Raw genomic sequence first — 67,476 nt, 5'->3', positions numbered from 1 at the left:
TATAGAAAAAATATATTTAAAAATAAAATTATAATGGATTTAATAATATTAAGTAATTATTATCTCATTTAGTTTTTAAAGCTACGCACAGTAAACAATAATTTGGTTCAAGTGGAAATTTTTCTTCTAAATTTGAGACTTGTTTCTAAACATTTACATGTCTTAATTAAAGAAAACATTAAATTTAAATACATAAATTATTACTCTTGGATAAAAATCAAAAAATCTCCATCTTAGAATTTAATCCTTCGAGAATTTTATTGTTTTCTTATGAGATACATGTTTATTTAACTCAAGTATTTTTATTTCTTGGTCTGAGAAAATTAATTCAAGATAATACCGACTTCTTGTAAGGATAATACATTTTTCAATCAGGATACTATTTTACTTACTTCAAAAATTTATCTTTACATTTTTAATTATTAACCAGTGAATTTCTACAACACTTATATAAAATCCAGATTATAAAATTAAATACGTTTTTTCATTTAGAAAAATTTTTGTTTACAAATATTATAGAGATTACATGAAGCTACAATCATACACCGCAGATTATTTTTCTTATATAAAAATAATTTTTCTGTGATAATGTCAGGATCATTTTATTTAATAAACAGTTTTCCAATTATAAAAAACTAGCTATTGTTTAATATTTTGAATATTTTATGACTAAATTATCAACGACAGACACTTTTAGGGTATCTAGTAAATAAAAATCTTCAACTACATTCGTTCGTTGGATAAATCTCTACACCCATCAGTTATTATTTATATTGGATTTTGTTCTAATAAAAATTGTATTTATTTATGCGTTGCAATAATAATTACACGCAAAGACGGTCTTCTGATGTAAAGAATGAAAACTTACAACTAACTGAAAAAAAATGACAAGTGTCATCAGCAATAATAAAATTCTTAAGCCAATAAAATCGGCTGTCTTCCTACGAGTTTTTTTAGTTCAAAAATATTTTTCTTGAGTGAAATAAATTTTTTTTCCACACAAAAAATCAAGATAACACTTATGATGAACAATCATTTTGATTTGAGTAGAAAAATTCTTAAACTAAGAAATTTTACTTGATTCAAGAATTTTTCGTCTCGATTCAAGACAATTAAACTCTTCAAAATAATTTTTTTGGTTCGTGAATTTTTTTCTTGATTTAAGTTAATTTTTTTTTTTTTTAGTGTATGAGCCAGTATTTATCTAAAATTTCTTTTAAATCCCTAAAAAACCCTCTTTAAATTAGTAAATGTATAAAAAATGATTCAGCGTTATTTTTGGTACCGTTGTGTCTGTAACAATGTCATAAATATCTTAAAGTTTTATATTACCACCCCAATTTTAATAATAATTTTCCAGCCATTTTAAAAACTTTTTTCCACATTTCCGACTTTTTGCCGACCAACACCCTTCTAGATAACGAATTCTCCACCCTCTGAGTCCTGGCGAACATTTTTCGACCAATAGAATCCGCGAAGACGAGCGCAGAATCCGCGAGAGCTCACCCGCGAGAATCATCCCTTGATAACAAGCCAGAGAGGGATTTCATTGGCGAAGAATCTGAGCCAATCCTGAGCTAGGTCCGCGCCGATCCGATATTGATCTTGACGGGAACCAAACTGTTACCATAAAGCAAACTTTTTATTGTTTTTGTTTTTATTGTCAGAGTTATAAAATATTTTTATTACTGATATTATTCACGGCGTATCCGCAGCGACGCAATACCCAGTAATACATGAGCTATTAAAATTGTCGATGCAAGCACTCTTCGAGTTATTATTTGGAAACTATTGACTGCGACGTGAATAAGCTTGACTAGAAATTTTCGTAAAAGTTTTTTATAAAATAAAAAATTTCGAGAATAATAATCATAGGGAGGAAGTTAAAGGTTTGTGTAAGTAAATGTTATTATTTTTTCAGAGCAAATGGATAGGGTGAAATATTGGGGCGAGAATAATAGTTTTTATGGGTAAATTAGCTGCACTTAGTTGAGCAAATATTTTTATTGAAATTTTGATTGTCAGTTAAGAGATTCTTTTTTAATATATAGGACTCACCCTGATGAAAGGATTTAGTAACAAAATTTTTAGTTATTTATTTCGGGGGACAAAAATTTTTTTACACATCAATAAGGTATAAAACTTTTTGCTGTTTATGTACTTATTTTAGCCAATCACCAACGAGAAACTGATCGTTTGAAAAGTCTGATGACACTGCATGAGCGTTAATATATTTTGTAATGGTTACACTGTAGTATTTTGGACCAGCTGTAGACTAACCTCTGTTTTGATACATGCGTTTATTTATTTATTTACATACATTTATTCGGAAATATAATTACAATGTCTGAAAAAAAAAAAAAAAAAAAATAATTGACAGTATTGTTTTGTTTTTGCAGAAAAATCAGTAATTAAACTTTTTGTGTTGATGTATTAACTGATTTCAAATTTTACGATTTTTTATTATTTCATCTGACTATTATTTTTATAACTTATCAAAGATTAATATATATTATTATATTAAAATAGTTAACTTTTTTGAATTTTTAATAAATATAGAAAAATACTTATTTTCATAAAATAATCATTGTTCTTTTTTTTTTAAATAAATAAAATTAATAACTATAATATTACACCTAACGAACATTGAATTTTTCAAATTTTTCAGCGCTTGCGCGTCTCATACTTTTTTTGCGGCTCACAAAACTTGCGTTGTTGCCATAGCTTTATTAACGTATCCCTTCCTCGGCTAAAGTCTGGGAAAATTTTTCATTACTTATTAATAAATATATCTGAAACTGTGTGGGTAATTATCAATGAAATTATTTTTAAAAAATTGTTTAGTTGTTAGTTAACGTTACTCTAGTTTTTAAAAAGATCCTAAGAAAAGTTTCTGAGATATAAAAATGTTTGTAGGTAAACTTTTGGATATCCCGTATACCGTAATGTATAAGAGCGTTCAAAACTCAAACTTTGAAATTAAATATCTCTAAAACTAGATGGTCAAAAATTTTCAAATTGCGCCAATCGATGCAGAATTATATGAACATTAATTATAATTATTAATTATATGAACATTAATCTGCCAAAATTAAAAAAAAATCTTAAGAAAACGACTCTGGCGAGGGTACTGCCTTAAATAGCGTGCTTTATTTGGATCAAGTTAATTTTTTCATCACTGTAAAAATTAAGAAATTCAATGAAAACAAAAAGACAATTGTAATATAAAAAACAAGAATCGAAAGGGTGTTAACTACATGCATCCTATAAGTTTTATTTATCTAGGGGTTACTTAACAGCTTTGGCATTTAAATCGAGTTGAACATTTGGTCGCGCGGTGCATTAGTCCTGGTAGGCTGATCAACGATCATAGGACTTATGTATTACACGAATTTATATTATATATGTTAGGAGTTTTATAGTTACGTTACGCTAAGAATTATATATAAATACTTGACTGGGCCTCGCAGTGATCCGGGGGGTTAGTACCAACTGTTAACACGATGTAATGAATATCCAGGGATTGAATCGCTGCATTTTAGGGTTCTTCATCCTGGATATTAAATTACCAATGGAGATGTACAGTTAATGTTGTATAATCAAATTTATGAGTGAAAAGTTTCATTTATATTTATGTATACGGTATTAAGTCAATGACGCGTACGATAAATGAAACTTGTGATTCTTGTTCAATTTTTATCTCAGTGAAACTAATACTAATACTAAATACAGTACAATCTTGATATTAAACTTTGAATTTTAATTTATTATCTAAAATTTGAACATTTTAACAAGCTCTTACCTTAAAAAAATTTCCTGATGTGGCTTAAAATGTCCATATATAATTTTATGATCGAAACTAGTACCGAAAATATCCGATAGGCCGCGCACGATCGCTAAATCGTCTTCTTACTAAAGAGTTAAGATTTTGTATAATATAAAAATCATTGTTTTTACTTTGTTAAGTTCTACTCAACCTATCTTGATGAAATTTTATACAGGTCTTCGAGATAAAATTTACAAGGTCTTAAACAGAAATTTTTTTTTTTTTCAATTACAATTATTTAAAAAAAAAAATTCCGCGGAATTTTAGCCAAATTTTCAATTTTTTTTTGTAAAATCCTCTGCCAAAAATTCAATTTTCATTTTTTTTTCTTCCGTTCAAGACCTAGTTTAAAATCTTAACTAGAGCGCATATTTTTTGTTTTTCACTTTAAATGACCCTGCTTGTACTTTAATTAAAATTAAAAAATCAATACTAACGACGGAGAATAAACTCGTCTTATAAAAACTCCCTAAAAAAATATTAAGTGACATTTTGAATAATCTTTTTGGTGGTAGCATAGATCAACGATGTTTTTGCTCGAGTGAACGAGGAGGGTCGCACTGGTCTATAAGTATGTTGGAGTACAGTTTGATTGTAATTAATAGTCGTCGTCGATCAGGGAAATTTAAACCCTCTCAAGAGACAAAGTTGTAAGCTGTTTGTTTAATCCCTAGATCTTTTTTAAATAAATAATAATAATTATTTATCTCTCAGACATCATCATCATCATCATCATTAGTGAGTCAATTGTAGAGGTAATTTGTAGTAACAGAAAAGAAGCGAGCATTGAATGGAAAATATTCATTATCGAGAAAATAGTTCAGAAAAATCTGGAAAAAGCTTAAGTGAAATAAGTTAAGTAAGCATTGCAGACAATCTATACTTGTCAGGGGTTGGGGCTGACTTTTGTGTCCACCCTAGTGTCTAGTGTCTCGATTCTAGTGTCTAATGTCTGGACTGTCCGGTCCCCTGTGGGCGTATTTCCTCGGTCAGTAAATAACTCCTGGGCACTTTTCGGGACACATATATTATATCTCGGGTTGAACACGAGTCGGATTATCTTGTGTGCTTGTTGATGTGCAAACATTTTTGTTGAATTACTTTAAGTAGGCTCAAGTGACCGCAGTCTTTGATTTATGTTTCCGTACTTTTATGATTTTCAATAAGACTACACTTATGAGAAAATTTTTCCAATTAACTATTAATAATTCAATTTATTTGAAGTAAATTATTTAATTTTATTAAATCTTAATAATTTAATATTTATATTTAATAATATAATTTAACATCAATATTTACATCATTCTTGAAGAAAATGCATAAAAAAATAAATTTTTTTAAAATTAAATGTAGGGGAGAAGGGGGTCAGGTCAATTGAACCAAAACAAGTTTAGTAATTTTTTACTATTAACTAAATAAGCAGAATAGCTAATGATTTAGTGTCAAATTTAACTATAAGTAGAATAAAAAAATTTTCAGCCAAAATTTCAGTAATTTTGCTTATTTGGCCTTCCTACACGGAAAGAACAAAATTATACTGCATATTCTCCCATATTATACTCAGTAGGGGAGAAGGGGTCAATTGAACCAAAAAAAGTTTAGTAATTTTTTACTATTCGAATTAAAACTAAATAATAATTTTTTTTTCTTGGAATGGTAGGTTATTATATCTACTATCATTATCAATACATAAATTAGTCAATAAACAACGTGAATTTTTAAAAATTATTAATTTATCCAAACGCGTCGAATGGTTCAATTGACCCCCGCTCGGGGGCAATTGAACCACTGCTTGGGGTCAATTGAACCAATAATATTTGAAACTCAAACCCGAACTTTTAATAAATAATATATTAATTGTTACTTTCTAATATTACTGTTGCACCGTTTTAATGCACAGACATTATATTAAATAAATTAAAAATTAATTTAAAAATAATTTTCATTATAAATTCAGTTCATCAAATTGTTAGGTTATTTCCCTGAGTTTTTTCACGTAGAGTCAAGATGCGCGCGCATGTCCCATGCTTCTCCGTATGGTTCAATCGTCCCCGGGACTGCTGGTTCAATTGACCCCATATAATTTTATAACAATTTATAGTAAATAATAAATAAATGAACTATTATATCACGATAAACAAAGTTGAGGATTATAAAGTATAAGCACATACAACGACTACAATTCAAACTTTATCAATTAATTCAAAAATTGAAATATTATTAAACAATTTGTCACCAGCCGAAAAAAAAGTTAACATGCCTAAAAATAAAAAAATCTCAATTTTTCAAAATTTATTAATCTCAATGATTTCAAATTTTGATCATATCCGAGTTTAACATATTAGAATCTAATTCTAAGAGCATGAAGCGTTTTTTCAATTTTTTCGATTTTTTAATTCGAATGGTTCAATTGACCCCTTTCTCCCCTATATTTAACAAGCTTTAGTAACTGTTAATAAATTATTTTTTAACATCATTGGATTTAATAAGTATTTATTAACAGCTATTAAATTGTTTTTGTTAAATTACTTATTAACTGTTGATAAATATTTGTTCTATTCACGAACATTTAATAAATCGTGTTTAATAAATAATTGATTAACTGTTAATAAATATTTATTAAATCCTATGATGTTAAAAAATCATTTATTAACAGTTAATAAAGCTTGTTAAATATTAACAAATCCTTCTATCAATTAAAACATAATTAATTTTGTAAAACAAATTTAATTTTATGATAATTTATTTACTGGATTCTAATGACAAATATATAATTAGATAGCCCATAAGTGTAAGTATTAATTATCATACATTTCGTGAATAACAATTAGCGTGAAATTCTAAAAGGACATAAATTAACGTGATTCCATTAACAGAAAGCATTCTCGTTCTCGTTAATTAATCACTGATTAAATAGCAGAACGTGGAAAGCTAGAGAGTACCGGTAGCAGTGGCTGTTACGCCTTTCATAAATCTCTATTTTGACCCCACAAAATCCAAACGTAAACGTCGCTCTTCACTTACAAATCCATATCCCTGTTCCCTGTTTATTTATTACCTAACTCATTCTATTCATCCTCTCTCAAATCGATGCTTTTAGCTTTTTATTGCATTAATTTAATACATTTTATGTAATAATTTTCTTTTCATTTTTCGTCTATCAAATTAAATAATAAATATTTTTCTTCTAAATTTGAGACTTGTTTCTAAACATTTACATGTCTTAATTAAAGAAAACATTAAATTTAAATACATAAATTATTACTCTTGGATAAAAATCAAAAAATCTCCATCTTAGAATTTAATCCTTCGAGAATTTTATTGTTTTCTTATGAGATACATGTTTATTTAACTCAAGTATTTTTATTTCTTGGTCTGAGAAAATTAATTCAAGATAATACCGACTTCTTGTAAGGATAATACATTTTTTCAATCAGGATACTATTTTACTTACTTCAAAAATTTATCTTTACATTTTTTAATTATTAACCAGTGAATTTCTACAACACTTATATAAAATCCAGATTATAAAATTAAATACGTTTTTTCATTTAGAAAAATTTTTGTTTACAAATATTATAGAGATTACATGAAGCTACAATCATACACCGCAGATTATTTTTCTTATATAAAAATAATTTTTCTGTGATAATGTCAGGATCATTTTATTTAATAAACAGTTTTCCAATTATAAAAAACTAGCTATTGTTTAATATTTTGAATATTTTATGACTAAATTATCAACGACAGACACTTTTAGGGTATCTAGTAAATAAAAATCTTCAACTACATTCGTTCGTTGGATAAATCTCTACACCCATCAGTTATTATTTATATTGGATTTTGTTCTAATAAAAATTGTATTTATTTATGCGTTGCAATAATAATTACACGCAAAGACGGTCTTCTGATGTAAAGAATGAAAACTTACAACTAACTGAAAAAAAATGACAAGTGTCATCAGCAATAATAAAATTCTTAAGCCAATAAAATCGGCTTTCTTCCTACGAGTTTTTTTAGTTCAAAAATATTTTTCTTGAGTGAAATAAATTTTTTTTCCACACAAAAAATCAAGATAACACTTATGATGAACAATCATTTTGATTTGAGTAGAAAAATTCTTAAACTAAGAAATTTTACTTGATTCAAGAATTTTTCGTCTCGATTCAAGACAATTAAACTCTTCAAAATAATTTTTTTGGTTCGTGAATTTTTTTCTTGATTTAAGTTAATTTTTTTTTTTTTTAGTGTATGAGCCAGTATTTATCTAAAATTTCTTTTAAATCCCTAAAAAACCCTCTTTAAATTAGTAAATGTATAAAAAATGATTCAGCGTTATTTTTGGTACCGTTGTGTCTGTAACAATGTCATAAATATCTTAAAGTTTTATATTACCACCCCAATTTCAATAATAATTTTCCAGCCATTTTAAAAACTTTTTTCCACATTTCCGACTTTTTGCCGACCAACACCCTTTATCCAAAATTTATTTTAAAGCCCTAAAATACCCACTTTAAATTATTAAATGTAATATAGAATAACGCTATGAACAATCATCTTTCAGATCAATGGAAATGTAAAAATCGTTGAAAATTCTGTTGACTTGGGCCTATTTAACATAACATTGAGATCAGTTAGATCTCCTAAATTTCCATGCCTTGTCCATAATAAAGTAATAAGTATTTAAAATCACAAAAATTTCTTTCAATTACTTTCTACTAAACATTTTTCATTTTGAGACGTTGAACAGGGACGAATGCAGCAAAACTTCAAAATTTATTGATATTATCGAGAAGATAAAACTTGAAGTCTGTAAAGGTGGACCAGAAAACGTTCCAATAGACGAATCTACCAATTTTTGACAATTTAAGACTCCAGGATCTTAATGTAATCTAAAACTTTGAATTGTTAACTAGCTTTTGAATTGATTTAATAAAATAACAATACCAACTATCAACACTTTGCAATTATATCCCATCGGAATAATTAAATCTAAAACCCTCGGCACTTAATTCAACGACAATGTCTCACTTGACGCGTGCACCAAATTGCGATTGTAATTTTAATGTTCCGGGATATTGTTGTCCCGTGATTTAATTAACCCCAGGGGCTCCATCCCTCTCAGTTTTACATCTTCATAAACGCGGATGTCCATAATAAAATCATATTCCAGATCATCATCCTTAAAATATTGTCACACTTTCGTTGTTCAAAATCGATTGGTTATTTTTATAAAAAAAATATTTTCTCATATTTGCGCCTCTAAGAGCACCCTTACGACGATCTCTGTATAAAAATAGAGAAATAAAAATAAAGATACAACCGATATTAGCACCCTCGTACTTGGATGGGTCATTCATATTCAGATGTTTCTACCTCATATAGTTTACGATTTTCCCCCAACTCTGTGCATGATGCATTCAAAAAAATTTATGTCTATGGACAGAGTGCAGGAGTATGCCCATGACACCACCAATGATGACAGACATTTCTTGCCCACGGGGGATCATTTACCCATTTATTTTAAATTTACCCCCTTTTAAGTACTTCCATTGTTGGGAATAAAAAATATTAATGTTTACTCAGTCTTTTAAATTTAATAGTCTTTAGATGTTCATGAGCGGTTTCGAGAATGAGACTGCACTGAAAAAAGTTCTTTTCCATTAAGAATACAAAATATTTTACTCCTAGTGATTCTTATCATGTTAATTGCTTCTAGATGTTATTTATTAATTAGATGCGTCACAGTTTCCAGGTAAGTACTTCTTATCTACTTATAACACGGGTTTTCACCAGGTTGTTAAAAATATGTAAACAGAGGACAAATGACCTCGTGACTTTATCGGCCTAGTTTACGTTTCTTGCTTTAAAAAGAATTGTTCTGATGAAAATTCTAAATTTATCCAGACAAATTCTTCGGAGATAATTTGAAACACTTTATGTTTGAATTCAACAATTAATTGCTCGTTAAAAATTTTTTTAATAAGATTTTTTATGGCCAATTTTCATATCTTGCGATATCAGGCTGGATTTGATAATAAAAAAATTTTTTATTATTTTTGATAAATGCTTGCAATAATTGGCATGGTTCATTAGAGTTATAAGTGATTAATTTAGCCCAGTCAGCCTGCAAAAAAAAAAATTAAAAAATTTTTTTGAGCTTACACGAAAAAAACAAAATGATACTGGTTATAATCCCAGATTATACTCAGTGATATATGTGGTAAAAAAAATTTCAGATAGTATCTGGTATAATCCAGATTATACTGGATAATATCTGGATTATACTCATTGTAATCTGGATTATACAGGATGATATCTGGATTATGCTCATTTTAATCTAGATTATAATCATTATAATCTGGATTATACTCATTATAATCTGGATTATACTCATTGTAATCTGGATTATACTAGCTACTATCTAAAATTTATATCATTCAATATAATCTAGGATTGATATCCAGTGTCATCTTGTTCTTTCCGTGTAGCTAAATTATTTTTCTTATGGTATAAGGTAACAGCTTTAATTTATAAAAAAATTTTTTTTAATCTATCAATTTTTAGCATAGTGACAGCTTTACTTTACAAAATGTTCGAGCAATTTCTCTAATAGCGAGAAAATTAACCAGTAATGCGCCACCTGTCGGGTGTTTTAGGAACTAACTCCGGTAAAAAATGTATAGATGGCCATTTTAGAGCATATCGGGCTTTATATACCCATATCAAGTCAGATGTGGCCATATATAAACATTGACCATACATTTAGAATCCATTTTCGATGAAAAATTTTATTGGAACCACGTGGAACGACAAATACGAAACTTCCGGATTATTTCGTCTATTGTATTTGCTCATGTCTGATGATGTTAGGATGCACATACAAATAAATATGTTTATATACGAAATAAGAAGAACATATAATATACAATATACAACAATAGATAGCAAGCAGCAATACAAGCGATGAGTAAAAAGAAAAAAATGTAAATAGGGAAGAGAAGAGTCTTGTGACAAATGACTAACAGTGATTCTCGGTTTAGCGGGCGGCGGATGCTTCTGCTTTTTGCTACTCTATGGTCCTGCATAGCTTCAGCGGATAGATATAGAGCAGAGAACAGGGCACCCCTTCGCCGGGTAACTTCCACGCTTATTTCTTTCTTACCCCAGGAACTTTTCGCACGAGTGACTTTTCAGATTTCGTATAATCATTCTATCCTCTATTGTCAGTGTATTGTTATTTTTATTTTTATTTTTATTGTACTGTTTGTAACTGTGCTAGTACACTCTCTACGCTCATCCCCTATGTGCTTCTGCTGCGTACTAGGGAAATCGGCACATAAAAATATACACCGGAAACGGAAACGGGAAGTAAGACTGCTATGCGATCTTCTAGCGTCTAGGTTCTTGCGTACCGCTCTGGACGTTGAGGTTGAGGATAAGGGTGGATACGTCCATTTTACGAGCTAGGGATCTCACCAGACTAAATTTTGTGAGATTCACTCGATTTGCTCACTATTTTTTGTGATATATTGCTTCTTTTGTCATTTTTGTTGTCCTTATTTTATTTCTAAGGTGATATTAATCAATTAATCATAATGAAATTGTACCTTCAATTCAGATAATCTGGATTTTAAGTTGTTCACTGATAAAAAAACAATCTTGATTCAAGAAACTTTTTTTCTTTAAAATTTGAACTCTTGAAACTAGATATAGATATATTTCTTTCAAGAATTTTTGTCTCTTGGTTCAAGATAGGCGATAACATTGATTCAAGATGTTACCGACTTGTGTTAAGAATGGCTTTTTTTTTGAGTCATTAATTCACTTATTTCCAAGAAATAATTTTTTTTCGGTACAACAATTAAAGACTATTTAGTTTTTGAAATATACTTTGATGAATTATTTTAAGTTTTTAAAAGATAATGTTATTTTGGTTGAAAAACTAAATGTATCGATTGAAGATAATATAGTTCTTAAGCCAAGAAAATCTAAATCAAGACAAGAAATTCTTAAAGCAAAATAATCATTTGTCTTCCAAAATAAATTCTTAAATCAAGAAAATATCTCTTGAGTCAACATAAATTTTCTATCAGTGCATGGAAAGAAATTTTCTTTAAAATTTACTCTTAAATTAACGAGAAAAATTACCGGACTGTACACAGAAAAAAATTAACTTGATTCAAGAGAAAAATTTTTAAACCAAGAATATATTTTTGAAGAGGGCAATTGTCTTGAATCAAGACGAAAAATTCTTGAATTACGTAAAATTTTCGTAAGTCAAGAAAGATTTCCTTAAATCTAGAATTTTTCTACTCAAATCAAAAATATTAAGTTCTTCAAAATTATATACTTTATTCAAGAAATTTTTTTTTTCTATGTATTGTAATTGTGGGACGCTAAGGTGCTGCTTTACCATTTAAAAATTTAGAATTTCTCATTATACATATTTGCGTTTTCGTGCTGGGTCATGCTAGGCTTTAAATTAAGTGTCAATAAATTTATTTCCAATGATTGTTATACAACAATCGATTCGTTTTTGCATTCCCTACAAGCTTATTAGGCCAAACAATTGATTAGTTTATTACTTGTTTGTCAAATTCTTCAGAATTACTTTTTGATTTTGAATCATATTTAATATTTTGTCAGCGCATAAATAATTGGAGCTCCTATCTTACTTTTTTGATAAAAATTTATTGTAAGAGACATTAAAATGTAATTCAGTAACCACAATAAAAGTTTATGCTAAAAGTTATCCCATCTTGTGTTCCATATAATAAATTAATAAAAAATAACGATCAAACTGTCTGGTGTTTTATTCATTTTGATTTTATTCATGATGAGTAAAACCTCTCAGAGAAATGAATTTATTCGGATATGACGTAAGCGTTATCCATAAATCATCTGGCACATAATATAAGATATAAATGTATAACTAGTCAATTTATCTTGAGAGTAAACTTTTATTCCTTTCATAGTATAGCAGTTGTTTCAGTAATACAACTATAATATTAATTTTTTCGCTGTCACCGAGTAACCACTCGAGTCTTTTGTTCTTGCCCAAGACTTCCGCGTTTCTTAACTTGAATATTATTGTTGGTGTTTCTGCAGTTTCATTTCTTTTTAATCCTCCCCATCAATTTTAATTTCACACCCTTTCATTGCTAAGTCGAAGGTTTTTTTGTTTTTATAATTAACCTTCTTGAACATTTTGCTATTCTTTGACTCACGAACCAAGTATCAATAGTGAAGCGAATAGAAAAGAATTCGTCTGGGAAAATGTTAAGAAAACGCTGATAGTATGTATAGCTAAGCTAGAGTATATACAGTTCTAGAGAAAACAGTTCTAGGAATGCAGCGATAAAAAAAGATGTAAACTGTGTACAGATGTATCTATGTATAAGAATTGGCTCCAGACCCCCTGGCGCCGTCTCGACCGTACCAAGTGTTTTTGGCAAAACATCCCGGCCAACTTTATTGGTTGCTGGTTGCTGGGCTAGAACGATAGCGAAATGTCGTAGTTAAACATTTTTTTACCGCCGCCATTTGCTACAATCACTACTTTCTACGATAAACATTTTTTTCTGAGTAGAGGATTCTTATGATGTCTTGACATTTTAAATTAACTTCTTTTTATTTGTCGTAAATGTATTTTTTAATTATTAAAATGACCCATGAAAATTTTTTAACATTGCCTGATATATCTGGAGTGTATATTTTATCTACCAATTTTCGGCATCACACAACAGAAAACCAAAATTTACCTCGGTGGACTTTAATATCGACGAATTTTTGTATCGATTTTCGTCTCTGACCGATTTTTATCTCTATTCAGGAAATTTCGATAACTTTTTACTGTAAAGGCCATCAAAGTCTAGTGTAAAATCTCATCTAGTCAATTAAAGTCCACCCACAAAATTAATCAAGCATGTTACGGATTAATTTTTGTTAATTAGAAGCTATTGAATGAATTTACGCAGAAACAGTAATCATTGCTGAAAGCAGTCATTCAGTCAAAATTCTATTATGCGCGATCCAAAGTAATGTAGTTATTACTTTGCTGTATGGTACTCAGTTCATGAATATAAAAATAATGTAAATAATGATATGTCATGATGTAAATTTTACTATATTTATAGTACTGAGTACTGTGCTGTTCAGAACTCAATTCCAAGTAATTTCTACTTTTATTTAGTAAGTTAGCTAGCGTTGGATTCGAGTTTGCCCCCCATGCTGCACAGTAATGGTTACTTATATTATAGTATAATTCACGTTACCTTTCTCTAATGTAAGTGCTACTAGACTATGACGTCTTATGGTCATAAGACGGCTAATATATTGAACGATTATCTATTCTTATTAACTTTTACAGTAAAAATAAAAAAATTATAAAATATTAATTACTTATATTGCCGTTAACTGTAACTTAATAAAACTGATTTTATATCAACTAATTTTTTTTAACTATTAGAAAATTATTTGATTTTATTTAAAAATTTTAATTGTAATTTTTTAATTTATTCAATTCATTATCCAAATTTAATTTAACGTGTCCATTATCTGAAAACAGGCCTTTAAACTAAGCTCAGTAGGACTGACTAATTTTTTAAATGCCATACGTTCTACTCAGTATAGTAAATGGTTACATTGCTGGCCTGACTATATTTACTTTTTGATAAAGTATCAGTTACTTTATTTTTTAAAGTGATACCAAACAAAAATTAACGTCACTGCTGCAAAGTAATCAGTTGTCGGCTCGTGTAGTAATAAAAACCATACTTTTCAGTGTGTGTGTAAGATTATTTAATTGAAATTTTTCTTAACAATTCTAGCAAAATTAAAATATTAAAAAAAATTTTTTTTACTCTTACATGTAGCCTAATAAAGCCGCATATAACCATATAAAATTTTCCACAGGGATACAAAAAATATTGATCAGAAAATTTTGTAGTTATCAAGATCGTCAAGATAGTAAAGCACCAGAACAATTTCATTTTACGATAGGCGTTGTCACATGTAGGGAGCGGGGTACGAATATGAAAGCCGCGATAAAATTTTGTCGTTGAATTAATGGGAAAACTTTTGTCTATTTCAATAGTATAAACTACCACGAAAAAGGAAAGATAGTGTGTATATAGATGAAGAAAGCTGTACAATTGACAGAATAGACGAAAAAAGGAAAAAGTTTGTTTCGCCTCGTCTATTTTATTTATTGCTCCACAGAAGCTAGATTTAGAAAGGGGACTGACTTATTTTCTCCCCGAAATTACTCGATTTTTATCTTTTACATTTGAGATTAGACAACTGCTCTGCTCTATACTTTGTATGGGTAATAACAAACAACAGGTCACCGAGTGCCCCTTGTTGTCATGTTAATTGCTTCTTAATGTTATTTATCAACTAGATACTTCACAGGTCTATTGTAAGTACTTCTTATCTATACTCGTAATTGAGTTTTTACTAATTTGTAGAAAATAGTGGGAGAAAAATTTTTAAGAGTTTCTAAGTCTTTAATCATGACGAAAAATTCTTGAATCAAATAATATTTGTTTCAACCAAAAAAAAATTTTTTAGTTTAAAAATTTGTCTGCTCAAATTAAGAAAATTATTTTTTTGATTCAATTGAGTCAGTAAAATTTTTGGTATTTATCAAGTTTATAACATCTTATTCTGTGTAATGTACTCTATACAAACAATTGCATTCGATAAACATTACCATGCATACTTGGTTAATATCAGTGATAAACCAGATTTGATTAAGGATTCGGAACTTTTCACAAATATTATAGAATATTTGTTAATAAAAAAATATGATCAATGGTTTATAGCAGCAAGACATGCATTATAGTGAAAAAAAAAAAAAATCTTAAGAAAATAGAAGTTATAAAATACATCTGTTAATTCAAATTGTATATAAAATAAATTTAACATTATTTATATATAAGACCTACATTTTTTTTCGGTATATTTTCACTTTTTTTATCACGAAAAATTAACGTTTTGCAAATGAAAAATTAAAATTTTTCTTATGTTAATATAACATTTTTCCTCCTGTAAAATTTAGATTTTTCCTCCGGTTAAATTAAAAGTTTTTTTAATGTTAATTTTACATTTTTCCTCATGTAAAATTAACAGGTTTTTCATGTCAAATTCATAGGTAAAATTAACAGATTATTTCATGTTAATTTTACATTATTTTCATGTGGAATTAACAGTTTTTAAATGTAAAATTAACATTTTCTTAAATGTAAAATCTGCATTTTTCCAATTGTCAAATTGACAGTTTTTTAAATGTGAATTTGACAGTTTTGCATTGACAGGAGTAAATCTGTCAATTTGACAGTTTTTTCTGTTAATTTGACAGGAGTTTATTTATTTATTTTTTTTTTGTGTATAAAAGTAGTCAATATACAAATTTTAACGATGAAACATCGTAAATTTTGAAAAGTAAAGAGTCTTACATTTTTTTTCCGTGCAAATGATTATTGTACGTAAACATAAGTATTATAATTAAAAGTCAATGAATAATAAGGAATTTTTTCGCTATTCAAAATAGTTATTACGCTACATGAAAAGTAAAAGGAAAAAATCTGGAAAACGGTTGACCCTACACAAAAAGAAAGAAAGGCTTGAGTCAAGCGTAAATTTTCTTAAATCAAGAAAAACTTAAGGAAGATTGAAAATTTCTTGAATGAAGTTAAAATTTCTGGAACGACGTTAAATTTTTTTAAGCCAAGAAATTTTCTTCTTGCTCCAAAATAACTTCGGTCTTCCTTACAATTTTCTTGATTCAAACTGCAATATCTTTCGAACAAATTAACCGATTTTGACCGGATTAGAGGCAATCGACGTGGTTTTTCAAGGTTAAAAGCTGATTAGTATTTGGAGATGATCGATCAAGCCGTTTAAAAGTTATTCCAAAAAACGACTTGGAAAAAAAAATTTTTTCACATTTTTTCACGGTTTTTTTGAGATTTCTCGAAATCTATCGGTCTGAATCAGTCTGAATTGTATTCAAAATCCAAGTTTGGTCGAATATTTTATTAAAATATTTCAATAAATTAATTTTTTAATTTTTCTGTAAGTGTATACGACATATAAACATATTTTATCAAGCAAATATATTTTAGCACTTTAAAATCAACAACAAAATAAAATCCTTACCTTGTGCTGACCTCTGGTGCTTACTCAGCAATCGGTAGAGAAACTCTCTGTAACAGTCGTAAAAAAGCGACTCATTGAATATTTGTGAAACTTAAATTTAAAAAAATAAATATTGTAAAAAAATTTTTTTAATTTTGTAATTTAAAAAATGTTATTTTTGTAGTAACTTAAACGAAAAATTAAAATAACAAAAATTCCATAATAAACATTCGAGGTCACATTTTATTTTGTGTAGGTCGTGGCACATTTTCGCAAGACCGCACCTACGCTTAAGTAATATATTTATTGTAAATTTTTAATAAAATAATAAACAAAAATTTATTCGACAATTTGAATTAAAAGAAACAATAAAATTGTATTGTATCTCTTTAAATAAAATATTATAATTTTTTGATTGTATTTCTAACATAATAGTCCAGTTTTCATTGACTGTGACCTATTATTTATTGTCGATGATTTATTTAGTATTTATCAACTTGTCCCATCGATACACAAACGGTGGAATGTTCTTGTAACGGACCGTCACCCTATTGGGCGTCTTCGATGTCAACAAGCTCATATTAAATTCATTATTGTTGTCGCAACAATTTAAATCAAATGAAAAAAATATATATACGAATTTATTTATTGGGTCTATTTATGTCATTGACATTGCAGCAAACATATATTTAGACATCGATCCATTAATTCATAATGTGGGAGATAGATATTGCCTCTAATTTACGCATCCTTTTTTGGCTCGCTGTTCGTGATCTCCACAACAATTTTAATTAATGAGGAGGACAATAAAATTTTAACTCGAGTTTATTGTTATTCGAGAACATATGGCCTATGAGTTACAATAATTAATAACAGTTATATAATGAGTAAATAAATTTATTTCCATTAAATGAACCTAAAATTCGTTTGTTTAGAAATTTTTGAACTTTCTAACACTGACTGTTTCCAAAAAAATAAAGCGAATCAGCTTGTCTGTGAACTTGTCCAAGGAAATCGCTCGAAAAAAAAGTTCACCAAGTTCCACCTTGAGTTTCTGTTGAAAACTCTGAAGGCATTATCCAGATGACACTGCGGTTGATATTGTTCTTTATTTTTTAAAATAAAAAACGCTGACCATTTCTGAACTGATTTATTTAGAGCGTTAATCTCAGAGCTAGATCAAGGTAGTTGTCCGAAAAAAAAGTATTTTTAATTACACAAAGTTAGCATGAGAATGGTCAGTGACACCCTGTGACTTTCTTCACACAATATCCAAATTATTGCAATAACTTACAGCCTCAATAAAATCGATAAAAACAATTATTAAGTTAAAGTTAACCTGACTGTAATAAAGATTACTTAATCAGGTAAATAGTGCCTTTTTTAAAAATGACCTATCTCTTTTAATTCGAGAGTTATTTTAGAATAGTCACGGTAATTGGGTTATTTTAATTTTAATAATTGTAAATTACCACCGTTTCCACAATTATTTACTGATTTACCTCATCTTCTAACTCGTCTAAGATGATCGTTCGAAGAATAGGTAAGCCGAATTTCATCAAAATTGGTTGGAAATTATTATTCACGGCGATATCCTTATGAAAGCAGTTATAAGTTATAAGTTTATTACAATTACTGATTTTTGGATAAATTGTATTTTCGAAATTCCTACATCAAAAATAAATCAACAGCTACCGTCATAATAAATAATAATAACAACTAAAAAGCTGACAATGTTGTCATCACTTTTAAAAGCAAATTCTTTCTCTGAATTACGTAAGAAGTAAAAAATTTTTTGTACAAATAACTTTTTATATTTAATAGTAAAGTTGTTGAAACACGTGCGTTTTTAAAAAGCTGTTTCATAAAAAACAGGTCATGTGAAAGAAATTTTTTTTCCCAAAAAATTATATGTACCATTCCCTGATAATTGCATGTTAACTCCGCGAGTATAATGATATATTTATTTATATAAATGCAGAGATTCAGTAGACTAGATAAGATATGATTATGCTTTCTTGCTTGCATCATATAATCAGAGTTTACCACACACACAAGGCGGTACACAAAAGCCATGTGTGATGTGCTGCATGTGTTACGCTTCCAATATACACATTCATATGTACAGTAACTTAAAACGTGGTATAAGCAGTATAAGATAGATATAAGTAATGTAAGTACGAGGGACGTAGATCTGAATGGAGGCTGGCATGACCAAATTTGGCGCGTTCCGTGCACCTCGTAAATACGTTCCAAAATTATCTCCTTAATAAATAAAATAAAGTAAAAGATTATGCGTATCTCTTTACATAATCTTGAATTAAGATTTTAATCTTTCAAAAATACTAAAAAAAAAATTTTTTTTTTATATTCTAGTCAAAAAAATTGGATGAAAAATGTAAAATTTAAAACGAGGTTTCAAGTCCAATGATCCGGAATAAAAATTTGTCGGCCACGTGAGTCTGGAGTTATAAAATAATATTATTTTTAGTCAAACGCTGTTTGTTTGGATTTGCTATATTTGTATATCAGTGCAGTATTTACCGCGGCTGGCTCCCGAGCCTTTGAGACTCGCGAGATGGCTGCGGCGGCCATTTTGTCGCTAAGAAGTAAAAAAAATGATTTTACCAAAAATTAGAGCTCTTTTACGACTTTTTAAATCGATTTTTTGGGATTTTTACTTTCCTCAAAAACTCTCCAGTTAAAGAGCCATATTTCGGGTTTTACTCGGCTAACTCCGGTCCTGGTTCGTCAGAGAAACGAAATAACGCAAGATAGTAGCGCCAGAGTCGCACAAGTTTCATGTGTTGTGTGTGAACGTGAGTTTGTAGCGTACAAGTGACAAATTGTTAATACCAGTTTTAAAAAGTGTTTTTATTTGAATAATTTGGAGTTTGTTGATTGAAAACTGGGAGATACATGGATAAATTTAACTGTAAGTTGTAATTTTTTTCATCAAAAGATACCCAGGGGAGGATTTTAGTTTTTTAAAAATACTATTGATTTTTCGGAGACAGATGGGCGTGCGCCGATCTCATCTCGTGAAACTCCATTTCTGTCAATGGACCCTTATTTTTACGGATTTTATTGTCAGAATTTTTAATACAGGGATTTTTTTTGCTGAGAGAGGGAATTTTGAAAAAATTTTTTTGAATTTTTCCACGGATTTGCGCGGGGTTAACCTACAACCTCCGTAATTCTTGGAGCTCTGGTAAATGGGCTTTTCGCAATGATTTGGCTTTCCGAAAATAGATGTGATTCATAACACACGTAATAATTGACAGGTCAACCGTGCCGTTTTTTAGTTATTATTACGTCATTTTAATTGTTTTTCGGAGCGATATTCAAATCAAGGATCCCGATTGGTCGATTATTTATTTTGAATTTATTCTAGCCAGTAGCAAATGTTTTTTTACTGAAATTAATATCTAATTATTTTTAGGATTTTTAAAAAAAATTTTTTCATAAATATTTTTTAAGAACTAATTAAATTTTTTCGATAAAATTTATATATTGTCAGGTGTCTGTTGATTTTTAATAAACTTGAAGATGTCAATTGACAAATTATAAGTGTCATTTATTAATTATTGAAGATAATATTTTTAATTTTAATTTTAATAGAAAAAAATTTTGTTTTAAAATAAATCTCGAAATTTTTAATAATTTTACTTTGAATTAAATTATTAGGTATTTATTCAACTATCATATTAATTATTATTAGTTTATATTTTTATTATGGAGCTTAGTGGACTTTTAAAGAAATAAAAGCTTTACAAAAATAAATTTTTGGTGAATCAGAGATTTTTTCAGAAATTAGAAGACTTATTTTTAAGTCTAAGTTTATATTTGAATGTTTACACTGAAATTATTATAATTATAACTAATTTTATATCAATTTCAATTATCATTTGAAAGTTGAAAAAATTCAATAGTAGTAATAATAATATTTTTATTTAAAATCAATATTCTCAGTTATAATAATTTTTTATAGTGACTAGATAATGATCACTACTTAACTCACTGTATCTCTTAAAATATTGAAAGTAGCTCAGTGGTATAGAAACGTTTTTTGTAGGAAATTTTCTAAGCTACAATTTTAAATTCTTACAATTTTTCCAAAAAATCAATATTTTAGAAGTTATCATCGTTTTTCGAGTCAGTAGATAATAATTTTTGATTTTTTATTATGTGAGGATTTTATAAAAAATTATATCTCCTAAAATATTAAAAATAGCTCTATAGTATAAAAACATTATTTGTAGAAAATTTTCTAAGCTACAATTTTGGTTTCTTATCATTTTTCGATAAAATTAATATTTTAGGAGTTATTGCCAATTTAAGTATTAGATCATGATTTGAGATTCCATAAAAAATAATTTTTTTTTTTTTTTTTTTAAATAATTAAGATCTCTTCCAAAAAGCAAAGACTGAAACTTCGGGTTTATTTAAAGGTTATTGTTGATAATTTGTTACTTATCGATATTAACTAGAAAATAATAGACGAATTTTTAAACATACTTTTAAATAAATAAATAAAAGTTTATTTATTAATAACTAAAATAAATAAAATAAAAAATTATTATTTTGGTCTGCAATATCCTGATTAAAATTAATTACAGAAGAATTTAGACCTGATAAGAGCAATAATTCCTAATAATAATTTTCAAATTTAAAATTTTTAAAAATCAAGAAAAAAAAATTTTTTTTTTTTTAATTTTAAATTTAATCTTTATAATTAAAAATTTTGGTAAAAGTAAAAAGAAAATATCACCCAGTTAGTGTATATACTCATGTAACATCTATTAATATATATATATATATATATATATATATATATATATATATATATATATATATATATATATATATATATATATATATATATATATATATATATATATATATATTTATACAGGGTGTCTCTGAAGTGGCGGGAGTAATTGTTGGGGTCGATAGAGAAAAAAATACTGAATCGAAAGTTCCTGAGCCAAAAATTTTTTTGGGCCATAGAATTTGAGTTATGAATTAAAAACGATAGCCAATCAGAAGCGCGCTATTCGAGAAATGAAAATGAGCGGGGAAGTAGAGGAGACGCGAGAGTGAGATGCTGCAATAGCAGCTTACTCGCTCACACAAAGCCGAGCATGAGAGGGGATTGTGACGCTATGAGCCGAGTACGTAAGTGTGAATGAGTGGATGTATGAGGTCGCAAGCGGACGGCTTAATGTATGAGTGTGTGTCCGTGTATCGCAGCATTATTGGAGGCGTTGTAACGCTGAATTAAAGCTAACCGGGTACTCTAAGACAGAGGAAAAAATTTTAATTTTTATTTTTATTCGAAAAAATTTAATAAAAAAATAAAAAGGCCCAAGATTTAACCAGACCCACAGAAACGGAGAGTAAATTTTTAATTCTCATTTATTTTGCTGGGGATTATTTTCAAATACAAAAAAAAAAAAGGCTAAGATTCAACTGGAATCTTAATTGCTTAATAAAAGGAGTAAAGTGTAATGATGTGAATGCAAACTAATAACATTAAAGTAAAGTTATCCTTGAACTGCCGAAACACCTGTAGATTTTTTTGAAATGATTTCTTTGCTAAGAAAAAGGGAAACTAAAATATCAAAATTACTAAAACGTGAATGCCATTTCTTTTTCATATTTTCTTCGACATTTTACCTGTCAGTGAATAAAAAGAATATTTAAATTGAAATATCAAAATTATAAGGACTTGAATTCAATGTTTTGTTAATTTATCATTTGACATTTTACCTATCAATTAAGTGATAAATAATTTAAATTAAAATATCAAAATTATCAGGGCTTGGGTGCGATTACTACTTAATTTGATACTTGGGATTTTACCCGTCAATTCATTAGAAATTTATTTCAATTATAAGATCAAAATTATGAGAACATGAGTGCGATTTATTTTTAATTTATTATTCAGGATTTTAACAGTCAATTGATTGATAAACAACTTTAATTAAAATATCAAAATTATCAGGACCTGAGTTCAATTTTTTTTTTTAATTTATTATTTATTTACCTGTCAATTAATTAAAAATAATTTTTATAAAAATATCAAAATTGTTCGGACTTGAGTTCAATTTTTTTCTTAATTTATAATTTGACATTCTACCTGTTAATTCACCGATAGATAATTCTAATAAAAATATCAAAATTATTCGGACTTGAGTTCAATTTTTTTCTTAATTTATAATTTGACACTCTACCTGTTAATTCACTGATAGATAATTCTAATAAAAATATCAAAATTATTCGGACTTGAGTTCAATTTTTTTCTTAATTTATAATTTGACATTCTACCTGTTAATTCACTGATAGATAATTCTATTAAAAATATCAAAATTATTCGGACTTGAGTTCAATTTTTTTTTAATTTATCATTTGACATTTCGCTTGTTGATTAAGTGATTAATAATTTTAATAATAATATCAAAATTATCAGGACTCGAGAGCGATTTTTTTAGTATATTTTTTTACATTTTACCTGTCAATTAACTGATAAATAATTTCAATTAAAATATCAAAATTATTCGGACTTGAGTTCAATTTTTTTTTAATTTATTAGTTGACATTTTACCTGTTAATTAACTGATAAATAATTTTAATAAAAATATCAAAATTATCAGGACTCGAGAGCGATTTTTTTCAATTCCTTATTTGACATTTTACCTGTCAATTAATTAAAAAATAATTTTAATTAAAATATCAAAATTATTGGGACTTGAGTTCAATGTTTGTTTTAATTTATTTTTTGACATTTTACCTGACGATTAATTGAAAAATTATTTTACAGAATAATTCCCAGCAAAATAAATGAGAAATGAAAGTTTTCCATCCGTTTGGTTGGGTCCGGTTGAGTCTTGGGCAATTCCTTCTGTTTTCAAAAATTATTCCGAGCATAAGAAATAAGTAATAAAAATTTTCTATCTGTTCGTTTTGGTCCGGTTGAGTCTGGGGCCTATTTTCTTTTTTGAAATAATTTTGTCAATTAATAATTGATAATAAATTTTTCAATCAGTTTTTATCGTCTTGTCAAGATTAGGCTGATTTTTGTTCAATAAATTTTTGTTTGTTATTGAAAAGAGAAAATAAATTTTTTTGCATTCTTCTATTCTTGGCTCTGGTCGAGTCTTGGGCATTTTTTCGTTTTTAAAAATAATTCCTAGCAAAATGAATGGGAAATAAAAGTTTTCGATCCGTTTGTTTGGGTCCGATTGAGTCTGGGGCCTATTAATTTTTTTAAGAATAATGTTGTTAATTAATAATTGATAATAAAATTTTTCAATCAGTTATTCGAAGTCTGTTTGAGATTGGGCCTTTCTTTTCAAGGAAAATTAATCTTGGTGATCAAGTAATAAAAATTTCTATCCGTTTATTTGGGTCCTGCTGCGTCTTGGGTCTATTTTTTTTTTTCTTAATAATTTAGTTAATTAATATTTAGAAATAAAATTTTTCGATTTATCTTTTTCGGGTCCGGTCGAGTCTTGGGCAATTTTTTTGTTTCGAAAAATAATTCCCAACAAAAAAACAGGAATAAAAGTTTTCTTTCCGTTTGTTTGGGTCCAGTTAAGTCTGGGGCCTATTTTCTTTTTTAAAAAATTTTGTTGATTAAAAATTCATTATAAAACTTTTCAATTATTTTTTCTTGCTCCAGTCGAGATCAGGCCCTTTTTCAAAGGAAAATAATTTTGCTGATTAAAAATAGAAAAACAAAGATTTTCAATTTATTTTATTTCGGGTCTGGTCGAGTCTAGGGCATTTTTATCGTTTTCAAAAATAATTTCCTGCAAAATAAATAAGTAATAAAAATTATTTATCCGTTTGTTTGGGTCCAGTTGAGTCTAGGGCCTCATTTGTTTTTTTAATTAGTTTTGATGATCAACAATAAAAAATAAAATTTTTGGATCATTTTTTCTGGGTCCGGTCGAAATTGAGCCTTTTATTATAAAAAAGTTAATTATGATGATTAAAAATGAATAGTAAAATTTTTTTATTCATCTCCCTTTCGGTCTGATGGAGTCTTGGGCATTTTTTCGTTTTTAAAGATAATTTCCAGCAAATTAAGTAAGTAATAAAAATTTTCTATCCGTTTGTTTAAGTCCGGTTAAGTCTGTGGCTTATTTTCTTTTTTAAATAATATTTGATTAATAATAAAAAATAAAATTTTTTAATTAGTTTCTCTTAGTCTGTTTGAGATTGGGCCTTGTTTCGAAAAGAAATTAATTTGGCTGATTGAAAATGAAAACAAAATTTTTCAATTTATTTTTTTTTTTGGGTCCGGTCGAGTCTTGGGCGATTTTCTTCGTTTTTAAAATAATTCCCATCAAAATAAATAAGTAATTAAAACTATCTATCTGTTTGTTTGGGTCCGGTTGAGTCTGCGGACTATTTTTTTTTAAATAATTTTGTTGATTGAAAATTAATAATAAAATTTTTTAATCATTTTTTTGCTCCAGTCGAGATTGGGCCTTTTTTAAAAGAAACAATTTTGCTGATTGAAAATAAGGAAAAAATTTTTGTACTGTTATTTTTTGGATCCGATCGAGTCTTGGGCATTTTTTCGTTTTTAAAGATAATTTCCAGCAAATTAAGTAAGTAATAAAAATTTTTATCCGTTTGTTTGGGTCCGGTTGAGACTTGGGCCCATTTATTTTTTTATAATAATTTTGTTGATTGAAAATTAATAATAAAATTTTTCAATCATTTTTCTTGCTCCAGTCGAGATTGGGCTCTTTTTTAAAGAAAAATAATTTTGCTGATTAAAAATAAAAAATAAAATTTTTTCATCCATCTCTTTTTGGATTCCAGTTGAATCTTAGCCTTTTTTTTTTGTATTTGAAAATAATCCCCAGCAAAATAAATGAGAATTAAAAATTTACTCTCCGTTTCTGTGGGTCTGGTTAAATCTTGGGCCTTTTTATTTTTTTATTAAATTTTTCGAATAAAAATAAAAATTAAAATTTTTTCCTCTGTCTTAGAGTACCCGGTTAGCTGTAATTCAGCGTTACAACGCCTCCAATAATGCTGCGATACACGGACACACACTCATACATTAAGCCGTCCGCTTGCGACCTCATACATCCACTCATTCACACTTACGTACTCGGCTCATAGCGTCACAATCCCCTCTCATGCTCGGCTTTGTGTGAGCGAGTAAGCTGCTATTGCAGCATCTCACTCTCGCGTCTCCTCTACTTCCCCGCTCATTTTCATTTCTCGAATAGCGCGCTTCTGATTGGCTATCGTTTTTAATTCATAACTCAAATTCTATGGCCCAAAAAAATTTTTGGCTCAGGAACTTTCGATTCAGTATTTTTTTCTCTATCGACCCCAACAATTACTCCCGCCACTTCAGAGACACCCTGTATATTTATATATTACACAGACCGGAACTTGACTTTCCGTTTCGCGGCTACCGGACATCACGTCCTTGGTTTTTTTATTTATTTTTTCCGGGAAAATGTTTTAATAATTAATTTTGATAAACAATATTGTCAATGTCATTAAAATATTAATATGTTGATTAATTAATGCAAACAAGAATGTAATAACAAATAATATTTTAACTAATTGATAATTATTCTTTTAGAAGCTCTCGGTAACATTATATATTAAATTAATTAACATAAAAACGAGCTATGTCCCAATTTGGAGCATTAGAATTAAATTTATAAAAACTAACAGGGGATAATTTTTTAATTATTTATAATGAAGTAGTAAAATTAATCAGCGTGGTAAAAATACTGTTGATTAGTCTTCAGTGGTATGTTGAGGTATTAATAGTCAGTAGTCACCAGTTTAGTAATATAATACAATATATAACATATACAGTGCATAGCAAGTAAATCCTCTACGATAATGATCAGTACTGCGTCTGAGTGCTTCGCGTGTAATTAGATTAAGCTGTCGAGAGTTTCCACGAAGGGGAATCGGGGAATCTGCTGCTTAAAACATGCAACCTTCTTAAACCCTATAACTATCTCCTAATATTTAATATTACAAGGTTTACAATTATTATTTATTAATTATTATATTAGTAAAGCAGCACCTTAGCGTCCCACGATTACAATACATAGAAAAAAAAAATTTCTTGAATAAAGTATATAATTTTGAAGAACTTAATATTTTTGATTTGAGTAGAAAAATTCTAGATTTAAGGAAATCTTTCTTGACTTACGAAAATTTTACGTAATTCAAGAATTTTTCGTCTTGATTCAAGACAATTGCCCTCTTCAAAAATATATTCTTGGTTTAAAAATTTTTCTCTTGAATCAAGTTAATTTTTTTTCTGTGTACAGTCCGGTAATTTTTCTCGTTAATTTAAGAGTAAATTTTAAAGAAAATTTCTTTCCATGCACTGATAGAAAATTTATGTTGACTCAAGAGATATTTTCTTGATTTAAGAATTTATTTTGGAAGACAAATGATTATTTTGCTTTAAGAATTTCTTGTCTTGATTTAGATTTTCTTGGCTTAAGAACTATATTATCTTCAATCGATACATTTAGTTTTTCAACCAAAATAACATTATCTTTTAAAAAACTTAAAATAATTCATCAAAGTATATTTCAAAAACTAAATAGTCTTTAATTGTTGTACCGAAAAAAAATTATTTCTTGGAAATAAGTGAATTAATGACTCAAAAAAAAAGCCATTCTTAACACAAGTCGGTAACATCTTGAATCAATGTTATTGCCTATCTTGAACCAAGAGACAAAAATTCTTGAAAGAAATATATCTATATCTAGTTTCAAGAGTTCAAATTTTGAAGAAAAAAAGTTTCTTGAGTCAAGATTGTTTTTCTATCAGTGTAAATTAATGTTCTTAATGTTTTTTTGGCATTAATCATATTAAGTTTAAAATTTGTTTTTAATAAGACTTTTTTTTAATAGTATTTAAAAATTAATAAATAAAATTGAATAAAAAAAATTTTAATAAAAATCATTAATTTACTAAAATTCACCGATTAATTATTTTTTTAACTCTAATTTAATTTATTTTGTAAAATTTATAATACTCTGTCATTATCCTTAACTTAAAAATTTTTTTTTAAACATTTATTGTACATAAAATGAGTGTTTAACAGTTTACTCTTGAATTTTTTAGAAAAAAACAAGAATTTTTTGTTAAAAAAATAAATAAATTAAGGACGCTTTTTTAAACATCAAGTTTGAAAATATAGTTTTGAATTAGCGTTTTTTATTAAATTTTTATAAATTTTTAACTCTGCAACTATGAATTTCAATTTAATTTTATATCTTTTTATTTTTTTAATTATCCACGTTGATATAAAAAAAATTAATTGATATCAAAAAAATTATTTTGACAATTGTTTAGCCTGAATTTTATAGAATGTCTCATTTAATTTAAGTAATTGCCAGATCTCTCAGATATTAAATAAATTTAGTTAAAATTTTAATGAAATATTTTCGAGATCATACTACAAAAAAAATTTTTTTTCTGAACTTCTAAATACAAATTAATAATTCTTGTTTTAAAAATATTTTTTAATTTTTAATTTAAATTTAAACTAAATTTTAATTTCAATTTTTTTTTTAATTTTAAATAAAAATTCAATTTTTTAAAATTAAGAATTTTTTAAGCTATCAAAATAAAAAAGAATTAATTCAATCTTACTAATTAAGTTATTTTTTTTAATGATACTTTTAATTTTTTTTTATTAATTAAATTAGAGCTAAAAACATATTTTTTAAAAATTGCAACTATTATTTTTAAAACTTTTTAAATGTGGAATTTTTTTTTTTTTTACTTTTTCGTTAAAAAGAATTTTATTTTCATATTTTTTATTGAGTATCAGCAAAAGTAATGTATTCATTAATTAACGTGGTAATTGTTAGATATAAAACGTATAAACACAAAAAATATGTTTCTACATTTTTTTATTTTATAGTTAAATAGTATATAAAGGAACGACCGCTTATCAGGTCAAATAGCTCCACCCTAGACAGATTAGGATTTAACCCATGTTGTAAAAATTGTATTAAGTATAAATTACACTATCATTAAAAATATTCTATTCGCTATTGAAAAAATTAAGATAAATGTAAGAACAAAAAATAGTACTTGAGAAAAATTAACCGTTTATTCTTGTACTGACTGATTAATAATTTCCCATGAATAAGAAATGACTAAACTAATAAATAACAATGACTCTATACTACATAATAATATGGCGTAATAGTCTTAGTATTCAATTTAGTCATGTTCAGCAATTACACATTAAACATCATGTACCGCGTTTAATATGACCATTAGAGACCGAACTATTAATTTTCACGACCTTAAGCACTCGCTATTATTATTTGTATTCCTTATATACATATTACATATATTAATAGAGTAATTGTTTTATTTATATATTGAGATACTTTGCTTGTAATTTCATGATGTTTCATGATAAAAATAAACTATATAGTAAACATTTGTTACAATTACTCTGATAGAAGCAGTTGTAAGTATTTAATAAGCTTTATTGAATGTTAATAAATATTTATCGAGAATTTTTTGTCTTGAAATTCGAAACAAAATTTTTTAAAATTATTATGCTTATTCTCTTAATAATATAGATTATAAATTTTCACTCCAAAAAAAAAATTTTTGAAAAATATGTATGAATATTTATCAAAAAGTCTTTAAAAAAAAAAAAATCAAAAGTCAATTTAAACTTTAAAAATTATCTGAAAATGTGACATGTAAAAAATTTCAGATCTTTATCAATTTTTTTAACAATAAATAATTGAAATAAGAGTAAAAAAAAATAATTTTTTAATAAATAACATCATTTTAATTAAATTCATCATCTTAATTCAAATAGCGTGAACTAAAAAATTTATCTTGATTTATTTATTCAAGAATTTTTTTATAATTATTCACAAATGCAATGAAAAAAATTTGGAAAAGTACAAAAATTTTTATTGTATTTTTCTTAAGAACATGTAAGCCAGGGAATAGTAGCTAGTATAATCCAGATTATAATGAGTATAATCCAGATTATAATGAGTATAATCCAGATTATAATGAGTATAATCCAGATTATAATGAATATAATCCAGATTGCAATGAGTATAATTCAGATTATAATGAGTATAATCCAGATATCACAATCAATATAATCTGGATTATACTAGTTACTATCTAAAAAAAAATTTCACCACAGATATCACTGAATATAATCTGGGATGATATTCAGTGTTATCTTGTTTTTTCCGTGTAGGACGAAATATTTAAATTTTGAACAAAATTTTAGTTTAGTTTAAAATTTTTGAGACTGTTATTTTATAATTAATAGAAGTCTTTAAGCTTTAATCAGATGTTCGATTGTAAAAAACTAGCTCATGTTTAATATAAACCTAATATATACCTCATAACTTTGAGCTTGATCAAGATGTAGATAATTTTATTGAATAATTCCTTCTGTTGCAACTTAACTCGATATTTGCGATCAAGAGTGCATCTATGGACATTGTACACACAGAATATTTTATATTATTATTATAAGATCACTGTGCCATGGATTGAATGGGTTCTGCTAGACGCAGAGACTCATGATTGGTGGTAGAGTATTTGGGGTAACTAATTTATCCAGGAGTCCCCCGTACGGACTCTGTGGGCAGCGTACCTCTTTCAAAGGGGATGAAATTCAAGGCAATTTCGTGCAATCATCTAATTCTGGGTAGCGTCCTACAACTTATATACATACTCCCATGGAATAGTCAACACCGCTACGTCTTGTGTTCATCACGGCCAAGCTTAGTGAACACACACAGCTGTTGTCTACCTGTACATGTGTATGTGTAATAGCACTGATGTAATCATGTGTTACCTGTTATTTAGTTACACGGCATGGTGACACACTCATTTCCTCAAAGGAGACAATCATGCTTCGTTACACTGTCATTATAGCCGAACGATCTAAGCACAAAGATTTTTTGAAGATTATCTTGTAGCGATAGAACAATTGAGAAAATTTGAACATGAAAAAAATTTATTATTTTAGAACTTTATACTTGGAATTAAAATATAAGATGTTCAAATGTTAATTGATTTTTTGAAGCATATATGAGCTACACGAGGTATTTTATCTCTGTTTTCAAAAATTAACTTTCAAATAGCCCGCGTTTTGCAAAATAGGCGCCATCTAACGAATTCTAGTACAAACATATAGACTACTGCGCCACCTTCCAGTGATCTCGAACGACATTCGATAAAAGGTAATTACAATTAAATATAAAAAGAGGGAACCGTGAATTGCTAATCAGTTTCTTTCAACAATAACACTCGGAAGTTTTTAAATTATTAACATCTCCTAATTAATAAATTTTTTTCATTGTTTTATTTCAAACTTTTCAAAGGTTATTTATTATCGCGTTTAAAAAATTCTTTTCTTACCCATTAAAAATTATTCATTACCATCAATAAAACCTTCAAAATATTTTTATTTTCCAATATTTTAAAACAATAAGATAAAAAAATTTTTTAATTTGTTAAGATGTGTTTGAAATGTTGAAATAAGCTTTTTTTATCAACCCTACTAAGCAATACTGGCTATTGAATTTTAAATTACGCGCTCACCGATGCGCCATTTGTGTAATTAATACTTCACACTACCAACATCAAAATAGAGAAAAAGAAATAGAAACATTTTTTTTTCAGCGCGAAATTCTTGACCGATCATTTCTTAAATCAATTATACTGCTGAAGATATAACAGTACAATTAAAACCATGTACCGTTTGACTATCGGAATGGAATTCTCGATATTTTGAATAGTCACTCGATTAATTCGGTTCATTGAATTCGAAAAAATGCGGAATTTTAACATAATTAACTTGATTCTTGTTTTGAAGGTCTTTCAAATCGACCTTCAACTTACAAATTCTCCATTGGTCATAAAAATGGCGCTCTCATTTCCAGAAGCCAATCAATTGCAGGCTCCCAATCCAAGAAAAAATACTTCATAAATTCATTGTGTCTCTCCGGTGGAGTTTATATTTACAATACAGATAAGAACGTGTGTATAAATAGTAACTTTATCCGTATGGATGCATTAACGGAGCTTTTTCCTTCCCTTGTCTCTGGCAACGTCCATTGTGATTGAATTGAAATGGAAAACAATCCTCAGATTTCTGAGTGCTTTTCTTTTTCTTGGATGTAAAAAAATGCATAATTTTTTTCGCATCTAAAACTGATCTTCATTGACCGTTGACCATCGAATATCGAGCTTCTGGATTTGAAATATTGTCTGTTATTTGCTCTCGGGTTCAAAGAACAGTTTCTATGCACATCTGGGGTCTAGGTCACAATTCACGATCAATAATTTCAAATACCAGAATGTGAAAGTCATACTTATACTTTTTGTCATTTTATGTTGACTGATATTTTGACTGGGGTTTGTTGTGGCCCTTATGTAATTGAAGGGCTGTATTTCTGTTGAATTTTTTTTTTTTGAAGCGTCATTTTAGTCAAAACTGCATGCCTCAAATTTGGAAATTGTATTAATTTAGTACTTTTTTTTTTTTAAGAGATGAAAATAAAGAAATTAATAGTCAATATGTTGGACAAATAAAAATAGAAATTCGGTATTATAGTTTGGTTTATTTGTAAGTGTTAGAATGACGGGAATTATTGAGGACTAAGGAATGATTTTATATGAAAAATAATCATAGTTTTTGTGTAAGTAAATGTCAAGCCATAGATACAATATAATATACAGTATATATAGATATAGATAGATACGTATAATCCATTAGACGAGTTGTAATCCAAAACTGAACAAACAAGGGTGGTCTTAGATTAAACGTGGCGAATGAATAGACCAAGGGATATGATCTTTACTAAAAGCTTGCATCAATAAGAATCTTAAGTTTCAAGATAGGTATGCAGTAAAATCCTACCATTTACTTTCATTCTCAAAAATTTTATATGAATTTATTGAATTTTTAGCTCGCTGTTCGTGATCCCCACAACAATTTTAATTAATGAGGAGGAAAATAAAATTTTAACTCGAGTTTATTGTTATTCGAGAACATATGGCCTATGAGTTACAATAATTAATAACAGTTATATAATGAGTAAATAAATTTATTTCCATTAAATGAACCTAAAATTCGTTTGTTTAGAAATTTTTGAACTTTCTAACACTGACTGTTTCCAAAAAAATAAAGCGAATCAACTTGCCTTTGAACTTGTCCAAGGCAATCGCTCGAAAAAAAAGCTCACCAAAGTCTACCTTGAGTTTCTGTTGAAAACTCTGAAGGCATTATCCAGATGACACTGCGGTTGATATTGTTCTTTGTTTTTTAAAATAAAAGACGCTGACCATTTCTGAACTGATTTATTTAGAGCGTTAATCTCAGAGCTAGATCAAGGTAGTTGTTCGAAAAAAAGTATTTTTAATTACACAAAGTTAGCATGAGAATAGTCAGCGACACCCTATGACTTTCTTCACACAATATCCAAATTATTGCAATAACTTACAGCCTCAATTAAATCGATAAAAACAATTATTAAGTTAAAGTTAACCTGGCTGTAATAAAGATTACTTAATCAGGTAAATAGTGCCTTTTTTAAAAATGACCTATCTCTTTTAATTCGAGAATTATTTTAGAACAGTCACGGTAATTGGGTTATTTTAATTTCAATAATTGTAAATTACCACCGTTTCCACAATTATTTACTGATTTACCTCATCTTCAAACTCGTCTAAGGTGATCGTTCGAAGAATAGGTAAGCCGAATTTCATCAAAATTGGTTGGAAATTATTATTCACGGCGATATCCTTATGAAAGCAGTTATAAGTTATAAGTTTATTACAATTACTGATTTTTAAAGAAATTCATTTAATCATAAGAAAATTCTATCAGAAATCAGCCATTGAAAGGAGTAAGGATTCAGTGATCGAGAACGTGTCAGAGCGAAGAACTGAAAAGAGATGGCGAAGGTGGCCGAAACGGGGTTGAATTTAATAGGAGGATGGGTATGGCGGCAATGTGACGGGCGCCGGGGGTGGCGCCGCGACGTTTTGGCGCCTCTCATCCTGTCTTTCTCTCCAGGTCCTTTTTACACCCACTTCACCGATCGCAAACTCCGCTGGAGCGCTATATACTGTAGACATCAAGCATTGCTCCATATCTATAACCCTGTACCTGCAATTCCTCGCGCTCCCACAACCCGCGAGTGCTTTTCCGAGGCCGAGGAGCGCGATTTATCCTTTTCTCAAGGGTCGTATTTTTTTGATAAATATTTCGACGTATTTTCTATATCAACCTCTGATATTATTTATTTTATTTTATTTTTGTTATTTTTATTGCTTCGCGTAAAAAGATAATAAAAGAAGTTGATAATACGTAATCTTGTAATGGGCTCGTTAGACACGTACTTTGGATGCCGATCGTTTATATCAATCGTAAATCTAGTTTAATCCAGTTCAATTAAATAGAGTCCCCTCTTTTAACTTATCCTTATACTTAAACTTAAAGTTAATATGTTTATGCGTACACACTGAAACTTCAATATCGGTTATTAAAATAACTTTTTATTTGTTGCAGATTCCACAAAAACCATCGACTAAAACGACTCAAGGATTCACAAATTTAAGAAACTATTTTTATACTTAGGTGAGTTAATGATATTTAATCTCAAATTTTTTCAAATTTAATCAACCGAATTAATCGAGTGACTATTCAAAATATCGAGAATTCCATTCCGATGGTCAAACGATACATGGTTTTAATTATACTGTTATATCTTCAGCAGTATAATTGATTTAAGAAATGATCGGTCAAGAATTACGCGCTGAAAAAAAAATGTTTCTATTTCTTTTTCTCTACTTTGATGTTGGTAGTGTGAAGTATTAATTACACAAATGACGCATCGGTGAGCGCGTAATTTAAAATTCAATAGCCAGTATTGCTTAGTAGGGTTGATAAAAAAAGCTTATTTCAACATTTCAAACACATCTTAACAAATTAAAAAATTTTTTTATCTTATTGTTTTAAAATATTGGAAAATAAAAATATTTTGAAGGTTTTATTGATGGTAATGAATGATTTTTAATGGGTAAGAAAAGAATTTTTTAAACACGGTAATAAAAAACCTTTGAAAAGTTTGAAATAAAACAATGAAAAAAATTTATTAATTAGGAGATGTTAATAATTTAAAAACTTCCGAGTGTTATTGTTGAAAGAAACTGATTAGCAATTCACGGTTCCCTCTTCTTATATTTAATTGTAATTACTTTTTATCGAGTGTCGTTCGAGATCACTGGAAGGTGGCGCAGTAGTCTATATGTTTGTACTAGAATCCGCTAGATGGCGCCTCTTTTGCAAAGCGCGGGCTATTTGAAAGTTAATTTTTGAAAACAGAGATAAAATACCTCGTGTAGCTCATATATACTTCAAAAAATCAATTAACATTTGAACATCTTATATTTTAATTCCAAGTATAAAGTTCTAAAATAATAAATTTTTTTCATGTTCAAATTTTCTCAATTGTTCTATCGCTACAAGATAATCTTCAAAAAATCTTTGTGCTTAGATTGTTAGGCTATAATGACAGTGTAACGAAGAATGTGTGTCTCCTTTGAGGAAATTTGAACTAGAATATTTCAATATTCCAATCCTAGTACCGTTGCAATAATATTTTTTTCCAACAAAAGTAATATTTCCTTCAAAATAAATCATCAAATTTCTCTACACAGCCCCTACAATTTTCTCTCGAGTAAATAAAAGGGAAATCCGTTAATTTGTTATGATAATCGTGATGATGGGACAGATGGAAAAATTTCAACAGATGTCCAGCCGAAAGGTCGATTTCGATTACCGATAAGTTGACAATCGAGCGAGGGTGTCACCATCTCTGGACGACCGCTACCAGATTTGACTCCTATCCCGATATTAAGAGTTCGATTAAAATCTACTACGCCAAATTACACGAGGTTTTATCGGGCGAAGATAAGCAAACTTGACATATTCGATTTACGTTTGCCGTGACGATTAAATGTTAAGCGTCAGTCACTCTCTCTTGTGCTCATCGAAAACGTTGAATTTTTCATTTTCGGCGGGAGCTAGCTTCAAGATGGGAAATGCGAGAACAATACTAAGAAATTTAAAAGCCGACCCCTTTAATGTACATACTCTTTCTGGAGGTTGGTGCGCCTCATCATCGCGTGCCTATTCAAATTTAACGGGCCATATTTGTCGCAATTAAGTGTTATGTTTATAAGTCTACGGTGCGGAACTATTTCAATATTAGTTTATATATATATACAGACTTAAGGTGCATTGAATTCTGAAAACGAAATGTCGAGGGTGACGGGATTTTACGACGAACTCGTGCCTTAGGAAAACCACCATTTCTGAGTCATGCCATTTTATTTTTTCTTTATGTCATCGATTACTTTTAATTTATGGTCAATACAATAAACGCGTAAAAATTTCATTTTTTTGTATGGATATAAAGTAAATTTTTTTTCTCTTATTGAAATCGAATGACTTCCATATTTTCCCATATTAAGTCTAGATTTATGGAATGAAAATTTCTTGACCGATGCACCTTTCTAGGGATGAAAATCAGCTGCTTTTTAAAAAGAGAAACTGCCCTACGGTCATTCTGTAGCGAATTGGTAAATAATTAGATTTGGCTACTTTCGATTTGGATGCATTTTTCTCAGATGTACTGATAGAAGGATTTATTAGTCATTTATTTGGGAGAAAAAATGATTTTTTATCCATCAATAATATTTGCTATAAATTAACAACTCATGATTTTATTCTAAACAAATGATATTAATAAAAAGCAAACAATGAATAAAAAATAGCGATAGTGAAAATGATAAATAAAAAACCATAGGTGGTTGTGACAATAATTTGGAACGTAGGGTGAAAATAATTTCGGAAAATGAAGTTTATTGAAGCCAAAGAAGAATAAGGAGGGTAGATTGTCACTCAGAAGCACGACGTGTAAGGCGATGCCCTCAACAGGGGGTGAATTGAGATGTACGGGCTATTTATGCAGCACTTTCGACCGGATGCCCGTGTATGTACATCGTGGGGCGGCTTCTAACCCGGCGGCCTCAAGAACAGGGGTAGCTGCGGGATACGGATTAATAAAATCTATTTTTTACGAAAACCCAAAATTTATGTAACAGTTAACAGTGAACAGCATTAGGCAGGAAATGAAAAAAGCTTTTAATATTTCAAGTTTTGAATCCACGGGGAGCTTATCAGTTTGAGTGTCAATCAAACGCTAGGACTTATATTATCGGCTCGATTAATCACAAATACCATTCAAATGTAAACACACATCGACACGGATTTGGGTGTGTGTCTTTAAAATTCAAGCGATGCATCCCCGTACTTTTCGGGCAATTTCCACCCGGAACTTCGACATTGCCACATTCAATTGGGAATTGGATAAATGGATTTTGGAAATAGTCCAGTCGATTTATCTGAGAATACACCATCAACAAATGTTTATACATCCTCATTAAGGGGCTTAGAACTTCATTTTTGCTTCCAAATTACAGAGTTTGTTCGAAATTCGGGTAAACAAACGATTATTCTTCACACATCAGCAGAATTTCAATTCGAAAGACATTGCATACCCTCAAAAGCTTTCAAATCAGCAGATCTAGTGATAAAAATATTCTTCATGGCTCTCACTTCTAAGGACCAATTCCGCAGAGCCAATTGGCGCCCAACCGTCTAGTCAATTCTGATTGACAGATCTAGATTCTATTTTCCTTATTAAAATCTCACTTCTCTTTTCCTTTCGAAAAATTTAAACTTGAATTTGAATGAACTGAACTTGAAAGTTTTGATCTTTAGTCAAGCTTAAAAAAAATTTTACTGTTTTCGATCTACTGCTATCTAAAGAGTTTTTGATTTGTTTTCTGTTTAAATAATCTGGGCGTTGAAATAGTTGAACATCTATCTTGTTTAGAGTGCTTTTAATAAAACTGGGCCAAAAAATTTGATTTGTTTTTAATTTGATTAATCTGTAATTGAACTTTCTGTTTTGTTTTTAAACTTCAATCAAAATTTTATGCTATTTTTGATCGAAAATTCGTTGATATAGTATTTTTACGGAGAGAGAAAGTAAGATTTATTCTGCCGCTTCAAAAGATTTTGACTCTAAATGTCTGAATGATAAAAGTAGACTAAGGTTGGCCCGGATGCAATCAAAAACAGTCTGACAATCTGACTAAATAATTCGATTTTAATCTGGAGACTATCGATAACAGATTAAATAAAATACTGAAGATAGTCTTGAGATAGTATGACGGTAATAGCACGCAAAAACAGACTAAATTTATCTGTAAGATAGATACACAAAAATTGAATCAAATCAATCATCAAAAATTGTCATTTGTTCCAAAACTGTTGAAATTTTTTTACCCAGGATGATAATCTTTTTTAACTAACTATAATTACACACAATAACTATTAATTATCTTAAAATTTAGTTTCAATTCTAGCTTTTTTAAGCATAGAAGTCAAGAGCTTGATTTAAATTTAAAGGATAATATACTGTTGAAAGCAGCATAATTTCCAGCAAGTATTCAATAATTCACAACATGGATTCCGAAAAATATCACTATAAAATATTGACGATTAGAACAACTGCATTGAGTAACATTAATGTATTCAATTTGAAATTAAGTTACTTCCAGTAACCGTAATAAAATTTCCAATTTTTATTTTTTTAATAAAATTCGAAACAAATTCTACAAATACTTTATTTGATTAGTAAAATCTATACTAATGCGAATAAATTACCAAAAATATTTTTAAATTGGTCTGAAGGAAATAGTACGCAGCAGCAGATGAAATGAATCATCAAAACTAGCAATTTGAAAAGCGATCAAATTTTCGACCACTTTCTAATTCTTCATCCCCTTCACAACCGCTAAAAAGGTATCGTTATCCTTCCGATGCACCATATCCAAATCCAGCTTCAAGTTAGGGTTAGAATAAGATCCTTAGAGGCGACTCTCAGTAGATTAAAGTGGGAGTCAAAAACAGGCAAGAGGGGGTTATTTCTTGGCATTTATTATTTTCATCAGCCGTGGAGGTTGACGGGGTGAGAGGTTCTCGCTGGACCAATGAGGGTGGTTTCTGCGCGCGCAAATAGGACAAACTTTGGCTGGGTACCGCGCGCTAGGCCACAGAGGCATCACTTCTTTGGCGACAGCCGTCGGGGTAACATCCTCGTTCTCTTTACCCTTTGTCCTTTCACCCTCTGTCCACTTAGTACTTTTATTTCCACATCAGCAACCGGTCCTTAAGTTATTTCTTCCTTCTCTCGTTGCCTTACCGTTTATTGTTTACTGTTTGTTACTTCGTGCCTTTTATTATTAATTCGGTTGTCGCATCCACTGTGCCTTATTACAGCCGTCCAATTGTTTAAAGTTGGTGCCAAAACAGTAACTACCTTAACCTTAGTCTTACCCTCACCGTGTGCTTAGACCAATCAAAAAAATTTTTTTTTTGATTTAGCCTTATAGATTATTGTCATCGGTATTTTTTCAACCAATAAATCACCAGTAGCCTTTAGATTTATTCGTCACCGGATGAAAGATCAAAAACCGTCCCACACTGTGCCTTTCGTAGATATATTTTTTCTAACCATTATATTCCTTATTTATCGTGTCTTTTTGTTACTTTTGTTGTCACACTTCTATCCTTCACCTTCTACCCTTCTACCCTTAAACTCCGTCCTTGTTTCTCGACTACGAAGCAAGTTTGTTTTTAAATCCGAGTAAGGAAGATCAACCAGATCATCATGCCGAATTGGTAAGTCGATACACGCATTCATTATTCCGTTGGGGTTTGATAGCCAAAATTACATCAATTGTCGCTAATAAGGGCTTGTTTGTCCAAGTTACCTTCCCTTTATACCCTGTTTTATACAGGGTATAAATTTCGGTGCAAGGGGACAAAAAACCGTAATTAAATAAATTGTTGTCAATTAGAGGGTTAGAATAGTTGATAAGTAGTGTTTAACATCTTGAAACCGAATATCATAATGCCAGTGTGAATTCCCAAAGAGCGTCAGGGGGTTATTTGAGAGTTTCTATTTAATAAATGGGAATAAGTCGTACAGGGGCGAGCAATAATTTGCTTCTGCTTTTGCTTTTGCATTGCGAGTGAAGGTGTAGAGGTGAATGGGGTCTATTTGGGAATTTTAACTTGCACGGGAATCGGGGGAATTAGGGTAAATAGTGTTATCTAGTCACTCTATCAATCTCAAACGGGGTTGTTAGATCCGATTTAAATGTGACAATGGTAAACCGAGGAAAATATATTGTACAAAGTGATTTTATGATTGTGAGGAGGATTATAGACTTGGGACGTCTGGTTCATTACAAGCTTTTTCTTTTCACGGGAGAATTTTTTTTCTGACAGGTGATTTAGAAGTCTTAGGATTTTTTTTATTTAATTTGATTATTGTCAGACTATGTATCGATAAAAATGCTTGTTCATGATTTTTACGTACATCAAAATTCATTTAGAATTTTACGCTTGTAAAGATTTTAAATTAAAAAATTAAATTTTTGTTTTGGAAATTGTTAAAATTTCAAAAGTATAAATTTGGAAAATTTTAATTTTTGCATGGAAAATCGATACAATTTTTATTAATTTAGAATTTTAATTAATTTCAAGTTTTCAGAAATTTGTAAAAAAAAATTAATTTTAAGATTTAAATTTTGAGCTTTTTGAAAATTTTCAAAACTTTGAAATTTAAATTAATATGTAAATTTGATTTCACATTTTCTTTTATTAATTTTGAAGCTTGAAGTTTTAAAAAATTGAAACTAATTTGAAAAATTTCAAGATTTAAAAATTTTTTTTCAAATTTATATTATTTGTTAAAAAAGAAATTGAAAATTTTTTCGGCAATTATTAATATTTTTGGCTATATCTGAGGAATTTATTTTTGTATTTTTATCTACTAAGAATTTCCTAAAATTGAATCTTAAATTTGAAAAAAATTTTCAAAATTTTAAAAATATCCGTAAAAATTTTTTTTAAATTAACTTATAAATTTTCAAAAACTCAAAAATTAAATTCCAAAAAATCAAAAATTGAATTTCAAAAAAATCAAAAATTACCATTTTAAAAAACTTTTTCAACATAATCAATAACCTCGAGACAATTTAAAATTTCCATCTCTATCATTAATTCTCAGAAATTTAACCTCAAATTAAGCTGTAAACTTGATTTCAACTTCTATAAATTCATGTGACTTAATCCGAAGTTTAGTAGTAAAAAATGGTGCTCACATAAATTACCGTAACATGAACAATAACTGAATAAGAAACTCTGTGAAAATTTACCGGGTGAAATTCAAAAATTATAACTTAATATAAAGCATCAAAAGTAATGGCAGTTAAATGGCATAGTACATTTGTTATTATTTCTGTAATGTGTATGTCAAAGGTCGTGTTACTGGGGCACCAATGCGCAGAAGTACTACCACTACTACTATACCAGTAGTCATCGCATCCCCCAACCCCAAAAGCAGCAGCAGCAGCAGCAACCGCGATTTCACAAATTCACCTCTACCTCTACCTTCCACCCTCTTACAATCGTGCTTACTCTTGTGATCCTCTCCCCCTCTTCTCTCCCTTCCTTTTGAGCCGAGCACCCTTTGGACTTGGACCGTCGCGCAAACCCGGAAATAAGGGGTGGTTCCCCGACTCAGTGAAGGTTCAAGCTCCACCGCGAGCAAACGTTCAGTTCGTCCTCGCTTATCAGACTAAGCCCAACAATTTTAAATCCAGCCTCAATTAAGTGCTTTACTTTAAAGCCTCACCCTTTGAATTTACTACTTAATATTTCGTTCATTCCAGTGAATTTTTTAAATAATTTCACTTTTAATTTTAATTGCCATGTACTTTAAGCGGTGCTGCAGTTTCGTAGGGTTAATTTATTACTTTAAGACCCGGAGTCTCAATCGTAAGAAACCGAAAGTCAAAATTCAACGATCATGGGTAAATAAATATAAATAAAATTTTTAATTTACCGAGTTTAAAGGTGAGAAGTGACAGTGCAATTGGGTGAGTTTTTTTTCACATTTTTTTAACAAAATTTTATAGAAAATAAAATAATTTATTGTGAAACTTTAATTTATCTTTTTTAAAGGTGAATTTTATTTTACGATTTTAGTTGAGTGAACTTTCAGTGTCTGACAAAAAATTGGACGATTAGAGCGCCAATTCAAAATGTAACATGTGCCTTATTGAAATCAATTCAATTTAAATTTATTAGTTGACGTTTAAATCTATTACTGACTACTTGAATTAAATTAGTTTTTAAAATAGGATTTTATTAATTATATTTTGACTGCAAATCAAATTTATAATCGGAAAATGAAAGATTTTAATTAAAAATACCTTTAAGTAAATTTATTCTGTTCTATTGTAGAAGATTCTCTTAAGGAGGTTTATCAGAAAATAACTTTTTTTACAATATCTTTCAATTTTTTAATACACACACTTTTAAGTGTCCTTTAAACGTAGGAATTTTTTCTAATAGTCCTTAAGGTAGTACATTTTGAAATATTTGCGATTAAAAATCGCCATATTTTTCTCAGAATTATTTTATAAAAGTGAAAAGAATTAATTAAAGATGTAACAAGTATTATTCATCAAAAATAACATAAACGAGCAGTATAGTTAATTTTTTATAAAAATGTTTGAAGTTAGTGACTTTCGATATTTTACGTTAATGGAAGTGAGCGATAGTCTGTAAAAAGAGGCAGCACTAGTGCGTGAAAAGGAAACCAATACCCATAACCTATTGGTGTCTTTCTTGTCTATAAACGTCCTTAAGATTCTTCTCAAATCAAGAAAGTTTTTCAAATTATTTTCTTGATTCGTTTATTTTTTTTTCTGTGTATAAAAGTTGTCAATATTCTAATTTTTACGATGAAACTATATTTAAAAATCGATAAATAATAGCCGATTTATTTATTAAAATATTTCAATAAAGTAATACATTTATTTTTCTGTAAATGTTTACGACATATTAATATATTTTATCAAGCCCCATAATCTGTTGGTGTCTTTTTCTTGCCGATAAACGTCCTTAAATTGAATAAAAGAACATTTATTGGCAAAAACTCTTTTAAATTAGCGACAACTAGTTTAACGTTTGAATAAAATTTTTTACGGACAATTATATATTAATTTTTATTAAAAAACTCAAATCCAAGTGGAAAAAAAATTTTTTGGTAATATTTTGTTGACAATTATTAATTTTTGACTTCTTAATCGATAAAATCTTCCAAAAAATAATTTTTTGTGACGCTTGGGAAACTAACTAAAGTTTTACACTCATAATGAGACACTTTTAAGTTAAATATCTACCCCAGTAATTTATAAACGGTTACACGGAACTAAGTACTAAATTATTTGATAAATCTTCAGTATCAACAGAGTTAAAAAATTTACACGGTTTAAATCGACTTTTACTTTATGTGGTAAAACCTTCAGTGATTCCTAGCCTTTCTTTTCCGATTCTAAAATTTATTAAATCCAAACAAATCCATCAGAGCAAAGTTAAAAATGAGCGATCGATTTTCCACCGAGGGTGCAGATAAGAATAAGAAGAGGACTATGTACACAAAGGGAACCACGACGTGATACAAATTCACCGGTTAGTTCGTTGATCCGATTCAGCCGTGAATAATCGTGAAGGGTCGCAATCAATGCCTCGATGAATCGGCACCATTTTAAAAATTTTCGACTTTCGTTACTGAGAGATTCTGTTTGTTGAGTGCAATTGTTGAGTTTTAAATTTTTTGGCTCTCTATTGGGACTAAATTACATTTAGTTTGGGTTCTCGGGAGCCAGGTGATTAAATTGAAACATAAATTGGGTCGAGTGAAGGTAAAGGAATAAAGTTTAGTGCAGATAGTCGACAGAATGAGGGTTAGTCTGTCGGAACCTGCCAGTGATTTAATTTCCCACCAGAATACCGCATTACTCGTGTTATCTCACTGACTTGGCTATTCTTCTCAGCGTTCACTGACTTAGGTTTTTTTTATCTCGCTTGGGTTGTCACTCCCGGAGGAGTTGCTGACCATAAATTACCTTTTTATTCTTTTTAACCTCCTGAAAAATTCTGATTAGCTTTTCCGCGCAAAAAACTTCTATTTTTCCAAAAAAAAAAAATTCTTTTTTTTTTAATTTATCAGATAAATACAGTACTATTTACGTAACTCTACCGTCTGTTGATGTTTAAAGATTTTTGCAACTAGAATTCACCGTAATTTTTTTTAAAACCGTAAAAAATTTTTAACGCAGCTATTTGTGAGTAAAAAATTGAATTTAATCGCAATAAATGATAAAAAATAAGCAATTTGATCAAAAATTTACAACGCTTCACGATTAACATCAATTACCGATGACCGATACTTCATTTCTACCTTACCGACATCCGAAAAGTGACGCGTAATGGCCGCTCTTGTTCTAAGTCACAAAATTGTTGTTTCTTATGCTTTTTTTCTATTCTTTACATAAAAGCGACTTCAATAAACAAAAAAAACTGTAAAATTTATATAAATGCTCGAAATTTTCAGTTCAGTAGCTTTTATTTATGCAAAAATTTCACCCGTATTTTTTGGAGCGAAAAATGGTGATTTAACTGAAAGAAAAAAGAGAAATCGATTGCAAAGGCGATAGTAGGATTGAATTGCGTGAAAATCGAGTGAGGTAGACTTCGACACACACACAGATGATATAAAAGTACAGATAATATAAAACGTGAGAGGCAGAGAAAGTGGATGAAGGTAAATTCGTTGAAGGGGATAGAAAATGGGGATCGGTTGTGCTTGAGTTTGACACAGTGAGAGCCGGCGTTGCCTGGCAACCTCACTTCTAATATAAGGGTGTATTGCTATACGACTAGTACAATGTACAGTCTACAATACAGTATCTGGATGGAGGATACAGACATACAAAGTATTTCTCCATTGGCGTGGATACTTGCGCGAAATTTATGCCTCCGATAGCCTGTAGTCTGTGTCACCGTGCCAACTTTGCGATACTCAACTCAAGTTTACTGCACTGAAGCTGAATCCTCTTAGTATGCTATATTGAACTACACTATAGAGGTATCTACGATCGCTAATAATGCAACCCACAAAGCAGCGGGCGACGACGGAAAAAATTCAGATAATTGACGTATTTCTGACACCCAAAACTCCAACCCTCAACTTGAGCCCGACATAACTGCGCAATTATCTAGAGGCTTTTATGTTGTGTACCAGGTTGACCCTCTACCTATACTATATCTCGTAAGGAATGATGGTGAAGGAATTTAGAGATGGAAAAGCATAAGGGGTTTTAATTTGAGTAAAAGTATGGTCACTTTATTCATTTTCTTCGGCGAATAGTTATGCAAATCGGAGGAGTAATGAAAGTGTCTTCATTCTGTGTAGTGTCAAGCCACCCGGTATGGTAAAGTCATTTGCTCTGTGAGTAAGATACGGTGGCACGTGTCTAAGCATACGAATTTAAATTGTTGTGCTGGATCTTGGGACACTTTGGAGACTGGGGACACCAGGGATAGAAGGGACTAAACTGCTTAATTGGAGACTGGAGCGATTTATTTTTATTAGTCCGGATTTTACTAATTAAATAGACTATTTATAGAATTTGTTTCGAATTTTATTAAAAAAATAAAAATTGGAAATTTTATTACGGTTACTGAAAGTAACTTAATTTCAAATTGAATACATTAATGTTACTCAATGCAGTTGTTCTAATCGTCAATATTTTATAGTGATATTTTTCGGAATCCATGTTGTGAATTATTGAATACTTGCTGGAAATTATGCTGCTTTCAACAGTATATTATCCTTTAAATTTAAATCAAGCTCTTGACTTCTATGCTTAAAAAAGCTAGAATTGAAACTAAATTTTAAGATAATTAATAGTTATTGTGTGTAATTATAGTTAGTTAAAAAAGATTATCATCCTGGTTAAAAAAATCTCAACAGTTTTGGAACAAATGACAATTTTTGATGATTGATTTGATTCAATTTTTGTGTATCTATCTTACAGATAAATTTAGTCTGTTTTTGCGTGCTATTACCGTCATACTATCTCAAGACTATCTTCAGTATTTTATTTAATCTGTTATCGATAGTCTCCAGATTAAAATCGAATTATTTAGTCAGATTGTCAGGCTGTTTTTGATTGCATCCGGGCCAACTTTAGTCTACTTTTATCATTCAGACATTTAGAGTCAAAATCTTTTGAAGCGCCAGAATAAATCTTACTTTCTCTCTCCGTAAAAATACTATATTAACGAATTTTCGATCAAAAATAGCATAAAATTTTGATTGAAGTTTAAAAACAAAACAGAAAGTTCAATTACAGATTAATCAGATTAAAAACAAATCAATTTTTTTGGCCCAGTTTTATTAAAAGCACTCTAAACAAGATAGTCGTTCAACTATTTCAACGCCCAGATTATTTAAACAGAAAACAAATCAAAAACTCTTTAGATAGCAGTAGATCGAAAACAGTAAAATTTTTTTTAAGCTTGACTAAAGATCAAAACTTTCAAGTTCAGTTCATTCAAATTCAAGTTTAAATTTTTCGAAAGGAAAAGAGAAGTGAGATTTTAATAAGGAAAATAGAATCTAGATCTGTCAATCAGAATTGACTAAACGGTTGGGCGCCAATTGGCTCTGCGGAATTGGTCCTTAGAAGTGAGAGCCATGAAGAATATTTTTATCACTAGATCTGCTGATTTGAAAGCTTTTGAGAGTATGCAATGTCTTTCGAATTGAAATTCTGCTGATGTGTGAAGAATAATCGTTTGTTTACCCGAACTTCGAACAAACTCTGTAATTTTGAAGCAAAAATGAAACTCTAAGCCCCTCAATGAGGATGTTTAAACAATCATAAATATATTAAATATTCGATCAAAGTTTTCTATAAAAGAACTTAATTTTCAAAGTATTGCATCATATCGGTATAATTCAAAATACATTCCTTTTTCTTTTCTCAGCCTAGCATACCTGAGGGTGAAAACTAATAAATCCAGCTTGCGTTGGCCCTACAGACCATAATCCTTCGCCCGGTACCCGAAATTCCCCTCGTGGCCATGCAAGATGCACACACCAAGAAAGAAACAGGAAAAGGCGCACAATGCCAGAATAAAAAGATGTAAATATGAAGCCTTCTTGTTGTGTATTATTCTTATTACCCTTGTCTAATGTCTGCATACACTAATGTTAACACAGACGTCAGACATGCAGCTGTGTATGCTCTCAGACCGTTGGGTTAATTCAACGGAACTAAATGCAACCCAAAGCCACTGGATGCCGACTAGATCGATATATAGATTCACAAGTTTTAACTCAGGGGCTTCATCATCGTTACTATTGCAGTTCCTCTTAATTGTCTCGTCTATTACGCCATGCAGCGTATAACATGGAACATGTTATGAATTCTATGCATACATACATGCACTCTGAAGATCCCCGAAGATTTTCTAGGACGGAAAACTTTCCTCTTCAGCACAGAAACTCGTTAAAAATAAATTGGCATCGATTTCCTACGCCGACGCCATCAACCGAAATAAAATTAATTGTTGCAAACGATCCTTTTAATTGGATAATTAAATACTATTCGACTTTAACTTACTTGTTGCTTTGGTTTTTATAACCTTCTCGAATCTTTCGATCTTATTACTGATAAGAAAAAAAAATTTGACTTGATTTTTATAGAAATAATAAAACTTTAATTTTTCTGTTGCAGTCAACTGACTCTGGAGGTTTTAGCAAACAAAAAGCACCATTACCAGCCACGATGTCGACTTTATCGCTGCGAATTTCGATTCCGGAAAAGAATGCCACCAAGATGATGCAATTCGACCCTAGCACGTCGGTGTTTGATGCGTGCCGTATTATAAGAGAGAAATTGGCTGAAGCGAGCAACATGGGACAACGTAAGTAGATTACTTCCAATAATTAGACTGTTAATTAATCGAGTTACCGAGAATATTATCAAATAAGGAGAAGGAGAAATGCGTTTTGATTTTGACGAATTTAGTTTCAAGGAGGAAAATTTGAAATTTAAATTTTGAGCAAAATATTGGAGGTATTGAAGGTATAAAAAAATTATGAGAAACCTTTGATGTGGAAAATTAACTGCTTAAGTAAAATGACTCTTATTAATTTTGTCATATATTTTATATATTGGCGGCAATTTCCATTTTTAGAATAATAGAAGAGAAATGTAATTAACTTATCAGAAAAAAAAAATTTTTTTTTTATTTAAAATCAAAATTCTGATCAAGCTTTGGGAAGAAATACCGAATTCTAGTAGTTTAGAAGATTAATAACAGATTTTTTTTTTCAGCCAAAGATTATGGGCTTTTCCTGGCAGACGAAGACGCCAAAAAAGGAGTCTGGTTGGAGCCCGGTAGGAACCTAGACTACTATATCCTGCGAAACGGCGACTTACTGGAGTACCGTCGAAAGCTGCGGACATTAAGAGTCCGCATGTTGGACGGAACTCTCAAAACCCTGTTGGTGGACGACAGTCAGCCAGTGGCGAACCTTATGGTGGTGATTTGTACAAAAATCGGGATCACTAACCACGACGAGTACTCTTTGGTTCGCGAATTCGTGGACGACGACTCTGAGAACCAAAAACCTGGGAACTTTGGGACCCTGACACTCAAAAGACGCAAGGAAGACAAGGGTGAGCGGGATGCGAAGATGGACCAACTACGGAAGAAGCTCAAGACAGACGATGAGATGAACTGGGTCGACCCCAGCAAGACGCTCAGAGAACAAGGAATTGATGAAGCGGAAACCGTTTTACTGAGACGGAAATACTTTTTCTCGGATCAGAACATCGACAGCCGCGATCCCGTTCAGTTATCCCTACTCTATGTTCAAGCACGAGACGCCATTTTGGATGGTACTCATCCAGTGACGCAAGAAAAAGCCTGCACTTTTGCAGGGATCCAGTGCCAAATCCAGTTCGGTGACCACAAAGAGGACAAGCACAAGCCCGGATTCCTCGATTTGAAGGAATTTCTTCCGCAATCCTACGCCAAAGTTAAAGGAATTGAAAAGAAGGTCTTCGCTGAGCACAAAAAACACATCGGATTGTCAGAATTGGATGCCAAGGTCCTCTACACTAAAACTGCAAGATCGCTCAGCACTTACGGGGTCACCTTTTTCTTGGTCAAGGAGAAGATGGTGGGAAAAAACAAACTAGTCCCGCGTTTGCTGGGTGTCACTAAAGACTCGGTCCTCAGGCTCGATGAGAGGACCAAGGAGATCCTCAAAACATGGCCGCTGACCACTGTCAGGAGATGGGGAGCTTCACCTAACACCTTCACTCTCGACTTTGGAGACTATTCTGACCAATACTACAGTGTCCAGACCACCGAAGCTGAGCAAATTCTCCAGCTTATTGCTGGGTATATTGATATCATCCTCAAGAAGCAGAAGGCTAAGGATCATTTTGGTATTGAAGGAGATGAAGGGTCTACTATGGTTGAAGATAGTGTTTCTCCGCTCAAGTAAGTTTTTAGGAAATTTTTAGCTCTATAAATTGCTTGAAAAACTACATTGAAAAAAAAAAATCAAAATTTAAAAACTATTCTAATCAGTGACGGATTTTTAGTAAAAACAAATTTTAACCTTCAAAAATAGTTTTAAAAAATAGAAATTATATTTTATTTTAATAAAAGTTATCAAGACACTATTTATTGGTTCGATTAGTTCTTCAAATCACTTTAGCTCGATAATTAACTATCAATTAACAATATCAATTGCGCAAGGTCAGCAAAATGGAAGAATTCCTACGTATACACCGAGAAAAATACATAGCTGAATTGTTAGCAATTGATCAGTTATTTAGAATCAGTTTTAGTTATAATTCCTAAATTTAACAAAAGTGAAGTATGTTTGATAAGAGATTTCAATTTCATTATTTTCAGAGCGACGATAATGCAACATGAGACTAACAATGTGGGAAAAGGAAGCGTTGAAGCTGTTTCAGTAGCGATACCAGCAGTTATGAGAGCTGGCGGTGACGGTAAGCAAAAATCATCGATTTATCACGTATTTATTGAAGTATCCACTGTTTAGAGCATATATCAAGCTCGAGTTTCCTATTAACTCATTATCATAAAAATTATGACCATTAATTACAACCTCAAACCACAATTTAACGAGCAATTGGAAACTTATGCTTGATACAACTGTTTAACTTGTACAGCACTTGCAATTTTCGCTGTAAATTCAAAAAGTTGAGCTTTGTGTGTTCCGTAGTTGAGTATTTTTACAGGACAGACAAAGGCGGATTTATTTTTATTTTGATTAAGGATCTTCTTGCGCTATTATCTAGATATTTGTAATAATTTTATGAACTTTTAAAAACATCAATTTTAATATTTAAATTTGGTACTTAATTTTGCGTAAGAGCATCCTTATTCTTATGATGTTATAATTTGAGCTTTTGCATGGTAAAATCTTACAGGAGCAAGACCCTATGGAACAGGACATATGGGAAGTGCTCAGTACACAACCATCAGCGGACAAGTCAATATTGCACATGCGCCACCTATGGTAAGGAATTTTTATTGGAAAAAAATTCAGAGTTGCAAAATTAGCAGTTTTTGGTCGTAAATTTAAATTTTTCATCATTTTTTTTGTTGATTTTATAAAAAAAATTTTATAATTAAATTATGTTGGATACCTACATTTATCACTACATTGATAAAAGAATTAATTTAAGTTAAGAAAAAAATCTTAAATCAAGAAAATAATTTGGAAGAAATTACTTAGCTGAAAAATTTTTTTGTACAATTAAAAAAAAAATTAAATATCACAATTTTTTAAAAAATTTATAAATTTGTTAAAATTGTGATACTCAACTTTTTTTTTTAAATTGTTCATTTTTGTATATATTTTTCAAAAAAAAATATCACTAAAGTCAAATAAAAATTTGGTTCAAAAAAATGAAAATTAAAATCGTTGACCCCATTTTTTAATATTTTTCTTGATTAAAGATTTTTTTTCCTGAGTCAAATTGTAAAAATTCACAAAATTTGCAACCCTAATTAATTTAAAAATCTTGGGTGCCTAAATTTCAACAAAAAAAGGTGTCGCAAGATTTTTAACGACTATTTCTATGCATGATTTCGAAAGAAACCTTCTATTTATTAAAAAATAACTATACAAGGTTTCTTAGCTTTAATTAATTGTTGGCAGCCTTAAAATATTCTTGATCATAATTAAAATTATAATAAAAATCACGGGTTTTTAATAAATTATTCAATTCGATTTTTTTCATGCTAGGCGACTTCTATTGCGGACAAAAAGTAGGTAACATGGCATTAAAAATTCAAATTACTAAATTTTGTTCACATTGACTAAAAAAATTTATCTCGTAAAAAATTAATTAAAATTTGGAAAACGCTGTCAATAAAAACGTGTTTACTAAAAAACAAATTAATTAAAATAACAAATAAGAAAGAACCAGAGAATTAATGATAAGTTTGTCATAGGTACAAAAAACGAAAGTAACTTCAGTGTTGTCGGAGCCTCAGCGCGCACTGATATCGACAATCTCTGCCGGACACGAGATAATCCACATAGCGGAAAGCGAATTAACAAGCAAAGCCCAGCTTCCAGAATTAGGGAATGACCCTGCTTCTTTGAAGTGGATCGCCCAAACGATGGTCACTCACAAGCAGAATGTGGGCACCCAGATCGCAGAAATGAACGCCGCGACTGCCCAGGTGGTAACTTTAACATCCGGGTCAGCAGAAGAGGTTGATCACACCGCAGTCGGGGAGGCAATTTCTACAATCGCTACCAATCTTCCTGAAATGACTAAAGGGGTCAGGATGATTGCTGCTCTAATGGAAGACGATACTTCAGGAGACAGGTTGCTAGACGCTGCGAGGAAACTTTGTACTGCCTTCTCCGATTTACTAAAGGCTACGGAACCTGAGACTAAAGAGGTAAGTGTTTATCTCAAAGTTCTAACTTTCGATCTTTTAATTCTTTTATTTTTTTTCGATTATTAAATTCAAAAATAAAAGAATCAATTTACGAAGTCGAAAAACATCCCAGTATTTTGTTCAAAACTTAAATTTTCCGCCCTACACGGAAAAAACAAGATTACACTGAATATCATCCCAGATTATACTCAGTGATATCTGTGGCGAATTTTTTTTTTTTAGATAGTAACTAGTATAATTCAGATTATACTGAGTGATGTCTGGATTATACTCATTATAATCTGGATTATATTTCTTTCATTATATTCGTGAATAATTATTAAAAAATTTAACTTGATTCAAGAAAAGAATTTTTAAATTAAATTAAAGTTATTAAATCTAACACTTTTCATGTTCCAGCCACGACAGAACCTCCTTAACGCAGCCTCACGAGTAGGTGAAGCGTCTCACCAAGTGCTGACCACTATCGGCGAAGAAAACGACTCAAACCGAGAACTGCAAGACACCCTGCTAGCCTTAGCTAAAGCCGTCGCTAACACCACAGCTGCTTTAGTCTTAAAAGCCCGTAACATCGCTGCTACTTGCGAAGACTCCGAAACCCAGAACAGAGTTATCTCAGCAGCTACTCAATGTGCTCTGGCGACTTCCCAATTGGTAGCTTGCGCAAAAGTAGTAGCTCCAACTTTGCAATCTCCAGCGTGTCAAGCCCAACTGATGAACGCAGTTCGTGAAGTTACAAGAGCGGTAGAAAACTTGGTTGGTGTCTGCAACGAAACCTGCAACGACGAAAACCTGCTGAAGGAGCTCCGCGCAGCAGCTACTGAAGTGAGCCGCACTTTGAACGACCTCCTGAATCACATTCACACCGCGACGAAAACCGCGGAGCGTGCTAAAGAAACAATCCACGATGGAGCCGTCGAAACTATCATCATCGCTACTGAAAAACTGTTTTCTTCCAGCGGAGACGCTGGAGAAATGGTCCGACAAGCGCGAATCGTAGGCCAAGCTACGGCCCAGTTGATCCAAAGCATCAAAGGTGAAGCCGAGCGTCAAACCGACACGGAACAGCAACGCCGTCTGTTGGCTGCTGCTAAAACTCTGGCAGATGCTACCGCTAAGATGGTCGAAGCGGCTCGTCAATGCGCGAGTAGTCCTCACGATTCAAGGATTCAGGACCAGTTGAAGAGCGCTGCAGAGGAATTGAGAATCGCTACAACAGCTGCTACCACGCCGACGCTTAGAAGGAAGATTGTTAAAGTAGAGGAAGTTGTTGTCGACAAAACTTTGTTCGCTAGAGCGGCTCAAGCTATTCACATGGGCTGCGAAAGCTTGATCAGTCCAGCCAGTTCCAAGCAACAGATCCTAGAAGCTGCGACAATGATTGCGAAGCATACCAGCGCACTTTGCAACGCTTGTAGACACGCTTCCAGTAGGACTAATGATCCAGTAGCGAAAAGACACTACGTTAAGTCAGCGAAAGACGTAGCTAACTCTACTGCCAATTTGGTAAAGGAAATCAAGACCCTGGACCGCGAGTATTGCGAAACTAATCGCGAAAAATGTGCAGAAGCTACCAGACCTTTGTTGGACGCGGTTGATAATCTTTGTGCCTTTGCGGGCTGCAGCGAGTACATAAGAACCACGCAGGTGCAGGAAACTATAACCGGGCCTGAGAAAGCGATCATAGATGGAGCTTGTGCGATGGTCCAAGCCGCCAAAAGCTTGCAAGCTAGTCCAAAAGATGAGCCGACTTGGCAGCTTCTAGCTCATCATAGCAAGAATGTCAGCGAGTCGATCAAGACTCTGGTTGCTTCGATTCGAGAGAAGAGCCCGGGACACGAGGACTGCGATTTAGCGATTGAAAAATTGGTGGCGAGGATAAAGGAACTGGATGATGCGACTCTAAGTGCGGTTTCCCAGAATTTAGTCCCGAGAAAAGAAAATTCGCAGGAAGGATTCATTGATTTGATGGAGAGGTGTGCTGATGATCTTAAAGATAAATTGGAACCTCTTCGAGTTGCTGCTAAGTATGAAGCTGAGAATATTGGATACTCTGCGCAGCAGATAGCTAATTCCTGCGAGCGCTTGGTCGCTGGGGCTATTGGCGCTGCTTCGAATATGGTAAACTCCAAGCAACAGACTGTTTTGTTGGATCAGACTAAAACGGTAACGGAAACTGCGCTGCAGCTAGTTTGTGTGGCGAAGGAAACTGGTGGGAATTCCGAGTCTGCTGCTTTGCATGCTGAAGTGGATGATAGCATCGAATCCACCAAAGACGCAATTAGGGAGCTGCAATGCACTTTGGAAACTATCTCGACGTCTCATGGTATAGTTACTGGACTGATTGAGACGATTTCACGCGCAATGGTGAGATTGGATGAGACCAGGATCTCTACTGACAGCGTGGACTCTTACGTAGACTATCAGACACGCATGGTAGAAGCTGCAAAAGAAATTGCAAGACTGGCACAAGAGATGTGCACAAAATCCAGCACTGATGCAGCTCGTCTTGGCCCGCTGGCTGTTGACATTTCGCACAAATACACCCAACTGGCGCGAGACACTGCTGGAGCTTCAGCAGCTGCTGCTAACGCTGATGTTTCCGCGCGTTTGAGAAACGGAGTCCAGGATTTAGGACGAGCTTGCGTTGACATTGTCCGTGCAGCCGGAGTCTGTCAACTTTCGCCTGGAGACTCCTTAGCGCAGTTAGAAGTTTCGAGCTACGGGAAGATCGTAACTGAACGGGTGTCCCAGGTGCTGGCTGCTTTGCAAGCTGGCTCCAGAGGCACTCAAGCTTGCATCAATGCTGCTAGCACTGTGTCTGGCATAATTGGTGATCTGGACACTACTATCATGTTCGCAACTGCTGGAACTTTGCACGCGGAGAACGAAGGAGACACCTTTGCAGACCATCGGGAAAATATTTTGAAGACAGCCAAGGCTTTGGTGGAGGACACCAAGACTCTGGTGGCTGGAGCTGCTTCTTCTCAAGAGCAACTTGCGGTAGCGGCTCAGAACGCCGTTTCTACCATTGTCCAGCTCGCGGAAGTTGTTAAGTATGGAGCTGCTAGTCTTGGCAGTCAGAATGCCGAAGCTCAGGTGATGCTTATCAATGCAGTTCGCGATGTTGCTTCCGCATTGGGGGACCTTATTCACGCTACTAAGGCTGCTAGCGGTAAACCTATCAATGATCCCAGTATGGCGCATCTTAAAGACTCTGCTAAGGTTAGTTTAACCTTTCTTTTTCTTTAGTTTGTTGTAACCTTAACCTAACCTAATCTAGTTTTTTATAACAGTGATTGCAGGGTCATTAATTTCTTATTTTACACAATTTACAGTAATTATTAGCGCATAGACAGTCATTCAGTCAGAGTTTTAGGCTCATAGAGCTTTACTATCTTGACGATCTTGATAACTACAAAATTTTCTGATCAATATTTTCTGTATCCCTGTCGAAAATTTTCTATGGTTATATGCGGCTTTATTAGGCTACATGTAAGAGTAAAAAAAATTTTTTTTAATATTTTAGTTTTGCTAGAATTGTTAAGAAAAATTTCAATTAAATAATCTTACACACGATCTGAAAAGTATGGTTGTTACTACTACACAAGCCGACAACTGATTACTTTGCAGTAGTGACGTTAATTTTTGTTTGGTATCACTTTAAAAAATAAAGTAACTGATACTTTATCAAAAAGTAAATATAGTCAGGCCAGCAATGTAACCATTACTATACTGAATAAAATGTATGGCATTTAAAAAATTAGTCAGTCCTACTGAGCTTAGTTTAAAGGCCTGCTTTCAGATAATGGACACGTTAAATTAAATTTGGATAATGAATTGAATAAATTAAAAAATTACAATTAAAATTTTTAAATAAAAACAAATAATTTTTAACAGAAATAAAATCAAATAATTTTCTAATAGTTAAAAAAAATTAGTTGATGTAAAATCAGTTTTATTAAGTTACAGTTTTAACTATTGACGGCAATATAAGTAATTAATGTTTTATAATTTTTTTATTTTTACTATAAAAGTTAATAAGAATCGATAATCGTTCAATATATTAGCCGTCTTATGACCATAAGACGTCATAGTCTAGTAGCACTTACATTAGAGAAAGGTAACGCGAACTATACTGTAATATAAGTAACTATTACTGTGCTGCATGGGGGGCAAACTCGAATCCAACGCTAGCTAACTTACTAAATAAAAGTAGAAATTACTTGCAATTGAGTACTGGACAGCACAGGACTCAGTACTATAAATATAGTAAAATTTACATCATGACATATCATTATTTACATTATTTTTATATTCATGAACTCAGTACCATACAGCAAAGTAATACCTACATTACTTTTGATCGCGCATAGTAGAATTTTGACTGAATGACTGCTTTCAGCAATGATTACTGTTTCTGCGTAAATTCATTCAATAGCTTCTAATTAACAAAAATTAATCCGTAACATGCTTGATTAATTTTGTGGGTGGACTTTAATTGACTAGATGAGATTTTACACTAGACTTTGATGGCCTTTACAGTAAAAAGTTATCGAAATTTCCTGAATAGAGATAAAAATCGGTCAGAGACGAAAATCGATACAAAAATTCGTCGATATTAAAGTCCACCGAGGTAAATTTTGGTTTTCTGTTGTGTGATGCCGAAAATTGGTAGATAATTATAATTATTTTGTTACGGAATGCGTAGATTAAATTCGTATAAGCGTGATTGCTTATTTTAAGTAATAAAAGATGTATAATTAATGTTTAAAAAGTAAGTAACGGTGGACTTTGATTTTGAAACGACGGATTTTTGGCCAATTGGCTGCTATCAGGTAGTTGAGCGGCAGCTGCACCAACAGATTTTCCCATTGGCGAGCGACACTGCTGGCTCTGAGTCTGAGTGGATTGTCTCCGATCAAGAAGAGGAACTCATGCGCCTCCGATCTTCATCAGAGACCAATCAGCCTAAGCAACGCACGTCCGATCTTCTGCTGCTCATGTAGAATTTTGGCCTTTTAATTACTATCCGGTGTTTCCAAATTTTTTAGTCTTATCCCAGTTAAATATTTTAGAGCTCTTTTCATCCCCAAGAGAGTATTTTGATACACGATAACACTTTAACCAATCAACCGATAAAGAGTTTTTAATGTGGAACTAAATTATCCGGGTTCGATTCCCGGTTTAGACTGTTCAAATTATTTTTTCTATTTTTTTTAATTAAAGTTAATCTAAAAATAATTAAGATAATTATGTATTGCGGTTCAAAATTCTCTATTAAAAAGTTGATGTGACATTTTCATTGTTGCCGCTTTTCGTTGCTATGGTAACCATTTTAGCAACGGTTAACATGGCAACAGTTAAATATTAATGAATAAAATTTGTATAAATATTGATTAATTAAATCGTCGATAGTAAAAATTGTGACTTGATAAGCTTTTTCGATTTCCGTAGCAAACTTTCGAATCGGTTGATTTGTTCTAGAGATATCGTGTTTCTAAATTCTTTCAACAACCCTAAAAAACGATTTTTTCGACCAAAATACGCCAATTTATATTAAAAAATCCTTGCGATAAATGAATCTTTTCTACAAGCCATACATATCAAACATTTGTACGTCATTTGCATAAATAAAACCATCGAAAACTAAAAAAGCTCTATAATCCCTCTAGAATTAGAACCTTTGTACGGAAGTGGTTAGGTATGTACTAGATACAATTTCTAGATTGTTGTGTTCCTAACCTGAAGTATTGGCTCAGGATCGTGACTAACAGACCCAATTGATCCTTTCACAATGAATTACAACAATTACAGTAATAAAATTACCCTAGACGTCACTAATTGTCCACAAATAATTGATTAACCATTTAAATTAACGCTTCTTTCAGGGCTTGAGTACCAATTAACCACAACGCTATTAAATGTCGGTAAAGTAGTATCAAAAACGCCAACTAACATCCGTTTTATCAACAGGTGATGGTGACCAATGTGACGTCATTGCTGAAGACAGTAAAGGCGGTCGAAGACGAACACACCAGAGGAACCCGAGCCCTGGAGTCGACTATTGAAGCAATTGGTCAAGAAATTCGGGCTCTTAACACCCCAGACTTCCAACGACCGAATGTTACGCCAGAAGATTTGGTACGATGCACCAAAAGCATCACAATTTCAACCGCAAAAGCAGTCGCTGCAGGCAACAGCTGCAAACAAGATGATATAATAGCTGCTGCAAACATGGGCCGTAAATCTATCAGCGACATGTTGGTGATTTGCAAGTCAGCCGCTTATCAGTGTGCCGAAACTCCGGATCTTAGAGATCGAACTCTCCAAGCAGGTCATGATGTAGCCATGAATTACCGCGAATTATTGCAAGCGATTTTACAGATTGCTTCAAGAACTGGCGACGCTAAGCATGCGCTCCCGATTATTTCAAGAAAAATTGCTCAGAGTGTCACTGAGTTAGTGGCTGTCGCGGAACTCCTCAAAGGAGCTGATTGGGTTGATCCTGATGATCCAACCGTCATTGCTGAAAATGAACTTCTAGGAGCTGCAGCCAGTATTGATGCTGCTGCTAAAAAATTGGCCAGTCTACGGCCTAGAAGAAGTATTCAGGTAATTTGATATTCATTTTTTATTTATTTATGTAAACAATTAAATTGGAGGCTGAATTACCTTAAGATATGTTTGATATTCTTGGTTGTTAATTAAAAATCGACCAGGAATCAAACATATTAATAAGGTGATCAGAATTTTCATCATCAACAAGTAAGATTATAATTACAGTAGAACCTCGAAAAAAATTTTTAAAATCTGATCACTGAAAAAAAAGTTTTTTTCTACCTAGGAAATTTTTCCCTTCAGTAATGAAAATGGTATTCCTATGTGGGGAATTCCAAAGTTTTTTCTTCTACTAAAAAGTATAGTTGTTTTTAAAAAACTCGGTTTTCAAAAAACAAACGAAAAATCCAGTTTTTTTTATATTAAAAAACATATATTGGATATAAAAAAACTTGAATAAAAATTTTTTGTATTCTGGGTGGAAAAAAAATTTTTTTTTTTCAGTTCATAAACGGGGTTCTGTTGTAGACAGTTATAAACTTTTACCAAAATTGTTTTAAAAAATTTCAGGAAACCAGCGAGGACATGAACTTTGACGAAATGATCCTGGAAGCCGCAAAATCAATTGCCGCTGCAACATCAGCGTTAATAAAAGCCGCTAGCGCCGCCCAGCGAGAGTTAATAACAACAGGAAAAGTATCCCGAACTCCACTGACATCTTCGGACGACGGCCAATGGTCTGAAGGATTAATATCCGCGGCTCGTTTAGTAGCAGCTGCAACCCACAGTCTGGTAGAATCCGCAAACGCGCTAGTCCAGGGAGTGAGCAGCGAAGAAAAGTTGATCTCCAGTGCAAAACAAGTCGCCAGTAGCACAGCGCAATTGCTAGTGGCCTGCAAAGTAAAAGCAGACCCTGACAGCGAAAGCACCAAGCGCCTCCAAGCGGCGGGCAATGCAGTGAAGCGCGCTACCGACAATCTGGTGAGAGCTGCGCAACAAGCGATCCAGCAAGAAGAAGAAAGGTCCCTTGTTTTGAACAAAAGAATGGTTGGAGGAATCGCTCAGGAGATAAACGCCCGGTCTGAGGTCCTGAGAATTGAAAAGGAGCTCGAGGAAGCTCGTGGTCGACTCACTGCGATTCGTCAAGCGAAGTACAAAAACAAACCTGACTTTTCTGACACTGAAAACGACGCGGACCAAAGCGGCTATGAGAGCTACTCCTCGAGGTACGAAAGAGACTCTTCTAGAGGGAACCAGATCGCCCAGATCATCAACGACCGGCAGAACCTGGTGAGTCCTGAGAAGGTAAACTCCACCCAGTCGACGTTAGAAAGGAAGATGAAGGACTCGTACAAGTCCTTGCCGGAGAGTCACTACGGCTCTTTGGACTCCAGGGGGAAGTACAGTGACTACTCGACGATTAACTCCTCCGCGGACTCACCAGCTCAGTACAGCTCCATCGAGCGGAAGATCAACCAGGAACGCGATGTTCTTAGCTACGAATCTTTGCCACTAGAGGGCCCGTTTCCCCCCGCTACCTCTCAAATTGCCACGGCCAAGTCTCCCATGTTGTCCAGGAAGTTCATTGACACTTCCCCGCAGCCGCTTTACAGCAAGTCTCCCGAGTACTATGAGCCCAATTCGGAAAGGTACTCCGGACACATGAGCACCTTCAAGTCTGACGGAATGAGATTCCAGCAGCCGATTGCTCAGAGTCAAACTTTTAAGAATATTGAGAGTAAAGTACTTCCTGGGGGTAAGATTGAAAACACTACTACTACCAAGGTGTTCAGTCCTAAGACTAATTATGAGAATTATGAGAATTATGAAACTGTTGAGCAGAGAGAGTTTAATTCTGGCAGTGATTTGACCAGTTTTAGAGGAGGCTTTGATAATGGCAGTGTTGAACATAAGAGTACCAAGCACTCCATGACTCAGAAGATCATTGAGAAGAAAACTGTTACGATGAAGATGTCCAAGCATCAGGAGTCTAGTACTAAGTCTTTTAGGTTTGATGATAAGTAGGGTTAAGGGTAGGGTAGTTTACGCACAATTTTGGGAGGTTCTGTTGTCTAGGAAAATTCGAGCAGTTTTTTGAGTGATGGTTGGATTTTTTTCAAAAAAATTTGTCAAAAAAAAAAAAATACGGAAAAAGGAAACAATTAAAAGAAAAAAAAGTTGATTATCACAATTTTAACAATTTGAACAAATTTTCAAAAAAATTTATAAATTTTTTAGAAAATTGTGATATTCAACTTTTTTTTTTAATTGTTCGTTTTGTTATGTACTTTTCACAAAGATATATATATATATATATATATATATATCAAAAACATCAAAAAAAGATAAAATATAAATTTTATCCAAAAACATGAGCCAAAATCTTTTTCAACTTTTGAAGGCAAAAAAAGCTATCAAAGTCTTCAATTTTTTTTCCACGACATTTTTTATCATAACTGCGTCGTAAAAACAAGCAGAATCAAAAAAAATTTTAAATGTTAATTTTTCACCTAGTTATGGCCCAAAATTGTAAATAATTACCAAAATAATTTCAATAATTTGATTTAAAAATTATACTGAATTTACCAGACATACGAATTTTTTTTTTTTTGATTTTTTTAATGGTTAATTTATTGTGAAAAAAATTTAACCAAAAAATTCTACAGATAAAAATTTTAAAAAATAGGAAAATTAATTTAGCGGAGATTTTATAATTTAAAAAAATTTTTTTAACAAATCAATTATGGCAAAAAATAATTTTGAAAAATTGAAAATCCTACTTTTTTAAAATAATTTTTTGGAACAAATTTTTTTGTTAAAAAAAATTAAAAATGGGTCAAGTGACTGCTAACTTTAATGTCATTAAAAAATAATTTTTTTTATAACAATTTATTGATTAAATTCCATGAAAAAAAAATTTTCAAACCAAAATTTACTCAATAATATTTTTTGACTCAAGAATTAATTTGATTAAAAATATTAAAAATTCTCAAAATAATCTCTCTGATAAATTTTTTTCACTTCAATGAAATGGCGTCTATTGACAAAATGGCGCCTATTGCGCAAAAAAATTTAGAAATATTTAAGGTTATACATTACCAATGAAACTCCGACGAGTTACCGGATGAACTTCCACCTAGAATTAAATCAATTGAAATTAATTAAAAAAAAAAAAAAAAATTCCATCATTAATTTCATTTTTATTGCAAGTAATTTTCCAGACAGCAATTGAACCTCCTGGAGGACTTCCTTAGACTTACCATTTGATGTTCTAGATATTCAAGTGTCCTTAGATTCTGAAAAATAACCGTGCTTTCGGAACTAGCCTTTAGTAACAAATTGCCTTTTAATTGTATATTTTATTAAATGAATATATGAAAGTATAAATATATATATATTTAAATATAAATAAATGTCAATTAAACTTTTAGATAAAAACTAAATTTTAACTACTAAAATAATCAAGAAGAAATTAATATTTACAGAAAAGTCAATTAAAAATTCGCAGAACTTATCGCGGTGTTGATTAATTAATTAATGAGTTAATTAATTGACCGCGCAAATTTCCGACCGACCGTTACAGATTCCGAGCCGCCATTGTTATAATTATAACAATAAAACTCAAAAGAAAGCTTTTAAGATCTGCGCAAACGCATGCGCATGAAGGCGGGAAAATATTTGAATTTAAAAATAAAAATCATTTATTTTATGATAATTAAATTAGCTGACATTTAAAAATTTATATATTTTATTTTATTGAAAAATAATTTTTAAAAAATTTTCACATGTAGAAAATTTTAAAAATTATATGTGCAATTTTTTAAAAATATATTTTACTTCAAATTTTAATTAATCAAAAATTGTTGAATGTCGGCTAACTTAATTTTCATTTTATTTTTTTATTTATATTAATTGATTTTTTGAATCAGCAATTAACTTATAATTAATTTCTTTTATTTATATTTTTAAGTTCGTTAACGCGAGACATTAACAAGAGAAGCAACATATCATTTTATTTTATATTAATTTTCTAACCATGATTAACAGCAGGATTAATTGCTTCATGGTTAATTTTTATTTTTATTTGCTTATTTCTCTTGTATTAACTATTTTTTCTTTTACTAATTGCCTTTTTTCTTTTTAATTAATTAATAAATTAAGAATATTTAAAATTTTAAATAATTTCCTCGTAATTGTTGCTCCTCGCAGAATCTCAAATTTTTATTTCAAAAACAAGTATTTTTTTTCCGGTGAATTTATTTATAATTAAATTATTTGGAAAAAAAAATTTTTTTGACTGAAATAACTACAAAAGCATTTTTTAAAACACCAGCTCAAAAAAAATGACAAATGTGCAATTGAATATTTTTTTTACAACGTAAAAAAATAAATAATTTTAATATATTTATAAAAGTAATCAAAATATTCACCAAATAATATCTTTCTTAAAAAAGCTGCCAAAAAAAAAAATGAAAATTTTTATTTTATAAATAAAATGCACAGGAATTGAATTTATTATTTTTTTAAGCTAATTATTTCTTTAAAATTTAGATTTGAGAGTGCCATTGTGTCAAAATATTTAAATATATAGCTATTATGAACAAATAAATTTTATTTACAAGCACAATTATATTTTTAACACATTTATTATTAATTATTAATAACTTTTAATACAACAGCCAAATAAGCCTTAAATCCTATAAATATAAAATAATTAAGCATGATAAAATTAAAAGACATCCGGTAATTTTTTAATTTTAAAAATAAACAAATTAATAATTCATAAAATAAAATCCTTTTTTTTTTATTTTTATTTTTTACAAAATAATTTTTTTTAATAATTTAATTGAAATAATTATCAGATGTCTTATAATTAAACAATTATTTCTGGAATATTTAACTTTAATTTTTTTATTACTTATATATATTTTTATTATAAAAATTTTACCATTAATCATTATATATTATTATATTATATTATATTATATTATATCTTATAAAATTGTCAATAAAAAGAAATAAAGTTAATAAATTTTTAATTAATTTCTAAATTAATTTATTTAATCAAATTTTTAATTGCTTTGGCAGCGAATCTAGGAAGCACAAACGCTGATCTGTGGATTTTGTCATCGTAATATTTAAGTTTCATTTCTTCAAGTTCTTTTTCTGTAAATACTTTAACTGGTTCTCCAAATTTTGTGTCCTAAATTAAAAATTTTGAATTATTAATAAAAAAAATTTGTAAAATTTTAAATAAAAAAATAAAAAATACTCACAGGATCTAAACTTCCCATCACGAATCCAATCTGTCCGGTAGGATAAGTCGGAACTGAAGTGTACGCATAAGAAGCGGCTGGAAAAACTGATTTGCAGTGTCCCAATGTTTTTTCAACTTGCATGTCGTTGGACCAAATTGTTCCAGCTTGACTGCAAACAAGGCCTCCAGATTTCAAAGCTGTCTTCATAAGCGCGAAATATGACTCTTGGAATAAACACTCAGCTGGTCCTGAATTTAAAAAATTTATTTTTTATTACTCATGTGGGGAAAGTACACAGAAAGAACAAAATTATACTGCATATCCTCCCATATTATACTCAGTGTAATCTGTGGTAAAAAAAATTTCAGATAATATCAAATATAATCCAGATTATACTGAGTGATATCTGGATTATGCTCATTGTAATCTGGATTATACTCATTATAATCTGGATTATACTCATAATAATCTTGGATTATACTCATTATAATCTTGGATTGTACTCATTATAATCTTGGATTATATCATTTTTTCAAAAATTGTGATATTCAACTTTTTTCTTTTTTAATTTATAAATTTTTTTGAAAATTTATTAATTAAAATAGTGACTCCACTTGAAAATATTTACCAAATATTTTTCAACCCCAAATTGTCGGAAAAATTGTGCTTCAATGATCCTCCTTTATAATTTTCAAATTTTTCAAGATTTTTACAAATGAACTTTTTTTTATGAGTATTAATTTAGCAGATATTTAATAATTTTTTGAATTTTTTAACAGATAAATTATGACAAAAAAATTGACAAGTAGAAATCTTAATAAATGCAATTTTTTAAAAACAATTTTTTTGAAAAATGTTTAATAAAAAAATTTGTATTTTTTATTACTTTATCAATAAATGTGAAGTAATCTTACCAATAGGATCACTGCTATCAGTAATGATAACATCGAATTGCTGAGAATGTTTTTTCATAAATTCAAACCCGTCACCAACGTAGAGATTTACTTTGGGATGCGACAACCCACAGGCCAATGAAGGTAAGTATTGACGTGATAATTCCAAAACACGTCCGTCAATTTCTACCTGAGTTACATGCTCGACTCCTGGGTGCTTAACTATTTCTCTGGCTACTCCGCCGTCACCTCCACCGACTATCAGAACCTGTAAGGAAATTTATCAATTTTAATTTTAATCTTTAATCATTAATTCATTATTGATAATATAAAAATAATCGCTTACATTTTTGGGATTTGGATGAGTGCAAAGTGGTAAAAAAGAAATCATTTCTTGGTATGAAAATTCATCGCTCTCGGAACATTGGATTATTCCATCGAGAACCAATAGTCTTCCGTGGGATTTTCTGTGGAATAAAAAATCATGTAGCTAATTTTTTTATTTTTATTTTTTTTTAAATTGTAATCGTTTTTTTGGTTTAGAGAAATTCATTTTTTCTTCAGGAATTAAATAATTATTAAAGAAGAAATATTAATTTTATAAAACTTGTTTTAGTTCTAGAAAATTTCTAAGATTTTTTCTAAAAAATTTGCTTAAATTTTTTTGAAGCAGAATGAATTTATTTTAGTTAGAAATTTTCTTAATAAAAATTACAAAATTTATTTTAAATAGTAAAAAAATTATTCTGAAAAAATTTAATAATATTGACTGTGAATTTTGAATTTTAATACAAAAATAATTTTTACAATTTAACGTTTTGTAAAATCTTAACAAATTAACAATTTAAAATTTTATGAAGAACTCAAAGTAGTTTTAAATAGACATTATCAACTTTTAAAATCAATATCACGGTTAATACAATTAAAATATAATGAAAAGAGCCAAAATTTTTGCTGCAATTTAAAATAAATCGTTCAAATTTTTAATAAATTTTTTATAAGAAAAGCAAGAATTTTAATTTCCAACCATTATTTTTAGTTGATTTATCTAATGCTAACAAATTTTCTAACACCAAAGAGAATTTTTAATTCAACAAAACAAATAATAGTTTAAAAAGACTAAAAAATCACGCTTTTATAAATAAATCAAACTATAAAGTAAAAAATAAATAATAGTTTTAAAAAATTAAAAAACACGCTTTTTATAAAAAACCAAACTAAAAAATAGAAAATAAATTTAAATTAAAAATAGTGTGAATAAAAAAAATTATTTCATTTTAAAAAAAGCGTGGGGTGCTTTTTAAGATATTATCAAAATGATAATCATTCTACTCATATCTGTCAATAAAATATTTATTACTATTGACACCATGCACCCCACACTTTTTTTAAAATGAAATCATTTTTTTTTATTCACACTATTTTTTATTTATATTTATTGAAATTTTTAACATTATTCTTAATTTAAATTTATTTTCTATTTTTTTGTTTGGTTTTTTATAAAAAGCGTGTTTTTTAGTTTTTTAAAACTATTATTTATTTAAATTATGGTGAAAATATTGCAATTTTTTTTAGAAAATTATATTTTGAACAATTTTTTTTTTGAAAAATTTGGTGTTAAAAATTTAATGTTTTACACTTTTATATGTAAATTTAACACAATAAATGTTAAATTTACACGTAAAAGTGTGGAATATTTAACATAAAAATTTTTTGACTTTCGGAAAAAATCTCGGCTCTAATAATTATCACAAAAAAATGAGAGAAAACATTAGAATTTTATATAAAAAATAAACTTACGTATCAACTAGCAAAATATCTTGAAATTGTGATTTTTCATGATGCAAAATTTTAGTAACTTCAAAAGAAACACTAATACCAGGCCATAAATCGTTGAACTCACTGAACCATCCTTTCTTGAAGGCATCCATACTTTACGGTTATTATCAAACTCGGTACAAAAATAACCACCAGTACAAGACTATTTATAGAGAAGAAAATAATTATTTCAATTAAAATTCAAATAAAATTATGCGCAATTCAGAATAGACAACAACTCAATTTAATAACTTACTGCTAACAACTATTAACTAACGCGACAGACTGAACATGAACTTGACTGATAAGTAAAGTCAAGTAAAACCGGCTCGCGATCAACACCGCGTTTTTATTAACGACTTGTTTTCTCTTCTCCCCTTCCCACTGTAAAATTTAAAGTTTTATTTTAATAAATGCGGAACACATGAATTCAATGATAATTACTTTGTTTGTTATACATTGCTCACCGCTGAGTTTTATATTAAACTTGTGTTTTTAAAATTATTTTTAGATAAGATTTTAGTTTAAATTTACACATCATTGTTCATTGCTTGCGATCATTTTATATTTTATTAAAAAATTTCTTTACTTTAATTCTTTTTTTTTTTTAATTTCATTTATTGCTTATTTAAATTTACACAGCAAAAAATTTTGCGTCATGGCGTCAAAAAATTTTTTGTTAAATATTTAACACTTTTTTTGTATCAATTTAACACAATAAATGTTAAATATACACACAAAAATTTTTTAACGCATTGACGTAAAATTTTTTTATAATTTATTATGAAAAAAAATTTTAATTTTACTAACGTAAATTTTAGTATCAAATTTAATTAATTATTTTATTTTTGTAGAATGTAAAAAAAATAGAAAATTTTTTTTCCTGTGTCAAAAATTGGAAAAAATTTTACCGAGTAA

General features: G+C 30.3%; 2 protein-coding genes across 5 annotated transcripts; one reads left to right on the top strand and one right to left on the bottom strand.

The window, feature by feature from the left end:
- Nucleotides 1–19,623: 19,623 nt before the first annotated feature.
- Nucleotides 19,624–63,665, top strand: Rhea (Talin_middle and talin-RS domain-containing protein rhea). Of its 3 annotated transcripts, none has more exons than XM_074241775.1 (10): nt 19,643–19,904; nt 34,566–34,634; nt 47,798–47,987; nt 48,401–49,577; nt 49,998–50,095; nt 50,540–50,628; nt 51,570–52,028; nt 52,428–55,253; nt 58,005–58,643; nt 59,160–63,665. In XM_074241775.1, exons 3-10 carry the CDS (start codon nt 47,849–47,851, stop codon nt 60,612–60,614), a joined length of 6,882 nt encoding a protein of 2,293 aa, XP_074097876.1. In that variant the 5' UTR covers nt 19,643–19,904; nt 34,566–34,634; nt 47,798–47,848; the 3' UTR covers nt 60,615–63,665. The 3 variants fall into 3 exon arrangements, with proteins under 3 accessions (XP_074097878.1, XP_074097876.1, XP_074097877.1); XM_074241776.1 differs by lacking the exon at nt 19,643–19,904 and adding an exon at nt 34,107–34,124; XM_074241777.1 differs by lacking the exons at nt 58,005–58,643; nt 59,160–63,665 and adding an exon at nt 56,867–57,685 and having other exon boundaries at nt 19,624–19,904.
- Nucleotides 63,483–67,131, bottom strand: Spds (Spermidine Synthase). Of its 2 annotated transcripts, XM_074241780.1 has the most exons (6): nt 66,815–67,129; nt 66,541–66,721; nt 65,087–65,207; nt 64,762–65,008; nt 63,866–64,095; nt 63,483–63,792 (listed from the first exon to the last, which is right to left on the bottom strand). In XM_074241780.1, the coding sequence occupies exons 2-6, from the start codon at nt 66,669–66,671 to the stop codon at nt 63,646–63,648; spliced, it is 876 nt and encodes a 291-aa protein (XP_074097881.1). In that variant the 5' UTR covers nt 66,672–66,721; nt 66,815–67,129; the 3' UTR covers nt 63,483–63,645. The 2 variants fall into 2 exon arrangements, with proteins under 2 accessions (XP_074097881.1, XP_074097882.1); XM_074241781.1 differs by having other exon boundaries at nt 66,541–67,131.
- Between the last annotated feature and the right edge of the window lie 345 nt (nt 67,132–67,476).

This window comes from Cotesia typhae, unplaced genomic scaffold, assembly GCF_013202065.1.
Source record: "Cotesia typhae breed Kobodo isofemale line unplaced genomic scaffold, CoteBio_Ctyphae contig_36, whole genome shotgun sequence".
NCBI lineage: Eukaryota > Metazoa > Arthropoda > Insecta > Hymenoptera > Braconidae > Cotesia > Cotesia typhae.
This window is presented reverse-complemented; position numbering and strand designations above follow the sequence as displayed.

Excerpts from the sequence above, each read along its gene's own strand:
- Rhea (XM_074241775.1), top strand. The coding sequence starts at position 47,849 with ATGTCGACTTTATCGCTGCGAATTTCGATTCCGGAAAAGAATGCCACC. Across the intron at positions 49,578-49,997 it reads GATAGTGTTTCTCCGCTCAA|AGCGACGATAATGCAACATG; the intron begins GTAAGTTTTTAG and ends CATTATTTTCAG. Across the intron at positions 50,096-50,539 it reads TATGAGAGCTGGCGGTGACG|GAGCAAGACCCTATGGAACA; the intron begins GTAAGCAAAAAT and ends AAAATCTTACAG.
- Spds (XM_074241781.1), bottom strand. The coding sequence starts at position 66,671 with ATGGATGCCTTCAAGAAAGGATGGTTCAGTGAGTTCAACGATTTATGG. Across the intron at positions 65,208-66,540 it reads GATATTTTGCTAGTTGATAC|AAAATCCCACGGAAGACTAT; the intron begins GTAAGTTTATTT and ends TTTATTCCACAG. Across the intron at positions 63,793-63,865 it reads TGATGGGAAGTTTAGATCCT|GACACAAAATTTGGAGAACC; the intron begins GTGAGTATTTTT and ends TTTTTAATTTAG.